At 44.1% G+C, this 72089-nt stretch overlaps 1 non-coding gene across 1 annotated transcript; it reads left to right on the forward strand.

Annotated features, from left to right (window-relative positions):
• Nucleotides 1-27962: 27962 nt before the first annotated feature.
• Nucleotides 27963-28036, forward strand: Trnas-cga (transfer RNA serine (anticodon CGA)). The gene has a single exon. It is a non-coding gene; the product is annotated as a tRNA-Ser (tRNA).
• The last annotated feature ends 44053 nt before the right edge of the window (nucleotides 28037-72089 follow it).

Below are 72089 nucleotides of genomic sequence, written 5' to 3' on the forward strand. Positions count from 1 at the left end.
AGACATGTGTACGATTTGAATACCTAGTACTTTATATTATTTTACATGGCAAGGCCAACAGGCAAACAGACTTCGATTCAAACATTACAGTACTGTTACAAGTGGTGTGATTAAACCGTCTACCTAGGCGAATTTCTAAACACATATAAAACTATAAACAATAAATCTGTAAGTATGAGTATACAGGGTGGTCCATTGATCGTGACCGGGCCAAATATCTCACGAAATAAGCGTCAAACGAAAGAAACTACAAATACCGAACCTTGTCTAGCTTGAAAGGGGAAACCAGATGGCGCTATGGTTGGCCCGCTAGATGGCTCCGCCATAGGTCAAACGGATATCAACTGCGTTTTTTTTAAATAGGAACCCCTATTTTTTATTACATATTCGTGTATTACATAAAGAAATATGAATGATTTAGTTGAACCACTTTTTTCGCTTTGTAATAGATGTAGCTGTGATAGTCACAAACATACGGATCACATTTTTTGACGAACAGTTAAAATACAGAACGTAGGTACGTTTGAACATTTTATTTCGGTTGTTCCAATGTGATACATGTACCTTTGTGAACTTATCGTTTCTGAGAACGCATGCTGTTACAGCGTGATTACCTGTAAATACCACATTAATGCAATAAATGCTCAAAATGATGTCCGTGAACCTCAATGCGTTTGGCAATACGTGTAACGACATTCCTCTCAACAGCGAGTAGTTCGCCTTCCGTAACGTTCGCACATGCATTGACAATGCGCTGACGCATGTTGTCAGGCGTTGTCGGTGGGTCACGATAGCAAATATCCTTCAACTTTCCTCACAGAAAGAAATCCGGGGACGTCAGTTCCGGTGAAAGTGCGAGCCATGGTATGGTGCTTCGACGACCTATCTACCTGTCATGAAATATGCTATTCAGTACCGCTTCAATCGCACGTGAGCTATGTGCCGGACTTCCATCATGCTGGAAGTACATCGCCATTCTGTCATGCAGTGAAATATCTTGTAGTAACATCGGTAGAACATTACGTAGGAAATCAGCATACATTGCACCATTTATATTGCCATCGACAAATGGGGGCCAATTATCCTTCCTCAGCCGGCCGAAGTGGCCGTGCGGTTCTAGGCGCTACAGTCTGGAACCGAGCGACCGCTACGGTCGCAGTTTCGAATCCTGCCTCGGGCATGGACGTGTGTGATGTCCTTAGGTTAGTTAGGTTTAATTAGTTCTAAGCCCTAGGCGACTGATGACCTCAGAAGTTAAGTCGCATAGTGCTAAGAACCATTTTTTGCCCGCATCTCGTGGTCGTGCGGTAACGTTCTCGCTTCCCACACCCGGGTTCCCGGGTTCGATTCCCGGCGGGGTCAGGGATTTTCTCTGCCTCGTGATGGTTGGGTGTTGTGTGCTGTCCTTAGGTTAGTTAGGTTTAAGTAGTTCTAAGTTCTAGGGGACTGATGACCATAGCAGTTAAGTCCCATAGTGCTCAGAGCCATTTTGAACAATTTTTTTATCCTTCCTCCCATAACGCCGCACCATACAATAACCCGCCAAGGTCGCTGATGTTCCACTTGTCGCAGCCATCATGGATTTTCCATTGCCCAATAGAGCATATTATGCCAGTTTACGTTACCGCCGTTGGTGAATGACGCTTCGTCGCTAAATAGAACGCGTGCAAGAAATCTGCCATCGTCCCGTAATTTCTCTTGTGCCCAATGGCAGAACTGTACACGCCATGCAATTCCTGGTGCATAGAAATTTGCTAAGGGTGCAACCGATGTTGATGTAGCATTCTCAACACCGACGTTTTTGAGATTCCCGATTCTCGCGCAATTTGTCTGCTACTGATGTGCGGATTAGCCGCGACAGCAGCTAAAACACCTATTTGGGCATCATCATTTGTTACAGGTCGTGGCTGACGTTTCACATGTGGCTGAACACTTCCTTTTTCCTTAAATAACTTAACTATCCTACGAACGGTGCGGACACTTGGATGATGTCGTCCAGAATACCGAGCAGCATACATAGCACACGCCCGTTGGGCATTTTGATCACAATAGCCATACATCAACACGATATCGACATTTTCCGCAATTGGTAAACGGTCCATTTTAACACGGGTAATGTATCATGAAGCAAATACCGTCCGCATTGGCAGAATGTTACGTGATACGACGTACTTATACGTTTGTGACTATTACAGCGCCATCTATCACAAAGCGAAAAAATTGGTCCAACTAAAATATTCATATTTGTTTACGTACTACACGAATATGTAATAAAAATGTGTGTTTCTACTTAACGCAGTTGATATCCGTTTGGCCTATGGCAGGTCCATCTAGCGGGCTAACCATAGCGCCATCTGGTTTCCCCCTTCAAGCTAGACGAGTTTCGTTCTTTGTAGTTTTTTCGTTTGATGCTTATTTCGTGAGATACTTGGCCAGGTCATTCATTATCAATGGTACACACTGTATATGTAAAATGTCTGAGTGTATTTACAAGCTCTAGTGAAAGTTATTTAAAAAACTCAGTTATGTGTCGTTAAAATCATTAATAAAGAAAGCCTCTTACAAAAATTCAGAGGCTACGTAAATTGTTATTTCGAGAAGAAATAATAATCAGAAGGTAAAAATAAGAATTTACATCTTTAGTGTACTCATTTTCACTCGCAGTAATCTTGATCGTCATTTAAATACTCACTCATGTTTAACTGTCGTATAACGTTCTTTCATGTATGTAATGTAGCACTGAGTCATTTTTAGTGACCTGAGCCGCTACTTCTCAGTCACGTAGCTCCTCAACTGGCCTCAAAGAGTGCACCTTGCTCACCAAACTCGGTCATCCATCTAAATACTAGCCAAACCCGACATCCCTTAACTTGGGTGCTCTGACGGGAACCAGAATTACCACTGTAGCATTTCACAAATTCCCTTGTGGATACAGATTTCATTGTGTGCAGTTTTCATACATCCGTTACTGCCTCTGTACTACATTTCACAACATGTAGACCCTCATGTGACCAACAGACAAGTAAAATTTTATTGTTTAGTATCTTTCTTAATATTGCCGTTTCTTCAAGTGTGATCATCAGTGTAGATGGCCCTGAGAAGAAATTCGATCCGCAGAATGTAATGTTAAACTTTTAGTTGAAGCCACTGGCAGTCGACATGCATGGTTTCGAGAACGGTGCAGTGAGGATACAGGCTTTGTCGATGCTGGGGCGCGGCGTGCCTATTTTGTGCGGCGCGTAGCTCTCGTGCACGCGCTAGCTGAGCAGAAAGCAGACCTTGTTAGGTGGCGGAAACCTCGACGGCCCTCTCGTTAGCACCTCGGCGGCCGATAGCCGGCGCCCTCCACCCTCCACCCTCCGCCCTCCGTCGCCCTCACGAGACCGTTTGACGCGGAGCGGGCGCCAAGCCAGCCAGCCACTTCACACCGGCGCGCGCTTTGTCCCGCCGCTCCTCGTCCTCGCTTTGTGACGTCACGGGCTCGGTTTTCAACTGTCACCTGCCCTGTCCGCGCCCGCTTCAGCTCGCAGCGCGGTAGGTGTTTCCAGCACCGGCCGCCGCGGTCGCGTGGCGCCACGGTCGCGCCTGCCCGTGACGGCGACAGCGAAAACAACAAAATAATACGGCGCATTTCAGACGCAAAAAGAAAGGCGGAAAAAAGGGAAGGGGAACAGACAGACAAAACACACAGACACGAGAGTGAGGTAAAAATGTGGCACAAAAGTCTCCCAGCCGACCATTCAGATATTCAGCGCCCTGCCGGATGTGTGGGTGTGTGTTTTGTGTAGGTACCTAAGCCCCGTATGTTGACAATTACAGCTTTGTCCTTTGAGATCCTTTTTTTTTTTTTGTTCTCTCTCTCTGTCTGTCTCTGTCCCTGTCTGCCCCCACCCCCTCTTTCTCTGTCTCCGTCTCCCTCTCTCTCTCTCCCTTCCACTTTTCTCTCCGTTCGTCGCCACTCCAACGTTTTAGTCGCCGGTTTTGTTGTTGGCCCGTTGCTTAGGTCGAATGAAGGCAGGACTGTTTCGCTGTAGCGAAGGTTCACTTTCAAACACAATAACAATGACAGCAAACAGTACTGCTGTTCCTTAGCCGCTGTTTCTTTTTTTTCTTTTTTTAATTATCTTTTTTTTTTTAAAAAAAAAGAAATTGGCGGTCATTGGACGACTGAAATGAGGCTGCGTTCTAATAACAGCCAACGAATTCACAATTTCTGTGGACAGTTATTAAAAAGGCTGCCCCAGCCAGAATTTGTGGAAATTACTGTACTGAAATACTGAATTATGTTACAAATGTGCACATATAAATCGTATTTCAGCACCGCAAAATATTTTCCCTTCAATGCGGCCAAAATTTCTTTTGTGGCACAGCAACATCTGTCTTTCAACTGCTATTAGAAATAAGAAAAGAAAGTCCAGTCCCTGCCCAGATTCCTCCCTTTCCCTGCCACTACCAAACTGGCGCTGCAACAACATAGTTTCCTGTCATCGGCCTATGGGGCCAATATTGTCGATTACATTTCAAAGTCTTCGCTGTTTATTGCCAGTCTAGATAAAGATTTTGCCTATCTGTGGGAAGTTACTGTTAATCGTGCCTTAGAAAACCTCTGTATAAGAATATCAAGTTGGGCAGCAGTCCCCAACCATTTTGCATCTAAAAATACATTCTGCGCTATCGGATTGGCAGCAGATTTATGTTTCGACATGAAATTTTGATTGAACACAGTTAATAATGTGCATTATATACAAACAATCTTAATTGTATAAATATAAAACAAAATAACTATTATTTACATTCTCATGCTAAGTAAGTCATTATTTAATAATGCGCAAAAGGAATAACGCGGTAAAAAATGAAAGGTATTGTGAAATTTCAGGTCTCAAACACAAAGTGACTTTTGCATCTAATTTCATAGTCATTACTTCATAATTCGGAGAGAACGACAACATTCCTGCTCGAAAACAATCAGGAGAAGGCTCATCAGCAATCCAAGACTGACACCGGTACTTCAGTTTACGATGTTCAGATGTTCATTTGAGAAAATAACTCAAACAATTAGCTGAAACGATAGTGAGTTATCGTATGTGATGCTTCATCAGTACTAAAATTTTGTTTCTGTCAACCATATTCCACAAGTAGTCATCCAGTGTATTGGATTTTAGGAAAATGTCGTGCCGAAGGTTTACAGTCACAAGCTCCTCTTTTCTGTCCTTTCTTCAACAAACTATGCCATCCAGAATGAGATTTTCACTCTGCAGCGGAGTGTGCGCTGATATGAAAGTTCCTGGCAGATTAAAACTGTGTGCCGGACCGAGACTAGAACTCGGGACCTTTGCCTTTCGCGGGCAAGTGCTCTACCAACTGAGCTACCCAAGCACAAAAGCCGGCACGGTAGCTCAGCGTGCTCGGTCAGAGGGTTTAGCTACCCTCTGCAATAAAAAAACTGAATGCACGGATCAACGAACAGCCAGAACGAGTGTCATCAAACGTCCGCCATGAACAAATTCAACGAACAATATAGAACAAAATGAGATTAAAAAAAAAAAAAAAGTTTGTAGAGCACTTGCCCGCGAAAGGCAAAGGTCCCGAGTTCGAGTCTCGGTCCGACACACAGTTTTAATCTGCCAGGAAGTTTCAAACTATGCCATGTCTGTACCTATTTTTGTTACATTTATTTGACAAGTGTTTATCTTTTCTAGCATTTACCCTATTGTACGGTCACGAATTCACACACAACACTATAATGACATCAGTCCCACGAATTATGTCACTCTGAACGTATTTTAATTAGTCGTTCCAGATTTTAGGCTTATACATATTCATTGCGATTGTATGATCCAGTGATGTACGTAAACGCCCATATAAGTGGTAACCATTGCTCTTCTTTTGTTTTACTTGCGTAGGTACGTTTGATTTCAAACCTACAGATGCTATCTACATGTTAATGTTTTATGATATTTTAACCAGATAATCGTAGATATTATGCTGCAGTCCGTTATTTAGTCACTTCCTCACTTTAATGGCCACTCAAATAGAAAAAGGCTGACTACCCAACACACTTATAAATAAATAAATAAATAAAGATGTAAATTGGGTTGGTAAGAGCACATAACCTGTTCCGATAATTGTGCTAGCTTTTTAATTTACTATTTTAGACAGGTATAATTGTGGTTCGTGTGATGTGATAACCTCCACCTTCGTCAGTATTATTGACGTTGCCCTTACTTTTCCAATGATAGGTGGTAACTTTCCCTGCTCTGTTTTGGATCATACAACCGGCCAATGATGACCGTACAGTAACCATTGCAGATCTAACTCATACCAGTTTGTGTTGACACTGGTACTGAGTAGTGCTTTAGTCTCGAGTCCAATGAGAGTAGATAGTCAAACACATCAAACAAAGCGCGATCTGTGATGGATTGTCCCCACATTAATTACAAAGATTGCGGTTTCCCCAGGAGTGGATGCCTGCGTTCGCTATGTCGCGCCTTCTTCTGTGCTGTTATCGTATTTTAGCTGTTTGTGTATCGTATTTCTGAGCCGGAGATTGGGAACCAGCAAAGCATTAGCATCAACGAGCTTGGAAAGCAGACTATAAATCACGGTGAAGCTCGCGACACACCAGACTGTGCGGCCCGAATTTTATCCGGGTCTGGTTCGCTTCTCTGTCTCGCAAGCTACAGGGTGTTCCATTTATCTAATGACCATATGCGCAGCGCGGTAGATGGCGGGCAGTGAGCGCTCCGTTGACTGGGGAATGAGGTGCCACGTGGCCCATCTACTGCCGTAGTACTAAATTTAAAATACGTGCAAATAAATTATGTTCTCATCCATCTCATGCAAGGAGATGCTGGAACTGTCTGCCATTGATTTTTTACGCATTTCTGATATCTGCTCAAGAAATTATTCATCACACGATGTTAATTCTCTTTGAGAAATTGAATTAATTGATATGCAGATATTAACCTCGACTTCCTGTAAGGTTGCGGATTTGTTGGTACACCATATCCTTTAGTGCTCCCTACAAAATGTCACACGGGGTTATATCGAGATATCGAGCGGGCCAGATATTGTTGCTAATGACTCTGTCGTAGAAGACGTCGTGGTTTGCGTGCAAAGAAAAATGGGCCGTATAAGCCCGTGGCGAATCCTGTTGAAAAACGCAAAGTTTCGTCTCTTTCACTCAATTCATTGAAAACTGTGTAAACTTATTTGTCCGTCGCTGACATAGAAGACCGCAAACCTTCTTTCCTTCCCGTCTGGGCAAGCAGTGCAGTGACTAGCGTACATGTAAAGCTTACTGGGACAGGGTAAATGCTAGTTACAATGAGTTGATAATTTGCACAATTTTGGTAAACATTTTTGGAAACAGTGATCAATTAATTGTTATATTTTGACTAAAGTTCAGTCTTGATCACTCATGTATGTTTTAATGATACAGGTAACGGGTTTCGGTTCTTTCTACAGAACCATCATCAGACCCATGGCTCCCTTAGGATGGTAGGCGGAGCTCTCCTCGCTGCTACGCAGTTGACTGAACTTTAGTCAAAATATAGTTGATAATTTGATTGTAATACTGGCAAATTTACAAAAAAAATGTGAATTTCTTTGTCCACCCACACACTCCTGATAATGGCACATTAACAATTTGTAATTGACGGCAGCTACGTTGATAAATACTCGGCACGTTGCAAGGATAACTACCAGATCAAGAATATTAGGTAAGTTGTTGGAAGTGGTTAAGAGTTAGTGAAAATCTCGCTTCTGAGCACACAAAGAGCTCTAAGCGCAGAACTCTGCACGGAACACGTGTTGGTGCAATGCTGGCTGCCCTTCGAAGCCGATGGCCAAGACGCCGTCTCCAAGTCGTACCGCTCGATGGCTGAAGGCAAAGTCGTCTGTCTCCACAATTGACCGTCTCCCCCGCGTACGAAAACGGGGCGGGAGAATACTCAGTTTCGGACAATGTCAAACGCTCTATCATCGCCGAAATCCCCCCAACGGCATTTCTGAGATCTACCCAATGACTGAGTAGGTCATAACGCCCCTAGGCAAACGAAATTCCCGTCTTCACCACGTGATGCCCAGCACAGGTGGCTCCGGATGCAGGGCTACCCCCAAAAGCGCCGTATTGTGCCGCGTTTTCGGCGACCGCTACCCGCCGCCCACGGCGGCCCGGCGAGCTATAACCAGCTGCAGACTTTATATTCCACAATTCTCAACTTCCGACTGTTTCACCAACGCTTTAAGTTAGTGACTTAATCATGTAGACATGCAGGGAATACTGCTCGAGAGTGCCTCATATTTATCATAATTCAATAGAGTCATGATCTGATGCACTTGCCAGTCCCTTTAGTATTAATACTAATGATGGTAAGCTAACGTGTAAGTGCCCACGTCCTGGCACCTTACATTTGTTCCAAAACGTTCTGCACATATACTCGTACTTCATTGTTAATTGTGTCATTAAAAAATTTGGGCCTATTATTTTATGACCAAAAACTGCGTAACACACTCCTATTTTCAGATCCAGAAGGGGTTGCTCATGAAAGGTCTTTCAGCACTCTAGTGTCGACAGTTCTTAGATTTAACAGACCCGTGTAAGAGAAACCAAGTCTCGTCTCAAAAAGAATGAGGTAAGGATCGACTTGGCCGGCCGGTGTGGCCGTGCGGTTCTAGGCGCTTCAGTCTGGAACCACGTGACCGCTACGGTCGCAGGTTCGATTCCAGCCTCGGGCATGGGTGTTTGTGATGTCCTTAGGCTATAGTTAGGTTTAAGTAGTTCTACGTTCTAGAGGACTGATGACCACAGATGTTAAGTCCCATAGTGCTCAGAGCCATTTGAGCCATTTGAAGGATCGACTTCGTCGTCACGCATTTGTTTCAAAATCCCTTAGCAAAACCTAAGCCTGTGTGTAGCATCACCGCACGACGGAAATTAACAGACTTTGAACGCGGAAAGGTAGTTGGAGCTGGACGCATGGGACATTCCATTTCGGAAGTCGTCAGAAAACTCAAAATTCCGAGATCTACAGTATCAAGAAAATATCAAATTTCAGTGATTACTTCTCACCATAGGAAACGCGGTAGCCGACGGCCTTCACATAACGACCGCCAGTATCGACATTTGTGTAGAGTTGTCAGCGCTAACAGACTGCCAACACCGCTTGAAATAATCCCCGAAATCGATGTGGGACATACGACGAACGCATCCGTCCGGACAAGGCAGCGAAATTTGACGTTACTGGGTTATGGCAGCAGACGACCGACGCGAGTGCCTTTGCTAACAGCACGACATCGCCTACAGCGCCTCTCTTCTGCTCGTGACCAAATCGGTTGGACCCTAGATGACTGAAAGACCATGGTCTGATCAGATAAGTCCCGCTTTAAGTTGGTAAGAGCTGATGGCAGGGTTCGTGTGTAGTGCAGATCCACGACACCCTGGACTCCAATTCTCAACAAGGCATTATGAAAGCAAGTGGTGGCTCAATAATAGTACGGGCTGTGTTTGCGTGAATTGGACTGCGTTCTCTGGTCAGACTGAACTGATCAGTGGCTGGAAATAGTTATGTTCGGCTAGCTGGAGACAACCGTCAGCCATTCATGGACTTCAAGTTCTCGAACAACGATGGAACGTTTACGAGTGACAGTGTGCCATGTTACCAGTGTCCAACAGTTCGTAACTGGTTTGAAGAACATTCTGGATAATTCGAGCGATTGATGAGGCCACCCAGATCGTCCGATGTGAATCCCATCGAACATTTATGGGACATAATTATGAGGTCAGTTCCTGAACCTGCACCAGCAACACTTCCGCAATTATGGACGGCTATAGAAGAAGATGATGATGATGATGTTTGGTTTGTGGGGCGCTCAACTGCGTGGTTATCAGCGCCCGTACAATTACCCAATCTTTGCTCAGTCCAATTTCGCCACTTTCCTGGATGATGATGAAATGATGAGGACAACACAAACACCCAGTCATCTCGAGGCAGGTGAAAATCCCTGACCCCGCCGGGAATCGAACCCGGGACCCCGTGCTCGGGAAGCGAGAACGCTACCGCGAGACCACGAGCGGCGGACACTATAGAAGAAGATGGCTCAGTATTTCTGCAGGGGAATTCCAACAACGTCGAGTTGCTGCGCTGTGTCGGGGTAATGGATGGCCAACGCGATGTTAGGAGGTATTCCATGACTTTTGACAGCTCAAACACTGGTGACAGTGGCCAACAGCACATGTGACATTGCAGAAACTGAAAGGGAAAATCCGTTGAGCCGTGCGTGGAACGTGTTCCCGCCATCATGTATTTTACACCCTGTTTTAACGTACTTCAATCTCACTACGTTAATTTAAATTACTACTGTCTCTGAGTCCGCACCTGCCAGTCGGAAGTTGCAATGCGACACTAGTGCGGTCGGGTTGGAGCAGCAGTGAGGCATGCGCCGACATGGCTCTCCCTACCATTGCCGCCACGCATCACCTGAGCCGGGGCCACGGTCTTGGTGGATCGTCGGTCGGTCGTCCTACCGGACGCCGAGTGTTGGGTCTCCGAGCATTCATGAGTCGGCTGTGGGTGTGTGTGTGCATCGACTCCCGTTTTGTCTTCGTGCGTGTTTAGTTAATGTTGGGTACTGTTTAGGTCTTCGTGCAAGTGATTAGTGCAGTGGAATGTTCTGTCTTTTGGCCGTTAGTGTTCAGGGTACCTGCCCTGGGGACTGTCGTAATTTCAAGCACTTTTATTTTGAGCGATGTTAACTATTAACGTGTTTCAAGCTGAAGTGTACCAGCGGAATTTTCTGCCTAGTGGCCGTTGGTGTTCTGATTATCTGCCCTGGCCACTAACGTAATTTCAGGCTGCGGCCTTTCCACACCTGTTGTCGCTGTCCAACATGGTGTGTAATTTTTAGAGCTAATACGTACTCCATTGTGGATTATCAAGTTTGTAACATTGCCGGTTTGAGTTCTCATGTACTGATTGACGGGAAGCAAGTCGTTGTGTCGGTCGGTCCGTGGCTGTCTCCTGGATGGGTTCCGACGGTTCAAGTAGGGCTCACTACCTGTCTCACCTAAGGGCAGACCGACCTCCCTGGAGGTCTTCTGAGTGCCACCGGTGCTTAGTTGTCTGTTGTCAGCTATTTTAAATTTTATGTTTATGGTTATTTGTTTTGTTTTCTTAAAATTTTGAAAAATTAATTTTTAAATTTATCTTTCAAGCTTAAACACTGCTGCCTTCTGCCTTTAAAGATTATGGTAATATATTTTAAATTTTTGAAGTTTAATTGTGGGCCTCAGCCATTGGTATTGCGCCTTGCGTATGTTGCTTCTTTAAATTATTTTATTGCTTTCTTAATTGAATTTTAATCTTGTTGACTTTTAAGATTTCTTGTTAAACATGCTGGCCTTACGCCTTTAAAGGTCTATGGAAATATATTCTGAAGTTTTGAAGTTTAATTATGACCCTCAGCCATTTGTGTTTCATCTTGCATATGTTGCTTTTTGCGTTTTAAATTATTTTATTGCTATCTTAATTGAATTTTTAATCTTTTTAAGATTTCTTGTTGGCCTTCTGCCTTTAAAGGTCTATGATAATATATTTTAAAATTTTGGAATTTAATCGTGGCCCTCAGCCATTTGTATTGCACTTCGCGTACGTTGTTTTTTGAATTATTTTATTGCTGTCTCAATTGGATTTTTATCTTGTTAAGATTGCTTGTTGGAGTTCTTCAGCCGTGAAAGAGCTGCATACGGTAAATATTCGGCTATGTGCCGCTTTGGTTGTAAAGGTTATTGAATTACAATAAATGACAATCAGAAGCAGAAACTGACCTCAACCCTTGGCCCTTTCCACAATCCTATTACCTGTTCTGCCCAGCGGGTTTAGCGGGAGTCTCACCCGTTGTAGTATAGTCTACATCTACATCTACATTTATACTCCGCAGGCCACCCAACGTTGTGTGGCGGAGGGCACTTTACGTGCCACTGTCATTACCTCCCTTTCCTGTTCCAGTCGCGTATGGTTCGCGGGAAGAGCGACTGTCTGAAAGCCTCCGTGCGCGCTCTAATCTCTCTAATTTTACATTCGTGATCTCCTCGGGAGGTATAAGTAGGGGGAAGCAATATATTCGATACCTCATCCAGAAACGCACCCTCTCGAAACCTGGCGAGCAAGCTACACCGCGATGCAGAGCGCCTCTCTTGCAGAGTCTGCCACTTGAGTTTGTTAAACATCTCCGTAACGCTATCACGGTTACCAAATAACCCTGTGACGAAACGGGCCGCTCTTCTTTGGATCTTCTCTATCTCCTCCGTCAACCCGATCTGGTACGGATCCCACACTGATGCGCAATACTCAAGTATAGCTCGAACGAGTGTTTTGTAAGCCACCTCCTTTGTTGATGGACTACATTTTCTAAGGACTCTCCCAATGAATCTCAACCTAGTACCCGCCTTACCAACAATTAATTTTATATGATCATTCCACTTCAAATCGTTCCGCACGCATACTACCAGATATTTTACAGAAGTAACTGCTACCAGTATTTGTTCTGCTATCATATAATCATACAATAAAAGATCCTTCTTTCTACACTCCTGGAAATTGAAATAAGAACACCATGAATTCATTGTCCCAGGAAGGGGAAACTTTATTGACACATTCCTGGGGTCAGATACATCACATGATCACACTGACAGAACCACAGGCACATAGACACAGGCAACAGAGCATGCACAATGTCGGCACTAGTACAGTGTATATCCACCTTTCGCAGCAATGCAGGCTGCTATTCTCCCATGGAGACGATCGTAGAGATGCTGGATGTAGTCCTGTGGAACGGCTTGCCATGCCATTTCCACCTGGCGCCTCAGTTGGACCAGCGTTCATGCTGGACGTGCAGACCGCGTGAGACGACGCTTCATCCAGTCCCAAACATGCTCAATGGGGGACAGATCCGGAGCTCCTGCTGGCCAGGGTAGTTGACTTACACCTTCTAGAGCACGTTGGGTGGCACGGGATACATGCGGACGTGGATTGTCCTGTTGGAACAGCAAGTTCCCTTGCCGGTCTAGGAATGGTAGAACGATGGGTTCGATGACGGTTTGGATGTACCGTGCACTATTCAGTGTCCCCTCGACGATCACCAGTGGTGTACGGCCAGTGTAGGAGATCGCTCCCCACACCATGATGCCGGGTGTTGGCCCTGTGTGCCTCGGTCGTATGCAGTCCTGATTGTGGCGCTCACCTGCACGGCGCCAAACACGCATACGACCATCATTGGCACCAAGGCAGAAGCGACTCTCAACGCTGAAGACGACACGTCTCCATTCGTCCCTCCATTCACGCCTGTCGCGAAACCACTGGAGGCGGGCTGCACGATGTTGGGGCGTGAGCGGAAGACGGCCTAACGGTGTGCGGGACCGTAGCCCAGCTTCATGGAGACGGTTGCGAATGGTCCTCGCCGATACCCCAGGAGCAACAGTGTCCCTAATTTGCTGGGAAGTGGCGGTGCGGTCCCCTACGGCACTGCGTAGGATCCTACGGTCTTGGCGAGCATCCGTGCGTCGCTGCGGTCCGGTCCCAGGTCGACGGGCACGTGCACCTTCCGCCGACCACTGGCGACAACATCGGTGTACTGTGGAGACCTCACGCCCCACGTGTTGAGCAATTCGGCGGTACGTCCACCCGGCCTCCCGCATGCCCACTATACGCCCTCGCTCAAAGTCCGTCAACTGCACATACGGTTCACGTCCACGCTGTCGCGGCATGCTACCAGTGTTAAAGACTGCGATGGAGCTCCGTATGCCACGGCAAACTTGCTGACACTGACGGCGGCGGTGCACAAATGCTGCACAGCTAGCGCCATTCGACGGCCAACACCGCGGTTCCTGGTGTGTCCGCTGTGCCGTGCGTGTGATCATTGCTTGTACAGCCCTCTCGCAGTGTCTGGTGCAAGTATGGTGGGTCTGACACACCGGTGTCAATGTGTTCTTTTTTCCATTTCCAGGAGTGTATGTATTCGCAATACATTACATTTGTCTATGTTAAGGGTCAGTTGCCACTCCCTGCACCAAGTCTGTTCGTTAACTGATGTGCGAGCAGCTCGTTTGGTGTGGGAAGTGGCTTTTCGCGGGAGAACGCCTAGCCTACCGTACAGACGCCACTCACTGTCCGACTGGTCCGCTGACTCGCTCCCTGAGGAAGTCAGCTCCGAACCATTCGACTGTCTGTGGGCGACGAGTCCGCGGTCGGGTCCGTTGTCCGGGTACTTCGGTTTGACCAGCAGACCTCTACCTGCTTGCGCCGACCACTACCTGCCAGCCTACACTCCGTCGTGCGGGCAGGTATGGTCTGCCAAGCAGTCTCTGACGCCCAGACACGGCAGGGTGGACCGGCGAGCCAGTCGGGCTGTGAATCAATCATTTTGCTGAAACTTCCTGGCAGATTAAAACTGTGTGCCCGACCGAGACTCGACCTCGGGACCTTTGCCTTTCGCGGGCAAGTGCTCTACCATCTGAGCTACCGAAGCACGACTCAAGTCTGGTACTCACAGCCTTACTTCTGCCAGTATCTCGTCTCCTACCTTCCAAAATTTACAGAAGCTCTCCTGCGAACCTTGCAGAACTAGCACTCCTGAAAGAAAGGATACTGCGGAGACATGGCTTAGCCACAGCCTTGGGTGATGTTTCCAGAATGAGATTTTCACTCTGCAGCGGAGTGTGCGCTGATATGAAAAGTTTGGAAGGTAGGAGACGAGATACTGGCAGAAGTAAAGCTGTGAGTACCGGACGTGAGTCGTGCTTCGGTAGCTCAGATGGTAGAGCACTTGCCCGCGAAAGGCAAAGGTCCCGAGCTCGAGTCTCGGTCGGGCACACAGTTTTAATCTGCCAGGAAGTTTCATATCAGCGCACACTCCGCTGCAGAGTGAAATTCTCATTCTGGAAACATCCCCAAGGCTGTGGCTAAGCCATGTCTCCGCAGTATCCTTTCTTTCAGGAGTGCTAGTTCTGCAAGGTTCGCAGGACAGCTTCTGTAAAGTTTGGAAGGTAGGAGACGAGATACTGGCAGAAGTAAAGCTGTGAGTACCGGACGTGAGTCGTGCTTCGGTAGCTCAGATGGTAGAGCACTTGCCCGCGAAAGGCAAAGGTCCCGAGTTCGAGTCTCGGTCGGGCACACAGTTTTAATCTGCCAGGAAGTTTCATATCAGCGCACACTCCGCTGCAGAGTGAAAATCTCATTCTGGAGATATCATTTTGCTGTCTAACTTTGCAGTCTAACATACGTTGCTGTAATAGATGTTGTTTAGGTCCTTTTTTGCGTTAGTTATGTTAGTTACTAAGGTCTGAATTCCCAAAATTTTTAACACATATATGGAAAGTAAACGCTCCCAGACGTGTCTGCAGAACGGCTTGTCATTCATTTAAAAGGCGCACTGGGAAAGGACCAGTATAGTCTTGTGAAACAGCCATTAGTTGCTCCCTTCAGCGTAACTAAGCAGAGATGGTAGGGACTGGTCTGCTCGCTCTCCTGTTTACAACAGAACACCGTCAAAAGAAGGATATTTTGCACTCACATTGTTCTCAGCACCTATCTATGGGAACGGAACAATTCAAATGGCTCTGAGCATTATGGGACTTAAGAGCTGAGGTCATCAGTCCCCTAGAACTTAGCACTTTTTGAACCTAACTAACCCAAGGACATCACATACATCCATGCCCCAGGCAGGATTCGAACCTTCGACCGTAGCAGTCGCGCGGTTCCGGACTGAAGCGCCTAGAACCGCTCAGCCACCGAAGCGGAACAGTGCACACTTTATTGTTACATTTCTTGAACTCTGGCTTACCTTCAACGTGATTTCAATAAGTAAATTCAAAAATTCGTAAATATTGCAGTGTTTGTTTATCGCATACCAAAGCTATAGCCTCACGACAAAACGCAACGCAAAGTCTAGTTATTCCTCAGCGCCTTCCAACTGACGTTCTTTTCTTGAACAATTCATTTTCCATTTTTATTGCGCGTTTTCATCCAGATGCTGCTTTTTAGCAACCAGTCACAGTGTCAGGATGGGTTCATTATTATTTCCGGACACAAAATAAATTCAGCTACTTGTCCCAAAGAAGTAAATAGCTGTTACGTGGTTACCATCTTGGTGAAAATTTTTGATTCAAAAACACTTTCTTGCGTGAGAAACACACACACACACACACACACACACACACACACACACACACACACATATTGATCGTGACCGGGCCAACAAACGGATATCAACTGCGTTTTTTTAAATAGGAACCCCCATTTTTAATTACATATTTGTGTAGTACGTAAAGAAATGTGAATGTTTAAATTGGACCACATTTTTCGCTTTGTGATAGATGGCGCTATAGTAGTCACAAACATATGGTTCACAATTTTAGACGAACAGTTGGTATCAGGTAGGTTTTTTAAATTAAAATACAGAACGTAGGTACGTTTTAACATTTTATTTCGGTTGTTCCAACGTGATACACGTACCTTTGTGAACTTATCATTTCTGAGAACGTATGCTGTTACAGCGTGATTACCTGTAAATACAACATTAATGCAATAAATGGTCAAAATGATGTCCGTCAACCTCAATGCATTTGACAATACGTGTAACGACGTAGCTCACAAAAGCCAGTACTTCGCCTTCTGTAATTTTCGTACATGCATTGACAATGCGCTGACGCATGTTTTCTGGTGTTGTCGCTGGATCACGATAGCAAATATTCTTCAACTTTCCCCACAGAAAGAAATCTGCGGACGTCAGATCCGGTGAACGTGCGGGCCATGGTGCATCGACGACTAATCCACCTGTCATGAAATATGCTATTCAATACCCCTTCAACCGCACGCGAGCTATGTGCCGGACATCCATCATATTGGAAGTACACGGCCATTCTGTTATGCAGTGAAACATCTTGTAGTAACATCGGTAGAACATTATGTTGTAACTCAACATACATTGCACCATTTAGATTGCCATCGACAAAATGGGGGCCAATTACCCTTCCTCCCATAATGCCGCACCACACATTAACCCGCCAAGGTTGCTGATGTTCCACTTGTCGCAACCATCATGGCTTTTCCATTGCCCAACAGTGCATATTATGCCGGTTTACGTTACCGCCGTTGGTGAATGACGCTTCGTCGCTAAATAGAACGCGTGCAAGAAATCTGTCATCGTCCCGTAATTTCTCTTGTGCCCAGTGGCATAGCTGTACACGACGTTCAAAGTCGTCGCCATACAATTCCTGGTGCATAGAAATATGGTACGGGTATAATCGATGTTGCTGTAGCATTCTCAACACCGACGTTTTTGAGATTCCCGATTCTCGCGCAATTTGTGTGCTACTGATGTGCGGATTAGCCGCGACAGCTGCTAAAACACCTACTTGGGCATCATGATTTGATGCAGGTCGTTGTTGACGTTTCACATGTGGCTGAACACTTCCTGTTTCCTTAAATAACGTAACTATCCTACTAACGGTGCGGACACTTTGATGATGTCGTCCAGAATACCGAGCAGCATACATAGCACGCGCCCGTTGGGCATTTTGAGCACAATAGCCATACATCAACACGATATCGACATTTTCCGCTATTGGTAAACGGTCCATTTTAACACAGGTAATGTATCACGAAGCAAACACCGTCCGCACTGGCGGAGTATTACGTGATACCACGTACTTATACGATTGTGACTATTACAGCGCCATCTATCACAAAGCGAATAAAGTTGCTCAACTACACCATTCATGAATGAGATTTTCACTCTGCAGCGGAGTGTGCGCTGATATGAAACTTCCTGGCAGATTAAAACTGTGTGCCCGACGGAGACTCGAACTCGGGACCATTGCCTTTCTCGGGCAAGTGCTCTTCCATCTGAGCTACCGAAGCACGACTCACGACCGGTCCTCACAGCTTTACTTCTGCCAGTATCTCGTCTCCTACCTTCCAAACTTTACAGAAGCTCTCCTGCGAACCTTGCAGAACTAGCACTCCTGAAAGAAAGGACACTGTGGAGACATGGCTTAGCCCCAGCCTGGGGGATGTTTCCAGAATGAGATTTTCACTCTGCAGCGGTGTGTGCGCTGATATGTAACTTCCTGGCAGGTGCCGAGTTCGAGTCTCGGTCGGGCACACAGTTTTAATCTGCCAGGAAGTTTTAAACCATTCATATTTCTTTACGTACTACACGAATATGTAATAAAAAATGGGGGTTCCTATTTTTAAAAACGCAGTTGATACCCGTTTGACCTATGGCAGCACCATCTGTGGGGCCAAACGTAGCTCCCCGTTCAAGCTAGACGAGTTTCGTTCTTTGTAGTTTTTTCGTTTGACGCTTATTTCGTGAGATATTTGGCCCGGTCACTATCAATGGATCATCCTGTATATATATATATATATATATATATATATATATATATATATATATATGTATATGTGTGTGTGTGTGTGTGTGTGTGTGTGTGTGTGTGTGTGTGTAAGGCTTAAAGTGTTGTAATGAAGCCATCTCTGAGGCAGAAAAGTCGTAAATGGCGAGCTGGACTCGAATTCGGGAACCCAGCATCAATAACCATTAACACAACTAGTGCAGTACGGAGCGATCTTGCTATCAATGAAAGCCGAATGTAGTTACAGTGCTTCCACGATATTTAAAGTCGTGTGGAACAAAATGCTGTAATTTTTCGTGAACAATTGCGTAAGTGTGTCATACATTTTTCCCTACTCGCTCCGCCCCCCCCCCCTCCCATCTCATTCCCTGTCTCTCTCTCTCTCCCTCTGTCCGTCTCTTTCTCTCTCTCTTCTCTCTTCTCTCTCTCTCTCTCTCTCTCTCTCTCTCTGTCTCTCTCTCCCTTCCATTTTCCATTCTCGTTGTGATACACATGCACATGAAAGCGGCGTCATCCTACACACAAACTAGCTAGTTACTAGGTACAAGCAAATGAGACAGTCACACTGTAACAAAATGAAACGGGCCCCTCATTAATTTGAGAAAGAGCCATTAGCTGCCTCTTAATGTCACCTCTATTAATAGCGTCTGAAACAGAGAGCAGTCTGCTACACACACGCACACACACACACTCACACACACACACAGCTACGGTCGCAGGTTCGAATCCTGCCTCGGGCATGGATGTGTGTGATGTCCTTAGGTTAGTTAGTTTTAAGTAGTTCTAAGTTCTAGGGGACTGATGACCACAGATGTTAAGTCCCATAGTGCTCAGAGCCGCACACACACACACACATACACACACACACACACACAAACGCGCCGTTCTCGCCATTTCCTACCGAATACTGAAATCTTTGAATAACTGCTAAGTACAATAAATAGCATTCCGTAACAGCCGTTAGCTAGAACCCAGCCGAACGAATTGAATGTAACATTAATAATATGGTCTTTGACTTTCACAAGGTATAATGTGCACTTGCTTTCACTTTTACATATCCATCGACAGTTACTCAATGAGTCAGCTTATCGATGCTCCCAGGCTAAGGTGTATGCCAATTCTTCGAAGTTTCTAATTATGTATTACTAACACATTGGCTGAAAAACACTTGGAGTTTTGATCTATTTGGAGTAGTCTTTCTGAACAGAGTAATTTTCGCAGTCGTTATCATCTACTACAGGTGGCGAATGTGCGACGTGTTGCAAGAGCTACGGCGCTTACCTCGTATTCGCCTGAAATGGCATTAAAGGACCTGCCCTAACACTCAAATTTCAATTTTCTACGGTTTCCCTAAATCAGTACCTCAGACTTTGCGCCTATACTCCACAAGTCGCTTTATAGTGTGTGACGGAAGGCACTTCGTTTACCAAGCGTGGCATTGTCACTTGCGGCCATGCCTTCCCTGTTCCAGTCTCCAGTACACCGTGAGGAAAACAAATGACGTAAGCCTACGTGTGAGCTCGAGTCCCTCTATCTTCGTGATCTTATAGCGAGATGTGCTTAGCAGGTTGCAAAATAATGGTTGACTCTTCTAGGAACAGACGTTTCGGGACTTTAACAGTAAACTGCTTAATGTTGCAGCAACACCTGTCTTTCAGCGTCTGCCACAGGAGTTGGCTGAGAATGTTCGTGACGCTTTAGCGCTTACTGATCGAATCTGTGAAGAAACGCCCAGCTGTTCTTTGAATACTCTCTCTTTCCTCCTTCAGTCCTATCTTGCACGGATGCCATGCTGCCAAACAATATTTAAGAGTTGTTCGAAAAAGATTTTGTGAGTAACCTATGCTGGTTGACTATACTTCCTGAGGATTCTTCCAGTGTATCTCAGTCTAGAATCTACCCTACTTGCCATTAGTTTTATGTGGCCATTCCACTTTAAATCATTCCGTACGCATAGACCTAGAAATTTAATAGATATGACTGCTTCCAGTCTTTATTATGTAACTGTGTAATGACACAAGGGTCGTTCCGAAAGTAATGTCTCCTATTTTTTGTGGTGACTCTGGTTGTCCGCGCCAGATGTCGTTAGTTCAGCCAATCTCTTTCATCTGCAGGTGGTTCCGTTGTCCTGCGGTAGTTGGCCCCGGCAGAGAAGTATCCAGAATGGAGTCTGATGTGGACGCGTGGATAAAACAGCGATGTGTGATTGAATTCCTCACTGCTGAAGAAATTGTGGCGAATGAAATGCATCGATCCTTGCTAAAGGTGTATGGAGATGATGCAATAGATGCGAGCAATGTGAGGCTACGGGTACGACATTTTCAAGTCGGTGAAAAGGGTGTACATGACAAGCCACGGCCCGGTCGACCTTGCACAGCTGTCATCCCTTGCAATGAAGAGCGTCTTGATCAACTCTCACGAGCTGATCGACCAGTAATGACCAGACAAAGCAGAATGTCGGCTGTAATGCCTTGGAAACAATTTTTCAACATGAAACTTCCTGGCAGATTAAAATTGTATTGCAGACCGAGACTCGAACTTGAGACCTTTGCCTTTCGCGGGAAAGTGCTTCACCGGCTGAGCTACCGAAGCACCACCCTCACAACTTTAATTCCGCCAGTAATTCGTTTCCTATTGGAGGACTTTCCCACGAAAGCAAAGGTCCCGAGTTCGAGTCTCAGTCCGGTACACAGTTTTAATCTACCAGGAAGTTTCGTATCAGCGCACACTATGCTGCAGAGTGAAAATTTCATTCTGGAATGTTGGAACATCTTGGTTATCGCAAAGTCTATGCGAGATGGATCCCGCGGATGCTTACAGAAGAACAAAAAACTAAACGAATGGAAATTTGTCGAGATCTGCTGGACCAATATGAAGTTGAAGGTGACAATCTTCTGAATAGCATCGCCACGGAGATGAGACGTGGTGTCACCACTACGAACCGGAATCCAAGACACAGCCGGCCGGAGTGGCCGTGCGCTACAGTCTGGAGCGGCGTGACCGCTACGGTCGCAGGTTCGAATCCTGCCTCGGGCATGGATGTGTGTGATGTCCTTAGGTTAGTTAGGTTTAAGTAGTTCTAAGTTCTATGGGACTGATGACCACAGCAGTTAAGTCCCATAGTGCTCAGAGCCATTTTTTTCCCAAGACACAGTCCACAGAATGGCGACATACGAATTCTCTGTCAAAGAAGAAATTCAAGAAACAGCCGTCTGCAGGCAAAGTGATGTGCACAGTCTCATGGGATAGCCAGTGTGTGGCCCTTTTGGATGTCCTGGTACCTGGGGAAACTGTCAATTCAGCACGGTACAAGACGACATTTACTAAGCTGAAAGCACGGATTTCCAGGGGAAGGCCAGAGAAGAAGACCAACTTTCACCTGCAACATGATAATGCCAGACCCTACACCAGTTTTGCGACCTCGCTACTCATTGCAAAATTTGGCTGTACTGTCTTATCACGTGCAACCTTACAGTCCTGATTTAGTACCTTCAGACTTCCATCTCGTAGGGTCTCTGAAAGATGAACTACGTGGCGAACATTTTCAAGACTCGGACGCTGTTGTCAAAGCTGTAAGGAATGAGTAGTTAGCCTCAGCTGGTTCCTAATTCTACAAACGCGGCATGCCGGCTCTGGTTCATCAAACTGCATAACGAATGTGGAAAAACGACAGTCTGTAGCCGAAATATTGCTCTATTTAGCTGTGCTGTTGTGTTTTATGTATCTCCTGTAGGTAACATGAATAAAATAGGAGGCATTCATTACTTTCGGAGCTGTCCTTGTAGAATAATGGGTCTTTCTGAGCATTTATGCATAATACATTACATTTGTTTTTGTTGAGGACAACTGCGAATCCCTTCCCAAGCATCGATACTCGGCATGTCTTCCTGCATTTCGCCGCAATTTTTTAGCGTTGTGGCTTTTCTATACACAACGACATTATATGCGGAAAGCCTAATACAGATACCGATGTTACCCGTGGGTCAGTTATACATACTTTGAAAAGCAATGTCCTATGACACTGCTTTGGGGTATCCCCGAGTTTATCTTTACGTCTACAGGCAAATTCCACTTTTTATTCCAACAAGGGCACTGTTGAATTTCTTTGTCATCCTTTTTCATCTGTTCTAGTGATCCGTGTGCAATGAGATCTGTGTCAAACAGACAAAGCCCGATCATAATTGGTTCTAATCGTCTGTCTTTATAACCACTGCTGGAAGCACACAGCATCTCTCCTCCTCTGCTGATTCCTACTACGAACGCGAATAATGTCGAGCATGCTTGTATCATACGCGGATGTTGTTTACGTTCGTGTTTGTCCTTTTCATGTTAAATAAAATAATGAAAATTAAAATTAATAGCTTTGCAAAGGAGTATCTACAGTGACATCCCAGAGCATCTAGAGGGTCATAATGAGCTGGAGATTGGAGACGTCTGGCAAGTGAGACGTTGATGGTGACGAACGTGCGGTATCAGGAAAGGGCCTTTCATATTTATGGCTCTGGGTATCCACAGAAGACATAAGGCCTAATGCGGCCATCATTCAGAGCTAGCTTGTGTGTGTGTGTGTGTGTGTGTGTGTGTGTGTGTGTGTGTGTTCCTACAGCCTGCATGTGTGTGCGCATCGCAGAGGAGGGTAGATAGCGCCGGAGTCCTGCACTTTTCTTCGGAGAGGGGACGGGAGGAAAGCTTTAGTTACGAAGGGAGCTGATCCATCTGTTGAGACGTGGGGGAGCTCAGAGAAGGAAATAGAGACATCGTCCTTCATACGGGAAGATGGTGACTGGTACAATTTGTTTTCAACTGTAATTTTTTATGCGTTGGACCATTTGTAATGACCGTGAAACAGATAATATCACTAATAGGGACATGTGACGTCCTATTCGCAGAAGATGGTTTCTGACAACTCGGTCATTTGAGAATGCAGCCAAATTACAGCAGGCGAACCACTTTTGCTAGGTACTGTTTTGTAACAAGTCGACAGTTTTACGCTCAATACTCTAGTTTTGCCAGTGTTAAGGTCGTATCAGTATTACACCTACGCACGTTGAGGCTTTAGAATCGTCCTGCGCACTGAGTGAGGTGGTGCACCGGTCAGCCCACTGGACTCGCATTCCGGAGGACGACGGTTCAAATCCGCGTCCGGACACCTAGATTTAGGTTTTCCGTGATTTCCCTAAACGGATCCACATAAATAGCTGTATGGAAGGTCACGGAAAATTCCCTTCCGCTTCCTTGATTGTCGGAAGGGCAGACTCAGCATACAGGAATGTTAAAACAACCTTCGGTGGCATTAAAATCAAGGGAGCGCAATTGAAATTCCACAGTTAAATGCAGAGGAGAGAGCGGATAGGTGGAAAGAATACATTGAAAGCCCCTGTGAGGGGGAAGATTTGTCTCATGTGATAGAAGAAGAAACAGGAGTCGATTTAGAAGAGATCGGGGATCCACTATTAGAATCAGAATTTAAATGAGCTTTGGAGGAGGCACAAGGGATAGATAACATTCCATCAGAATTTCTAAAATCATTGGGGTAAGTGGCTACAAAACGACTATTCACGTTGGTATGTGGAGTGGATGAGTCTGCCGACGTACCATCTGACTTTCGGAAAGGCATCATGCACACAGTTCCGAGGACGGCAAGAGCTGACAAGTGCGAGAATTATCGCACAATCAGCTTAACAGCTCATGCATCTAAGTTGCTTACGAGAATAACATACAGAAGAACGGAAAAGAAAGTTGAGGATGCGCTAGATGACGATCAGTTTGGCTTTATTAGAAGTAAAGGCACGAGAGAGGCAATTCTGACGTTGTGGTTAATAATGGAAGAAAGATTAAAGAAAAGCCAAGGCTTGATGGGATTTGTCGACCTGGAAAAAGCGTTCGACAATGTAAAATGGGGAGAGACGGGTCATATGCAATATATACAACAGCCAGGAGGGGTTAATAAGACTGGCCGATCAAGAACGAAGTGCTCGTATTAAAGAGGGTGTAAGACATGGACGTAGCCTTTGGCCCCTATTGTTCAATCTGTACATCAAGGAAGCAATGATGGAAATAAAAGAAAGATTCAGGAGTGGAATTAAAATTCAAGGTGAAAGGATATCAGTGATACGATTTGGCGATGACATTGCTATCCCGAGTGAAAGTGAAGACGAATTACATGATCTGCTAAACGGAATGAACAGTTTAATGAGTACACAGTATGGATTGAGAGTAAATCGAAGGAAGACGAAGGTAATGAGAAGTAGTAGAAATGAGAACAGCGCGAAACTTAACATCAGGATTGGTGGTCACGGAGTAGATGAAGTTAAGGAATTCTGCTACCTAGGCAATAAAATAACCAATGACGGACGGAGCAAGGAGAACATCAAAAGCAGACTAGCTATGCAAAAAAAGACATTCCTGGCCAAGAGAAGTCTACTAATATCAAATATCGGCCTTAATTTGAGGGAGAAATTTTTGAGAATGTATGTCTGGAGTACAGTATTGTACGGTAGTGAAACATGGACTGTGGGAAAACCGGAACAGAAGAGAATCGAAGCATTTGAGATGTGGTGCTACCGACGAATGTTGAAAATTAGGTGGACTGATAAGGTAAGGAGTCAGGGGGTTCTAGACAGAATTGGAGAGGAAAGGAATATGTGGAAAACACTGATAAAGAGAAGGGACAGAATGATAGGACATCTGTTATGCCATGAGGGAATGACTTCCATGGTAGTATAGGAACTGTAGAGGGTAAAAACTGTAGAGGAAGGCAGAGATTGCAATACATTCAGCAAGTTATTGAGGACGCATGTTGCAAGTGCTACTCTGAGGTGAAGAGGTTTAGCACAGGAGAGGAATTCGTGGCGGGCAGCATCAAACCATTCAAAAGACTGATGACGACAACAAAAAAAGAATCATGGCCATTTTATCGAACGACGCGCGAGCTATCAGACTGAGTTTTACTTTTTACCCGCCGTAGCAATATGGCGAAGCATACTTAATCTTTAGTTCAGGACTTCCGTTATCTCTGCGACGTATTTTATGGACCTTTATCCAAGAGGCTGTTTTGAGCTGTCTTTCCTTCCGTCTATGGGCTTAACCCGCAGTCGCTTTTAACTCCTTTTTCCTCTTCGTGTTCTACGGTTCTGACATGGACATGCACCCCGAAACAAAACAAATAAATCTTAGAAGCAGCTTATTTGGGGGGTACACCAGCTCACTCCACAAGATTCGCTGGTGAGATGGATGTGCATTCACTGACAGCAACAGTTCTTGTCGGTTGTCATCTACAAGGTCTGCCACTTTCCCAGTCGGTTAGGACTGGAGTACGTAGACACGTTGCACAGTTCCCGATCTTACATAAAAAAATCACGCTACTTCCTTCACGGCGTGGTGGTGGACACATCTGAACACGGTAACTCCTTTCTATCGTGTCGCAGCAGCACGTCAGACCATCTTACTCTCCGATTCCATACCACCGACTGGCGCATACGCACTGAAATGTTCTTTTTATCTGTGCCTCAGAGCTTCCGTATCGTCGCGCGAATCCTCCCTCGCGCCTGTGGCTTAATTCCAAGTTCTCTTGGGGACGTACGGCGCGCGATGCAAATTACGCGAAGTACTGCTCCGCGAACTTAATTGGAAACATTTGTTGGTGGACCCGAATTAATTCCTTTCCCTTCTGCACACGTAAAATCAGTCTAAATAAGAGCCACCAGTCTCGCGTTGGCTCACGAGGCGGGGTTAAAACTTATCCTTACTCCAAAGTGAATCAATAAGTGCCCTTTAACAATCTAACCACTTGCGAACAAATTTTGAGATCCGATCACAGGACACTAGCATATGTACACCACAGTTCGTATACTGTCTCTAACTGACTGCTAGTTATTTCCTGCAGTAAGCACAACAGAAAAACAGGAATACCGTTCAAACGCGACAGCAAAAGAGTCATACAAAAACGTCACTCTTAGATTTTAACGGAAACAAATGAAATTTATTGTCATGAATTAACCATAGCAAAGTTGGTCACTCTTATAGAACACCACCGTTAACTAGCTAATGGTTCCGCACTTTGTCCGACATATTTCTTTCTTACCGAACAAGTCCACACCCAGCGATCCACAACACTCGCTAACAAAAAAAGGTAAGTGCCTGAGATGAATTCTATACTTGCTTCTGGCAAGGCACTTCGGATTCTTTCCGTCTTCTGTACTGCAGTAAATGACTCGACTGATCACGATGTATCACTTGCTGCCGACTTCTCAAACACACGCCAGCTCTCCACCGAGGTGACGCGGCTCCTGCACCCTGCAAAGGCTACCGGTACGCTCCTCCATTTCGCGAGCTCCCAATGCCCTCCACAAAATAACTTCGCACTTATGCATTCGAGCCAACCATACCCAGAAGCAGAATGCACGAATTCTCATCGGCCATTTCCTGTTACTGCTTGCAGCGCTTCTGCCAGGACTTAAAGAATTTCTTCTGCAACAGATGTTGGAAACAGTAACCATAATGGTGAAGTTGCTGACCCTGTAAGTCAACAATGAAGACTCCTTCCACAACCCATTTTGCAGGATTGTGTGAGAACAGAGCCATTAACTCCAAGCCTAAGAAGGCCTCGTGTCCCCACAACACAAGCCCGTCGAAGAAAATATTCTCGGGAAGAGCACACAGGCACGGCCAGGAAATGAGATGTAACAACACGCCATGGCATATCTCTTCGGTAGACTGACACCAGGCCACGATGTACCAGATCGACCCCGTCTGCAGCGCTCCAAGGCTACCACAGTGCCAAAGCAGAGAGCCTAGTATATTGTCCGTTCACAATATGATGCATACGTAGAACATGCACACAGCCAAATGGCATCGAGAATGAGTTAAGAGAGAATTCGCTTGCTTCCGAAACCTTTTTATTTCATTTACTTAATTCCCAAATAAAGACCTGCTGCCTGTTGTTATATAGCAGGTCATACATTTTGTGGTTTTCATTGTTATATCATACAAATTCAGTTTTAAACAATTTGAGAACTTTACAAAAGCATAAAATAAAAAGTAAAGAAATATAATAATTACAAATGCACATTAAATTTTTTGTGGAAATTTCTTACTAACTTAGGTAATGGCAATAAATAAAATGCATAATAGGTTGTGTGTGTATTTGAAGTTAAAATTGTATTTATTGGAATAAATAAAAGACGACAATAAATGTGACTTAGGAATGAGGCGACATTTCTTAACTGTACGGCTTCTATGTGTTTGATTTACATCTGTTGCATATGTTGTCTTGACTATAGTAATACTTAATTAATGATGTATTGATTAATTAGGCTACAATGTGAAACTTCCTGGCAGGAAGTTTCATATCAGCGCACACTCCGCTGCAGAGTGAAAATCTCATTCTGGAAACATCCCCCAGGCTGTGGCTAAGCCATGTCTCCGCAATATCCTTTCTTTCAGGAGTGCTAGTTTTGCAAGGTTCGCAGGAGAGCTTCTGTAAAGTTTGGAAGGTAGGAGACGAGATACTGGCAGAAGTAAACCTGTGAGACCGGGCGTGAGTCGTTGTTCGGTAGCTCAGTTGGTAGAGCACTTGCCCGCGAAAGGCAAAGGTCCCGAGTTCGAGTCTCGGTCGGGCACACAGTTTTAATCTGCCAGGAAGTTTCATATCAGCGCACACTCCGCTGCAGAGTGAAAATCTCATTCTGCAGGCTACAATGTGTTTGCGGAAGCAAGGTAACAGTCGAGATTTGGAGTTCATTTAATATGTCATAGCCGGACGGTGTGGCCGAGCGGTTCTAGGCGCTTCAGTCTGGAACCGCGCGACCGCTATGGTCGCAGGTTCGAATCCTGCCTCGGTCGTCCATGTGTGTGATGTCTTTAGGTTAGTTAGGTTTAAGTAGTTCTAAGTTCTAGTGGACTGATAACCTCAGATGTTAAGTCCCATAGTGCTCAGAGCCATTTGAAGCAATATGTCATAGTCTGCTGCATCAGGGGCGAGGGGTCGGTAAAACTTGGAGCCAGTCACACCTGATGTAGCGAAAGAAGAAGAAATGTCACATCTTCATATGATGTTACATGTTTTGAAATGGTATAACAACCAACTACATAGATAGTTACATTTTCAGGTTAATTCGATTTAGTGTTGGAAAACATAAGCTTACTTTTACCGTTTTCCTATGTGTGTCTCGTCATCACTTCCTGTGTGTAATGTAGCATACTAGTCAGTGTCTGTGTTTGTGTCTGCTTTGCTATGTACTGCTGAACTGTCACATATGGAGCCTGTCTTATTCTAGCGCATACCGCTTTTAGAGCTCGCGATACTTCGTCTGCGAAGTTGTTTGTAGAGTTCCACTCATCCCTGTTGCGAATTAACTTTCCTATGTCTGGCTTCCCTTACCTGGGGTTATGTATCCTAGGGCATCACCGACGAGCACTGTGTGTTCATGTGAGCCATTCTCACCGTAGGCACAAGAGTGTGTTTTAGCCCAAACCTGTGCAGGGACGCTGGATATGAGGAAGTACACCGTGCCGTGTGTGGGTTTATATGTTACTGTAAAAGTAAGATAATTAATAAATCCTAGAATTAAACAGTGAAACCTACGATTTACCATCGCGGTGTGGTAAAAGTCCGAAATTTCTCATTATATGTATATATTTCGACTTTTTACCAAGGCACATTGGTACATTTTAGGATTTACCAATGTAAACTGGTAAAAGCTGGATCGAAGACTCCCGCCTCCATCGTGAAGGTTCAGACTGGTTTCATTGTTGCCAGTTATGTGTTCAGATAAGTTTCTTTGCTGGCAATTATGAGTTCTCAGTCCGCTCACCGCTGCATAGCTTCAGTGTCGAGCATCGTGTGTACGATTATCTTTGCAGCTTGTTTTGGTGGTGTTTCTTCTGCAGTTTTGCATCAGAATGAGTGATATAATGCATAACAGATTTTACGAACTTTTAAGTGAATCAGTGAATAAAAAGAAGGACAACAATTTTTATGTAACTGCTGAGAAATATAATAATCTGTTAAGTGAAGTGAAAAATGCAAAAATCGTTTCCAATAAAAAAAATCTGTTCACTACAGACGTTTAAAGCGATATGATGTTCTCAACATAGGAGAGGACGAGAAACTCACAGTACAGGTGTCTTCTGGAAAAGAAGAAATTCGTTATTACGTTCGTTTTAATGAATTGTTTAACGTATTACATGAGACCCATATTGCTATAGGCCATGGTGGCCGAACACGGATGATTGTGAAACTGAACCGTAAGTACAAGAAAGTGACTGTTGAATCAATCGTTACTTATTTGAGATTATGTGAACCATGTCGGAAAAAGCAAAAAACATTGAAAAGGGATGTTGTAATGAAACCTATCATACACAGTGAAATGAATGCCAAATGGACTTAATCGACATGCAGGCAAACTCAGACAATCATCTGACAAAATTTATTATCCTCTGCGCACTAACTTCGAAAAAGACTGATGAAGTAGTATATCATCTTTTGGACGTTTTTACTACCCCTGGTGGCCCCAAGTATCCTTCATTGTTATAATGGTAAAGAGTTTTGTAACCAAGTCATTCAAATGTAATGTGGGTTGTGGAGTGATATAAAGATAGTCCACGGGAAGACGAGGCACAGTCAGAGCCAGGGATCAGTCGAAAGAGCAAATAAAAATATAGAAAATATGTTGTCAACGTTGATGGAAGCAAATGAATCTTCAAAATGGTCTGAAGGGCTGAGGTTTGTGTAAGCAATGAAAAATAAAGCCTTATCAGATGTTAACAATATGAAGAAACCCTGTCTGGGATTCCAATGAAAATGACAATTGCGGCATCAGTTGAATCACGTGATTTAATAAAAAGTATAAACTCTGAAGAAGATTTGGAAACAGTGTTAAACACCACTTCTACTGACTCACAGGAAATTGAAAATGACGGCCAAGGTATTGATGCCAGCGAATCAAATACTGGAACAGAAGGAACGGAGGCAGAAAGTGCGGCTGCAGTAGGTGAGGAAGCACCAGAGACACAAGATTTGATGACAGTTAACAACTAGACACCGGCACCAACTGATGGTTGTGACGAGACGCTGGCAGCTTCGTACTGTGTTAATGAAGTGAAACTGATCCGAGAAGCTGCCAAAGAAGGTCTTCAATTGTAGGCAAAGAAAATGAAAGCGGCCTCATGTAACAAAATTCAAAAACCTTCAGCTGGACAGAATGTGAAAATTAAAACACCGGATGTAGACAGGCCCAAAATTGATGCAAAATCTATAATAGCAATAGTGATAAATATTCAGGATGATGAATTTTATCAACTTGGTACCAAAACTGGTAAAGTGAACTCTTTTTACACTAGGAAGCAATGTACGTTGTGCAAGGAAAATTTTATCAGTGTCGAAGAAGAAGCAAGAGAAGGAATTAGTCCACGGGGTGTTGTTCCCAAACAATCTTTCGTTGGAGGACAAGGGCTCAAAAAGTGCAATTGCTGTAAAAAAGTGTTCACCAGAAAATGTTTATGTAAAACATGTAAAACAAACTACATCTACATCTACATTTATACTCCGCAAGCCACCCAACCGGTGTGTGGCGGAGGGCACATTACGTGCCACTGTCATTACCTCCCTTTCCTGTTCCAGTCGCGTATGGTTCGCGGGAAGAACGGCTGCCGGAAAGCCTCCGTGCGCGCTCGAATCTCTCTAATTTTACATTCGTGATCTCCTCTGGATGTAGGGGGAAGCAATATATTCGATACCTTATCCAGAAACGCGCCCTCTCTAAACCTGGACTGCAAGCTACACCGCGATGCAGAGCGCCTCTCTTGGAGAGTCTGCCACTTGAGTTTGCTGAACATCTCCATAACGCTATCACGCTTACCAAATAACCCTGTGACGAAACGCGCCGCTTTTCTTCGGATCTTCTGTATCTCCTCTGTCAACCCGACCTGGTACGGATCCCACACTGATGAGCAATACTCAAGTACAGGTCGAACGGGTGTTTTGTAAGCCACCTCCTGTGTTGATGGACTTCATTACCTAAGGACTCTCCCAATGAATCTCAACCTGGCACCCGCCTTACCAACAGTTAATTTTATATGATCATTCCACTTCAAATCGTTCCGTACGCATACTCCCAGATATTTTACAGATGTAACTGCTACCAGTGTTTGTTTCGCTATCATATAATCATACAATAAAGGATCCTTCTTTCTATGTATTCGCAATACATTACGCTTGTCTATGTTAAGTGTCAGTTGTCACTCCCTGCACCAAGTGCCTAACCGCTGCAGATCTTCCTGCGTTTTGCTGCAATTTTCTAATGCTGCAACTTGAGGAAAGCAATGGTACCATAACACTCCCCTGTGGCACGCCAGAGGTTACTTTAATATCTGTAGACGTCTCTCCATTGATAACAACATGCTGTGTTCTGTTTGATAAAAACTCTTCAATCCAGCCACACAGCTGGTCTGATATTCCGTAGGCTCTTACTTTGTTTATCAGGCGACAGTGCGGAACTGTATCGAACGCCTTCTGGAAGTCAAGGAAAATAGCATCTACCTGGGAGCCTGTATCTAATATTTTCTGTGTCTCATGAACAAATAAAGCGAGTTGGGTCTCACACGATCGCTGTTTCCGGAATCCATGTTCATTCCTACAGAGTAGATTCTGGGTTTCCAGAAATGACATGATACGCGAGCAAAAAACATGTTCTAAAATTCTACAACAGATCGGTGTCAGAGATAGAGGCCTATAGTTTTGCGCATCTACTCGACAACCCTTCTTGAAAACTGGAACTACCTGTGCTCTTTTCCAATCATTTGGTACCTTCTGTTCCTCTAGGGACTTGCGGTACGAGGCTGTTAGTAGGGGGGCAAGTTCTTTCGCGTACTCGGTGTAGAATTGAACTGGTATTCCATCAGGTCCAGTGGACTTACCTCTGTTGAGTGATTTCATTGTTTTTCTATTTCTTGGACACGAGTAGGCTCGTGGGATTACTCTTTAATTGGGGTGTACGGAATTTAGATTACGGCGGTGCATGGACTCAAATCACCTAAGTAACGAGAATACGGACTCGATGCCGTGGACGTGAACTTGACGCAAGGGCACGCGACGTCGCAGTGGGAGGCAGGAGACAGGAGGCTGGAGCGCAGTAATAGCATTCGGCGGCCGCGTAGGCCGCTATGCTAATGGCGGCGGACGCTGGGACTGGAAGTTGGCGTCGGCATGTACACGCGCCTCCCGGGGAACTCAACAACACGCTGCCTGCTACCTGGGCCGCGCCGTGGCGCTATACCTGCGGCCATTTGCAAGTCAATGCTCGCCGTCATTAGCCGGGCCACGGTGTCAGCGAGGTGGCTGCGACCGCGCTCCCGGGACGCGCTTTGCGTCGCGTCGTCAGGATGCCCCCGGGAACACTGCGGATGTTGCCGTCCCTCACCGTGTCTGCGACCTGCTTGACGCTCAGTAAACTGGATGACCGAGCTCCATTTGCGCTTGCGTAACCGCCGAATATAATGCCTCTGGTGCAAGTGTTTCTGAGCCGTGGAAATGAGGAGGAAATCGTTCAGAAAACAAACGTGTAGTTCTTGTAACACACCGTACAGTGACCGCGCTTGCCTGCTGGTTCTGTTCGCTGTTCTGGACGCTACAGCCTTTTTCGGTATTCCGAGGAAGTGGGCATTTCTTCAGCCGGGACAAGACGGATCATGAACACTACTGGCCATTAAAATTGCTTCACCACGAAGATGACGTGCTACAGACGCGAAATTTAACCGACACGAAGAAGATGCTGTGATATGCAAATGATTATCTTTTCAGAGCATTCACACAAGGTTGGAGCCGGTGGAGACACCTACAACGTGCTGACATGAGGAAAGTTTCCAACCGGTTTCTCATACACAAAACAGAAGTTGACCGGCGTTGCCTGGTCAAACGTTGTTGTGATAGCTCGTGTAAGGAGGAGAAATTCGTACCATCACGTTTCCGACTTTGATAAAGATCGAATCGTAGCGTATCACGATTGCGGAGAAATGCGTACCATCACGTTTCCGACTTTGATAAAGATCGAATCGTAGCGTATCGCGATTGCGGTTTACCGTATCTTGACATGGCTGCTCGCGTTGGTCGAGATCCAAGGACTGTTAGCAGAATATGGAATCGGTGGGTTCAGTAGGGTAATACGGTACGCCGTGCAGGATCCCACGGCCTCATATCACTAGCAGTAGAGATGACAGGCATCTTATCCGCATGGCTGTAACGGATCGTTCAGCCACGTCTCGATCCCTGAGTCAACAGATGGGGACGTTTGCAAGACAACAACCATTTGCACGAACAGTTCGACGACGTTTGCAGCAGCATGGGCTATCAGCTCGGAGACCATGGCTACGATCACCCTTGACGCTGCATCCCAGCGCCTGCGATGGTGTACTCACCGACGAACCTGGGTGCACGAATGGCAAAACGTTATTTTTTCGGGTGAATACAGGTTCTGTTTACAGCATCATGATAGTCGCATCCGTGTTTGGCGTCATCGCGTGAATGCACTTTGGAAGCGTGTATTCGTCATCTCCATACTGGCGTATCACGTGACGTGATGGTATGGGGTGCCATTGGTTACACGTCTCAGTCACCTCTTGTTCGCATTGACGGCACTTTGAACAGTGGATGTTACATTTCAGATGTGGTACGACCCGTGGCTCTACCCTTCATTCGATCCCTTCGAAACCCTACGTTTCAGCAGGATAACGCACGACCGCATATTGCAGGTCCTGTACGGGCCTTTCTGGATACAGAAAATGTTCGACTGCCGCCCTTGCCAGCACATTCTCCAGATCTCTCACCAATTGAAAACGTCGGGTCAATGGTGGCTCGCCACAATACGCCAGTCACTACTCTTGATGAACTATGGTATCGTATTGTAGCTGCATCGGCAGCTGTACCTGTACACGCCATACAAACTCTGTTTGAGTCAATGCCCAGGCGAATAAGGCCGTTATTACGGCCAGAGGTGGTTGTTCGGGGTACTGATTTCTTAGAATATATGCACCCAAATTGCGTGAAAATGTAATCACATGTTAGTTCTAGTATAATATATTTGTCCAATGAATACCCGTTTATCATCTGCATTTCTTCTTGGTGTAGCAATTTAATGGCCAGTAGTGTAATGACAGTTAAGACCCAAAAGAGAATCTTTCGATCGAAAACATAGTCTATTCCTCAACTTCACAAGTGTCTATCCCTGCTTTACTGAAGCGATAACTATGGTAGGTTTGAAAATTTCCGATTTATCATTTTGGTAAGTCATAGTTGTAAAATCCTAATATGAATTATTTGCAAAAGAAGTGAAAACCTCATAGAAACCGACTTCGGAGAAGGTCTGTTTGAATTCCGGAGAAATGTAGGAACACGCGAGGCAATACTGACTCAACGGATTCTCTTAGAAGATAGGTTATCTACTTTTACAGCATGTAAAAATTAAGATAAATCTTTTGACAGTGTTGACTGGAATATTCCCCATTAAATTTGGAAAGCAGGGGTAAAATACATGGCGTGAAAGGCTGTTTACAGCTTGTACAGAAACGTGACGGCGGTTGTAAGAGTCGAGGCGCATGAGAGGGAAGTAGTGGTTTAAAGGAAGTGAGACAGAGTTGTAGCCTATTCCCGATGTTATTCAGTTTGTACATTGAGCAAGCAGTGAAGGAAAGCAAAGACAAATTTGGAGTAGGAATTACTACCCAGGGACAGAAAAACTTTGAGGTTTGCCGATGAGATTGTAATTGCGTCAGAGACGACAAAGGCCTTGAAAAAGTAGTTGAATGGAATGTCTTTAAAGGAGGATATAAGATGAACATCATCACACAAGGTTAATGGAACGTAGTCGTATTAAATCAGGTGATGCTGAGGGATTAGATTAGGAAACGACACACTTAAAGTAGTAGATACGTTTTGCTCTTTGGGGAGCAAAATAACTAACAATATAAAATGTAGACTGACAATGACAAGAAAAGCGTTTCTGAAAAAAGAGAGATTTGCTAACTTCGAATATAGACTTGGAGTGTAGCCGTGTAGTGTAGCCATGTAGGGAAGTGAAACATGGAAGATAAACAGTTCAGACAAGAAGAGAATAGAATATTTTGAAATGTGGTATCAGAGAAGAATTTTGAAGATTAAATGGGTAGATCATGTAACTAATAAGGAGTTACTAAACAGAATTGAGAGATTTGTGACAAAATCTGTCTAGATGAATGGATCGGTTGGTAGTGCACATTCTGAGCCATCAAAGGATCATCGAGTTAGTACAGATGGGAAGCGTCGGGGTAAAAGCGGTGGAAGGAGACCGAGAGATGTTATACAGTGAAAAGACACAAAAAAGATGTAGTTCACAGCAGTCATTCGGATAGCTCAGGATAGAGCATGAGAGGTGGCATGAGCCCCCTCTCATATTTCTATCTTACGATTCTCCTCTCTAATTGCATGCGGTGGAAAGTTGCTATTCCTTCACACGCGGACTTCCCACGCAGCGTCTCTCGTCACCCGGGTGGTCCAGTGACAGGCGGGCTCTTTTGACTTTGAAAGGGTAAGTCGACAGGTGTGAGGGAGTCGAGTGAATGCTTTCCAGACGCCGGCATTGTCAAGAGGCACGCCCGCAGGGCCTGAAGTAGCGGCTGGGCTAGAGGTTCCGTTACTTCGCAGAAACTTAGCGAAAACACTTTCTGGCGGGCTACCAGCGAGGCGTGGGAATGACTTGTGTACCCAGGCAGCTGTGGCGGGAAAATTCCCGCGTTTTCTGCAAAATAGTAACTGTGATTGGCTTGCTCAGGGCATAGCTCCGTGATGTAGCAAGATCGGCGCAGAAATTGGCGCCCTCCATTGGTGGAATGGCAGTGTTCCTGCAATGGAGTGGAATTTTCCGCCGGTTTTCGAGTTGCTGATTGGAACGTTTAACCACGGCCACTGTCGTGGGGGCGGGAATGTTCTGTGTTCGGTTTTGTACGGGTGCTCTTGTGGGCAGTCGGCTCTCGCCTTTCGGTCGAGGACGTCGAAGCAACGAGCCATCGGCTCCGGTACGCCAGATCGTTTTCTGGCAGTTAAGAAGACAGTTTGGTAAGGTATGTCCACAGCACCGGCAGACAGGGATTCTCCTAGGTGATAATCAGAGCTCAGCAGAGCGCGCCTGTTCGTCTTTTTCTAACTTTGTTCTGTCTTGGGTAGCAAGAATTAATGTTGGGTTGGCTATGTGTTTTCTCTAAGATTTGAGTTGCAAGGAATTGGCTGCACATACCACTTCGTCATAATCCTCACAATCTAGTTTAGGGACAACTTCACATTCACAGCGTTTGTTTGAGTCTCCAATTTGAGCCAATTTCATGTATTATAAATGTTTCATGTGTTTTTGTTTATTATTTTGTGTTTAGTCTTAATAAATCATATTGTTATTTTGGACAGAACTTTCATTCTGTTAATCGATAGAGCAACCCCATCATTCCTCACTATGTTAATGAAACCTTCGTTTATTTAACTTATTTATCAAATTAAATTATTGCAGGTGCCGAACTCTCTTCTACTCCACTGGCAGGGTTGATTAGAGTCAGTTCGCGTATTTTTTTTTATCCTTGTGCAACAGCAAAAGTTGGAGTTAGAATAGGGGGGGCTTAGAGCATCATGTACATATGTAGATTCTAGAAGAATTGAGTGTTAAATACACTGCTAGCCCCGGCACCTCGCAAGCAGCATGGAGACTGCACCAAACTGTTCTTCAGACTGAATACCACATCACCAACAAAACTACGAGGAAAATGGAGTCAAAAAGACAACAGAGAATATTTGGACAGACAAGTGAACTTTAACTCCAGACAAGAGCAGCCCACATAAAGTAGGAGTTGGGTTACCTCCAAGAAGAAATTTCTTTGATGGCTGTATCCGCAGCTCGTGGTCTATTGGTTAGCGTTGCTGGGGTCCCGGGTTCTATTCCCGGCCGGGTTGGGCATTTTCTTTGCCCGGGGACTGGGTGTTTGTGTTGTCCTCGTCATTTCATCATCACCATTCGTGACGACGACGAGATTGGACTGTGCAAAAATTGAACTGTGTGAAAATTGGGACCTGGTACGGGCATTGATGACCACACAGTTGAGCGACCCACAAACCAGACATCACTCTGAAACATCATTTGATGCTTGTGGCAGCAGTGTTGTCCCACGCAACCACACTTGTCATTAACATAATTAGTTGAGGGTACTTTCACCACAAATATCACCCTAATCCCAGAGAGAAGTAACATAAGGCACTTAATGCACATAACCGTGAAAGACTGGACGCGAGCCGTTGTATTAAAAAACGCTCCATACGAAAGCGAGAGAGACTGCTTTGAGGTGTTTACGGGAAACCCCTCTGTTCCAGCGTCGAAGGAAGACGGCGAGAACTGAGCTGATGTGGAGTTCGTGATCAGAGATGCGAAATCAGGCTACAGACAAACGATAAGTATAAAGGTCTTCATTGCAACGTTTAAAACCTTAACGCCTTTGAATAGTAGTTAGCTCTATTCAGGAGATCTATGTTAATGACTTTAATTTCCGATTACTCAAAATTTGTTTTGTGTTCAGAGCGCCTTGGCAAGAAACCGTTGTTTCAGAAACAATATCGCTATTGGAGCCTGACGCAGAATGGTTTTTGTTCCTGTTTTGCTGTCGTTGTCGTGCAGGTGGACAAAACTAATCTCGCTCTACACCAATACGGGAACGCTCCATTCAATTAGCAACTAAAGTTCCTGTATAAAAATCGTTTTATTTTTGTAATGAGAAAAACAACAGACGCCTTTCGTTGACACTGGGCATCGCATGGAAGAAGTGATGAGCATTATTTCCTTCGGCTGACTCGAGCTTCTCATTGGAAAAACGAAATTGCCAATATCTGCTGAAACACAAGAGAAAATACGCTTTATCATTTTTTGGAGGTACGCTCTCTAATATAACGCCCAACCTGGCTTCTAATGGATGGCACTCAGTTTCTGCAGCTGGACAAATTGTGTGACGCATTGGTAATAAATCATGTACACAAACTTCAATCGTGATTCCGTCTATCTATTAGTGCGTACCTCATCAAAACCCCTGCAGTTGTTCTTGAGATTAGCCTTCCCGTAATATGAGTAGACGTTGTGAAAACGACAAGAAGAAAGAAAAAGTTTCTTATGAATCGATAATTTGTTGACAATGAATACTTAACAAGCAACAATGGAATAACGCCTGGCCACATTTAAGCAAATATGCTTGTAGAGAATAGAGGATTTTGTGAAGCGAAATCAAAAGCATAATTTGAAGGACAGATTATCTTGTCTATACTGTAACAGAGAACTGACCAACAGGTATCGTACTAGTGTCGATTCGAATGTAAACAGTTAACACCTTATCTTCTTCTTGTTTTCTCTTAACGTAACAGTATTTTCACGGGGTAACAGGTATCGTACTAGCGTCGATTCGAATGTAAACACTTAACACCTCATCTTCTTCTTATTTTCTCTTACCGTAACACGTATTTTCACGGGGTACGTTGGTTATTGTGTATTTTGCAATATTAGTGATAGGGATTGGTCGATAGCCCTCCATTCCACACCCCTCACTCGAGACAGAATTTGCGTACCCATATGCCTACATCTGGTGTTATCCTATCTGAAATTGTGAGAACGTATTCGAAGTGATTACTATCTTGGTATTCATCTATCGGATGTGGGAAACCACCTAAAAACAAACTCAGAGTGCCCACCGTACCAGCCCTTGTTGTTAATGTGCTGAGGGCGGGGGGTGTTCGACTTGGGCGTTGGTGGTGCTCCCCGAGTGCTAACGCCCACGGCTACTCGGACGATATATGCCATCACACAATAATCGTATTATTTCTTTATTTGCACTACTCTGAAGCAGGTGAAGCAACATTGATGTTTCCAAATTGCACAGACATTGATCAGAATTTTTCTGATTGACTAAACCTGCAAGTGACAAGCAGTCGGACTCGGGGCTTTGCTTTTGGTTGGTGTTATGATCATTTAATCATACAGTTATCAAATATGAATTCGGGTTCTAGATCAGTGGTGATTTGGAATCATAAAATACATTTCTGCCAGCAACGATGTTTAATAATTCAATTGAAAGTAGTTCTCTGGCTCTGTCCAGACTCTTCTCTTTACCAGTTGTTTAAAAAAAGTTGCAAATTTTTGTTTTTACTAACACGAGAGAGATAAGTAATAGGAGATTAGACGGGAAAATGGCAGTGATTAACTTTTTCATATTGCACTGTCATCAATTAACTTAAACATCCGCCACAGATAGACAAAATCATCAAACATTTTCAGTTAAATATTTTTTGCAATATTAATAAATCAGTCCTGTGTTCTGAGACACCAGTTAGCTGCACAGAAATAAGTATCACCAACTTGCAACCAAATTCTTCAAACTTCTGTTTTTGTCATGACTCAACATCACACCAGTCACAGAACCAAATTCATGCACCAGAGAACAAAAAAGTATACAGCTTAGAAATAATCAGCAGTGTTGAGAGAGGACAAGTTACTTTCTCATCTATTTTTCGTATATGGAAAATTATTGAAGATTTTATTACAACCTGACGCACCTTGAGCGAGACTCAAGAAAGTCAACGGCCTGAGGAGATGTTGATGGTACCTGGTAGGGCGCTACAAGAATGAGATATTTTTATGGTTCTTAGCTCATAGAAACAGTATGTTGGGAGTTGGAAGCAATTGGTGGCAAGCCCATCTCTCAGTAAATCTTGCCAGACAGGCCCACAGCCGTACAGGGCAGACAGACCAGCCCCTTGTCGAGACAGGTCTCCAGCACTTCATAGCGTGATTTTCCGACAAATAATGTTCAGCGACCGCCGACTTGCTCGGATACATCAGTCGAGTGTACCTCTGGTGTTCACGGCATCGATCCTCGACGGTATGCATCGTCTGACCAATATACGACTTGCCACATTGACACGGAATCTGGTACACGCCGGCCTTCCTCAAACCGAGGTCATCTTTGGCGCTCCCCACCAGTGCACGAGTTTTATTCGGAGAACAAAGCACAGTTCCGACCCAGTGTTTCTTCAAAATGCGGGCGATTTTCCCCGAGAGTGCGCCTGTATATGGAATAAACGCAGTGCCTACCTCCTCCCTCGTGATTTCATCCATCTCCACAGGTTGTGCTGTAGTGGTTGGGAGGCGAGGACGTTGAATCTGCCACTCTGAGTGCCCATTATTTCGAAATACAGTTCTCAGATGTTCTAATTCCTGGGGTAGACTCTCTGCGTCAGAGATAGTGCGCGCGCGCCCTAAGTACTAGAGTTTTAAGTACCCCATTCCTCTGTGAAGGGTGGTGGCAGCTGTCTGCGTGCAAATGCAGATCAGTGTGCGTTGTCTTCCGATACACCCCATGACCTAGGGTGCCGTCAGCCCTTCTCTTGACCAAGACGTCGAGGAAAAGTAATTTACCCTCCGTTTCAGTCTCCATAGTGAATTTGATGTTGGGGTGTATGGAGTTTAGATGTGTAAGGAAGTCAAGGAGTTTATCCATACCATGTGGCCAGATGACGAACGTGTCGTCCACGTAACGGAAAAGGCAAATAGGTTTCCATTCGGATGGCGACAGGGCTTCCTCCTCGAAGTTCTCCATGTACAAATTCGCTACCACTGGTGAGAGTGGGCTACCCATGGCGACTCCGTTTGTTCGTAGTATTCTCCATTAAAAATAGAATACGTGGAAGTCAAGACATGCCTAAAAAGTTCAGTGGTCTTCTCGTCAAACTTCTGACCAACTCTAGTGACTTTCGCAGGGGTTCCCTCATAAAAAAGGAAACGACGTCAAAACTAACCATGATATCTGACTCATCCAACCTGAAGCTATCAAGGCGTTTAACAAAATCCACGGAATTACGGATGTGATGAGGGCATTTACCCACATAAGGACTTAATATTCCCGTCAGGTATTTGGCCAACAAATATGAAGGTGCCCTGATGTTGCTGACAATGGGGCGTAATGGTACCACCTCTTTGTGAACCTTCGGGAGTCCATATAGTCTAGGCGGTACCAGACCTTGGGGTAACAATTTCTTAGCGTCACCCTCCGGTAAATCTGCGTCCTTGAGAAGCGACCTCGTCTTGTTCTCTACCTTCTTTGTAGGGTCAAGGCTGATCTTCCGGTAGGAATCGTCATTTAGCAGGCTCTGCATCATATCAGTGGGAGGCAACTGTAGCATTGCCTCTGTCAGCCGGTAAGACTTCAATTTAAGAGCGTTCCCTCAGATCACGAATGACCGCCCTCTCTTTACTGGTGATATTTGACTTCATCGGCTTGGATTTAGTCAACGCACGACATGTTTCACGACGTATTTCCTCAGCTGATTCAGGAAGAAGTCTAGCTGCAACCTGTTCAACAGCACTAACAATTTCTGCGACCGGAGTGAACTTAGGGGTGGGAGCGAAGTTGAGACCTTTCTGCAAAACCGAGACCGCATCATCACTCAACACCATGCCACTCAAACTGATGACAGTCTTGCACGGAAACTGCAGAGATGGTTTGTCAAGGAGACGTGAGAACTTAGCTGTTTGACGTCCCGTTGCCTTCTTATGGCCGCCGCCGCGACCGAACCCAGTTCCCTCTGAGCAGCCATAGCGTACGGATCTCCGTGCTGGCACGTTCACAGGAGCTCAAGTCCGTCAGTTCACCTGATGATGGCGACATGTATGATCGCCGAAATATTGTGCCCGTTGGACACTGTAGACCGGCAGTAAACCCGTGGATATTTTGATTATCAAATACGCCGGGAGAAACTAAAGAATCACAACTGTTAGTTGTTTACGGTATACAATAAAAACTTGTTTAGCATAATTAATGTCTGTCTTTGTTTTGGGAAAATAAATGTTGTTAGTGAACACAATTTAGCACACATTCTCATTCATTATTATGTAGTCCAAACAGCGTAACCTTTCAAAGTCCCCTCTAAAAAAATGGTTGAAATGCCTCTGAGCACTGTGAAACTTAACATCTTAGGTCATCAGTCCCCTAGAACTTAGACCTACTTAACTCTAACTAACCTAAGGACATCACCCACATCCATGCCCGAGGCAGGATTCGAACCTGCGACCGTAGCGCCTAGAACCGTTCGGCCGCCCTGGCCGGCAAAGTCCCCTCCAGTTCAAGTTTTTTAAAGAAGAGAACCTCAGTACACCAAATAGTGTCGAACATCTGATTACTTTAAAAAAGAGTTGATGTGTTAAATAGTTGACGTTAATCAAGTAATTGAGTTTAGAACTTTAGAAAAGGTTTGAAATTATGTTTAAAGTTCGTTAGAAGTAGTTAAGTGTTATCATTTCCAAGCTCTAGATGAATATTAGCTTGGAAATTCGCTGTAGGAAAATAAACACACAATTTTTAACTGTAATACTTGTCTTACTGAGTTAAAGCTTTAAAGTAAGATCATTCCTTCTAGTGAGTAGGCCATGACAGGATTTTAAATTTTAATATCGGTTATTAAATTACGAAATACTGAAATTCCAAATTTTTAGCCTTTGAAGCCGTTTGCTGCGCCGCCTGTAGCTTGTAGCTGCTCTGTGATCTATAGACCATTAATTGAATTAACAGTTTAGTAATATACACTGCGCAACACAATTAAAGAATCACATTTTTGAAACACCGTAATCGTCTCATATCGTGAAAGACAAGTTTCAAATTTGGCTCGAAGCTGCCTACGATTTCCCTCTGTAGTGATGCAAAAGCATGGTGCCCTGTGACGCGACGCTCGGGGTCGGCGGCGCTTCAACCAGCGAGGTGTCGACGCATGCGAGAAATGGCCAGAGCTCAGAAGTTCACTTGAGGCGGAAGACGGGTTGATAGTGCCACATTGGCACCAAATTTCTCCACAATTCTGGCCTACACTGTCGTGGGCACGTCACTCTATGGGAAGGTCGTCACACCCTCTCTTACCCATTTTCACCCCTTCTGTTGACGCTGCTTTGACAGAGGTTGTAAACGCGACGAGCGGGATTAAAATCACGCGGTTTTCTGATGGGTGGTCAAGTAACACGTTTCAGACACATTGCCGCTCAAATTGACATATGGTCCTGAAGAGGCTGCATTTTGGGCTTCAATGAAACTACCCCTTCCCGTGAGTTGTTGATCCCCACGCATTTTATGGTCGAAGACTTTTCGCGGTAAGCAACAGAATGACATTCTTGTGAACGTTGGACACTGCTGACACCTTCTGGACAAGTCAACCATTCTCTAAGGGCATGGTAGGCTGCAACACCATCTCGTCCCTTTGAAGTGTAGCGTAACAGCATTTTTTTTTTTACTGTAGTATACAGAATGGGGCTTAAAACCATTCAACGTAACCTGAACGTGACAGAATCAGTAAAGGGTGTTTACGCTTTTTCAACCCTCCTCTTCCGCGACCTCCTGTGGCGTGAGCACCGAGGAGATCAACATTGAAACATCCTTGAACATAATGGAAAAAGTTCCCTCTAAACCCTCTCCCCCCTTCCAGTTCGGCAACGCCCTCGGTTCCCCTCGCACACCATAGTTGATCCGGCCGTGGTGGCCGAGACCGCTACGGTCGCAGGTTCGAATCCTGCCTCGGGCATGGATGTGTGTTATGTCCTTAGTTAGGTTTAAGTAGTTCTAAGTTCTAGCGGACTGATGACCTCAGATGTTGAGTCCCATAGTGCTCAGAGCCATTTGGACACCTTAGCCGAGAACGTTAACAGTGAAAAATATACCTTTACAGAAACTTCGACACTCATTCAACTCAGTGGTTTTCAGCTACTGGTCTGGCGCCTGCGTGCAGACATCCGTAATCTAACTCTGTCGAAGGGGTTGCCTGCTCTCAGGCGCTAGAGCAGCAGCAGTAGCAGCAGCAGTAACAGCAACTTCCTACTCGGTTGAATGGCTGTTAAAGTCTCTGTAAACGTACATTTTTAAAGTGCCCAGTCAAAATGAACGATAGGTTCAAAAATGTCTCTGAGCACTATGGGACTTAACAGCTGTGGTCATCAGTCCCCTAGAACTTAGAACTACTTAAACCTAACTAACCTAAGGACATCACACACATCCATGCCCGAGGCAGGATTCGAACTTGCGACCGTAGCAGTCGCGCGGTTCCGGACTGCGCGCCTAGAAGCGCGAGACCACCGCGGCCGGCCGAACGATAGAAACGGGAGATGTTGCCTTACTGGAAATTCTTAGATAGACACTTCGCCGTTTTGTTCATTTCGTTCACGTACGTTCAGTGTTGCATAACATCCCCGCCCCACCTTCCACCACCCCCTGTGTTCACATAACATGAGGCCGCAAACAGTAGTGTTGCGAATGCATGAACACCCTTGACTGTTTGTAATGATGTACAAATATTTCCGAATGGTTCTAAACGGTTCCTAGAAATTCCATCCTTTATACTAGAACAAAAGTTGCCACTCCAAAGGGGTAAGACCACTTTCAGTAGACCTACTGCCTCATGATCTCTTTAGTGAAGGGTAGACTCGTGTTGACGACGTAAGCAGTGTCGAACGTTGGCAAAGATGTCGTCCTCCTGCTCATCGCACTGCAAACTGTCATTTTCGACTGTGAAATGTTCGAAAGTCAACACCCCATGTGAAGGAAGGAGTTTATTGACACCTTTCTCGCCACCGCTGGAGTACTTACTATACCGATTGCAGAGGCAATGTGTCTCAAATGTTTCGTCGGCCAGTTTCCAAGATAATGTTCATCTAGGAATTTCGAACGAACTTTAAACATAATTTTAAACCTTTTATAAACTTCTAAAGTTAATTAACGTCAAATATTTTACACATATTTAACTCATTTTTAAAGTAATCAGATGTTCGAAGCTGTTTTGTACACTGAGGTTTACTCTTTAAAAAATTAGGAGTGGAGGGGACTTTACTGGTTATTTCTTGTTCTCTGACGCGTGAACTTTCATATTCCTATCTTACTCTGAGTAATTCGATTTTCCTCTCTAATTGCATGCGGTGAAAAGTTGCTATTCCTTCACACGTGGACTTCCCACGCAGTGTCTCTCGTCAGCCGGGTGGTCCGGTGACAGGCAGGCTCTGCTATCTTGTAAGGGTTAAGCCAATGGGTGTGAGGGAGCTGAGTGAATGCTTTCCAGACGCCGACATTGTCATAATAGCGGCGGAGACACGCCTGCAGGGGCCTGAACGAGTGGCGGGGCTAGAGATTCCATTACTTCGCAGAAACTTAGCGAAAACACTTTCTGGCGGGCTACCAGCGTGACGTGGGAATGTGTTCCCAGGCAGTCTTGGCGGGCAAATTTCCGCGTTTTCTGCAAAATCGTAACTGTGATTGGCTTGCTCAGGGCATAGCTCCGTGACGTAGCAAAATCGGCGCAGAAATTGGCGCCAAGAATCTCCATTGTTGGAATGGTAGTGCTTCGGCAATAGAGTGGAATTTTCCGCCGGTTTTCGAGTTGCTGATTGGAACGTTAACCACGCCCACTGTCGTGGGGGCGGGAATGTTCTGTGTTCGGTTGGTACGGGTGCTCTGGTGGGAGTCGGTTCTCGCCTTTTGGTTGGAGTAGGTTACAAGACTGAGCTCTCGCTGCTCTGGACAGCCTGCCATCCGTTGGCTGTCTAATATACTTTTATTTGATTTTAACTGTTTAACGAAGTTGCTGAAGTTTCGAGTTCAACGTAACTTTCCAAGTACAGTTGGCAATTGAGCGTTCTGCGTACAAGCGGCCTATGTTGTCCGTCTTGGGCAGTTTTGGCTAAAGTTGACTGTATCGGAGTTACTGAGTGACTTCGCTTGTCAAAATCAATCACTGTACCATCAGTGATTGTGTGGCGAGCCTTCTTCGTCTCCCTCAGAGGCGCACTTGTATTGATAGGAAGTCTTTAGACTGGAACAACCAGACCAGGACAATTTGTTTCGGGCTATACTCGCGACATTATCATCACCACGACGGGACGTCGAAGCAACCAGCCATCGCTTCCGGTACGCCAGATAGTGTCCTTGCAGTTAAGAAGACAGCTTGGTAATGTATGTCCGCAGCACCGGCAGACTAGGGAATTTGCACTGTGATAATCAGAGCTCAGCAGAGCGCGCCTGTTCGTCTTTTCTAACTTTGTTCTGGCTTGGGTGTTCATTGTTTGAGTTATCACTACAGTAGCAGCAATTAATGTTGAGTTGGCTGGGAGTTTCTCCTAAGATTTGGGTTGCAAGGAATTGGCTCCACATACCACTTCGTCATAAATGTCACAATCTAGTTTATGGACAACTTCACCTTCACAGCATTTATTTGAGTATCCAGTTTGATCCAATTTGATGTATTGTAAATGTTTCATGTGTTTCGTTTATGATTTTGAGTTTAGTCATAATAAATCAAATTGTTATTTTGGACAGAACTTTCATTCTGTTAATCGGTAGAGCAACCCTTTCATTTCTCACTACGTTACTGAAAGTTTCCTTTATTTAATTAATGTCTATCAAATTAAATTATTGCAGCTGCTAAACTCTTTTCTACTCCACTTGCAGGGTCAATTACAGTTAGTTCGCGTTTCTTCTTAATCCATGTGCAACAGCAAAAGTAGGAGTTATAAAAGGGGGGAGGGGGGGCTTAGAGCATCATTTCCATATGAAGATTCGAGAAGAAGTTAGTGTTAAATACACTGCTAGCCCCGGCACCTCGCAACCTCGCGGTTCTCACCTGTATCACAGAGTGTCAAAGGAAGGGGTCAAATATGGGGAAGAGGGGGCACTACAAACATCCAATCGCGTGACGCGTCGACGATGGTGCTGGGCAGAACAGTGGCGAAATTTTATGCCAATATTAGTATGGAATCATTAACCCACCTCATGCCTCACGTGAACTCCTGAACCCTGACCATTTTTTTTTTTCGTAGATGACGACACATTGCTGTTTGAAGAGTTGCCGAGCCCGAGGGTGATGTGGAATCCAGTGGAACACAATTACGATGTTTCTAAGAAGTCGTCCTTTAACTGTATTAGGCATTGTAGAAATGTTGTTCTCCTGCTTCAACAACGATAGGAGATTTCCAGGAAATACGCGCGCGCTTCTTCAAGGACCTTTGACGCATTTGCAGCTGGTGATCAAGCACACGGCACTGCTCGGTCTTCAGAGGCGTCACATATTCTCCCGGTTATTGCCAGTTGCATGAACTAAGAAACGTAAAACGTTCTTTATAACTAAAACATAACAGATCTTAGTAAAACGCTTAATACTTACGTTTGATCGGCTGTTGCGGAAACTATCACTAGTGTGAGCCGTGCTGCGGCTCGCTTTGGTGCTGTTTGTAGGTTTCCTCCCTCTGTCGGAAGCCGGACGGTATCGTTTAGTTGGCATGGTTGCGGTTGTTTGTGTTCTTCTTGTGTTGACTGGCGCCACTCAGCTTCGCAAGCGTTGCCTGTCCGCTAGCGGCAGCAACGGCGGTTATCGATATACAGGGTGATTCAAAAAGAATACCACAACTTTAAAAATGTGTATTTAATGAAAGAAACATAATATAACCTTCTGTTATACATCATTACAAAGAGTATTTAAAAAGGTTTTTTTTCACTCAAAAACAAGTTCAGAGATGTTCAATATGGCCCCCTCCAGACACTCGAGCAATATGAACCCGATACTCCAACTCGTTCCACACTCTCTGTAGCATATCAGGCGTAACAGTTTGAATAGCTGCTGTTATTTCTCGTTTCAAATCATCAATCGTGGCTGGGAGAGGTGGCCGAAACACCATATCCTTAACATACCCCCATAAGAAAAAATCGCAGGGGGTAAGATCAGGGCTTCTTGGAGGCCAGTGATGAAGTGCTCTGTCACGGGCCGCCTGGCGGCCGATCCATCGCCTCGGGTAGTTGACGTTCGAGCTGAGGGAACAGCTGATTCTCTAACATCTCCAGATACTGTAGTCCAGTTACAGTAGCACCTTCGAAGAAAAAGGGGCCAAAAACTTTATTGGCTGAAAGGGCACAGAAAACGTTCACCTTAGGCGAGTCACGTTCATACTGAGTTGTTTCCCGCGGATTCTCAGTTCCCCATATACAGACATTGTGACGGTTGACTTTCCCGTTAGTGTGGAAAGTTGCTTCATCACTAAACACAATCTTTGAAACGAAAGATTCATCTGTTTCCATTTCAGCAAGGATAAAATCACAGAAATCGATTCTTTTAATCTTATCAGCAGCAGACAGTGCTTGAACCAATTTCAGATAAGGTTTCATAACTAACCTTTTTCGTAGGACTCTCCATACAGTTGATTGTGGAATTTGCAGCTCTCTGCTAGCTCTGCGAGTCGATTTTCCTGGGCTGCGAACAAATGCTTGCTGGATGCGTGCTACATTTTCATCACTCGTTCTCGGCCGTCCAGAACTTTTCCCTTTGCACAAACACCCATTCTCTGTAAACTGTTTATGCCAACGTTTAATACACCACCTATCAGGAGGTTTAACACCATACTTCGTTCGAAATGCACGCTGAACAACTGTCGTCGATTCACTTCTGCCGTACTCAATAACACAAAAATCTCTCTGTTGAGCGGTCGCCATCTTAGCATCAACTGACGCTGACGCCTAGTCAACAGCGCCTCAAGCGAACAAATGTACAACTAAATGAAACTTTATAGCTCCCTTAATTCGCCGACAGATAGTGCTTAGCTCTGCCTTTTGTCGTTGCAGTTTTAAATTCCTAAAGTTGTGGTATTCTTTTTGAATCACCCTGTATAGTAACTGTTGCCCTATCTCTGGGGCGACTTCGTCGTTTTTGCGGGTCGTGTGATTGGGCCAGTTCGGTTGGAGACTCAGGAGGAGCCAGGTCCGCGCAGTGCCAGAACACGCCGGGACCGCTGACGACACGCAGGGACTGCCGGATGGAAGGGCTGTGGTCACGAGGGTGCACGACCTCGTCGTAAACCGGATCCAACAAGCTTTAAGATGAGGGCATTTCAATGCCAGTAGAGAAACCTCCACCATTGTGGTATCTCACGACTCTCCAGTGACATGGGTTCGTGTTGCTGCTCGTGGTGTTGCCGAGGAGAAGAGCAGCGAGTGATTGGGGAATGCGAATCTGATTAGCTTTCCTCGACTTCTTATTTCTATTTACTGCGTCCAAATTGTTACAATTTGTTAAGTTCAACCAGCGGTAATTTTTCTTGCTAGTGGCCACTAACGCCCCAGTTACCTGCCCTGGGGGTTAGTGTATGTAACGGTAGTGTACGTTTCCTCGCCTTGCCGCTGCTGTCCGGTAAGGCGTGTAAATTGCACAGCTTTCTTGATTGTAGGCCAGTTGGTGGCTCTTCTACTCTGCTAGTAGTGGTTCCTTTCTTGTTCTGGGAGCTCTAAACACAGTATTCTGGGGACGTAGTGCTGACCGCCGGTTCCGGCTTTGGTGTATTGTTCCATCGTTGCATTTGGTTTATCGGACGTGAGGCAGCTTCAGCAAGATTATCATTAGTCATCCGTTAGACTGCCACTAGTCTGGGCTACCATCTTGTGAAGTGAGTGCATTTCTTGGCTGCCTATCTCATTGCTCGGGAAAGTGTTTGTCAGAGGTCGATTCCTGAAGCACCGTCTGTGGTCCCTTGGTTCATAAAAGACATCTGTGTTCTAAAAGGAGGTCTGATGGCCAGTAGTTCAGTGTAACGCTCCTTCAGTCCACGCCTTCTGCAGGTGTAATCTGCCTCAGTACCCTTTAAGGAACTTATGTACTGGTCCTTGTGTTTTATTATTGTATTATTTATTACAATACCTTGTAATGCCGACTTTAAAGGTTATATATGTGTAGTTAATGGTTCTGATCGGCTTCTGGATTAAATATGGCAATGTGTATTCAGTGGATATTAAGGGTTGTGTTACAAAGTTTACCATCATCTTATATCACCCGTTTGGTAATGAGTTGCTTTTTTAAAAATTAACCTTTGCTAATGTATTTGCTGTTTTACAGGAGGTTTCTAAATTTTTTATATTATTGCCGTTCCTGGCGTGTGAGGCCTTCAGCCGTGATTGTGGTCATTTGCCTTAAAATGCTAATTTGGTATTTGTATTTACGAAGTAAACCTTAAAACCTAATTTACTGCCATTCCTGGCGTCTGATGCCTTCTGCTGTGTTTGTGGCGACGTGTCTTTAATATTTCAATACCAGTGGCGTAGCGTGCTTGGAAAGGTTGGGGAGACTCTACAGTTATTGCCGGCCGAAGTGGCCGTGCGGTTAAAGGCGCTGCAGTCTGGAACCGCAATACCGCTACGGTCTCAGGTTCGAATCCTGCCTGGGGCATGGATGTTTGTGATGTTCTTAGGTTAGTTAGGTTTAACTAGTTCTAAGTTCTAGGGGACTAATGACCTCAGAAGTTGAGTCCCATAGTACTCAGAGCCGTTTTCTACAGTTATTATAGGGAGACAAAATATTACAATAAACAATAATTTAAACAAATGAAACAAAATGCATCAAATAAAACAACAAAAACAACTACTACTGCTTCTACTACTACTACCACTACCACCGCCACAAATAATAATAATAATAATAATATTAACTAACTTGTTCAAGAAACGATGAGAAATTTGCAGAACTCCAGCAGCAAGAGAAGAAGCACTTACATTTTCTTGTACACAAGTGCAATGCGCCTCTCTTTTCTTTCCACGAATAAGTCTATAACTCGGTCTATAAAGATCTGATCACTGAATAGCTCTCTAAGTAGTGACTTTTCTATTGCTAACGTGCTCAAACACGAAAGCCGGATGTTGGACATTGAATTCCTTAAATAATTCTTCACTCGTTTAAGAGTACTCATGCTTCGTTTACTGCTTGCTGTAGAGTCAAAACCAAAATCAGGAACTTCGTTGTTTCTTCATAAACGGAATCTAAATCATTGTTGACAATGTACTTTAAGAGGATTCTTGGAGATAAGTGTTTTTTATCATCAGTGTATATGCTACATATTCAATTTTCAACTTGTTCTTGTTTGAAAAAAGGGTACTGTTCTAATAATTGAAGCAATTTCAACTTTGGGAGTTCTTTTTGATAGTTCGGGAAACACTTTTCGTTCAAAAGTTCAACAAACTGAATTTGGGGAAAGTCTTGAAACCTTCTTTCCATCTGAACAATTTGCAAATCCAGTATCTCGTAAGTTAGTGACGTGAGAGATGTCTTTTGACTGTCACAGAATGATAAGTTGCCATTCAAACACAAGCTGCATTTAATGCATTCATCAATGAATGTTTCCGTTCTTAATTGTCGTAAGTTTCTCAAAATCTTATTTCGTCGTGGCAAGCAGGTATAATGACAAATTTTGACTGAAGAACATTAAAGAGATGATCAACATAAACAAAGCACCCTCTGTAGAAGCAAAGCAAGTAGATAATCGTAGGATCATTTATCCGTCGTTTCATTCCCAAAGCACAGCTCAAAGATTCTGGGTCCCACTATGAGTCTGTAATCATCAAATTTATAATTAAAAAAAAAACACTAGATAGTCCTGAGAAATGACTAGATGTTGCAACTGCCCTGGAACGAAAGTTCCAGCGAGTGTTGCTTGCATGTGGCAGTTTAAATCCTGTCTCAGTTAGCAATACAGTTAGTTTTGATGATTTGCTGAAAAACGAATGGAATGCAGTAAGATCACTTACAAACATGCGTACTTGTCGTATGATTTTGGAGGCGTGTAACAGCACCACATTCAGTTGGTGTGCGTAACAATGAAGAAACAGCGCATAGGGACAGAACTGCTTCACCAATTGTTGTAGTCCTCTTTCTCTGCCCGCCATTACTGAAGCGCCATCATATGGTTGACTAACCACTTTTCCTTCCACATTCTATTCTTTCAATACTGCATGAACAATGTTTGACAAACCTTCAGCAGTTTTATCTCCAGAAACGTCGTAAAATCCAACGAATCTTTCCTCAATTTTGTCTGCAATACAGTACCTGAATATTATACTCATTTGACTCTTACATGACACGTCTAATGTTTCACCAGCCTGAATCGAAATGAAATTGCAGTTCTGAATTTCAGATTTTATTTTCTCATTAACTGCCAGAGTTATCATTTCTATTACATCATTCTGTATATCTGGAGACGTTCCTTTAAAGGTTGAGGATGATGACAGATGGTCTCGGATTAACTGTTCTCCTTGAGCTTGTAAATCCAACAATTCCAGATAGTTACCTTTGTTGCGGAAGGATTCGTCTACTCGATGGCCGCGAAAGGCTAGTTCTTGTTTACAAAGAAATACAATTGCCTAAGTAAGACGCGCCAATACTCTCCTGCTGTATGCAACTTCTTCGTTGTATTTTATTGCCAGCGGCTTCAGACAGGGCGTGCTCAGTTCTACTTTTGCCCAATAACTGAAATGATTCTTTGTTCTGCAGGTGACGTTTTGATGTCTGATGTTTTTGTGCTTTCCTGTCAAAGTTCTTTATTGTACAAATGCCCTCATTGCATCATTTCTTTTCACCACCAAACAGAAGACATGTTTAACAATATGATCTGTTATTAACTGCATTCGCAGTCAGCCAAACATACTTTTCGTACCAGGCTGTCTGAAAAGTGCGTTTTTGTTTGGCTTCACTTAAAACTACACTGAGTGTAGGAGTAGGTCATTTGTCCTTCAATTCATACTTTTCTTCAAACGTTAATGTAGAAAAAGATGTTTTTAATAAAAATTCTATATGGTGTTCAGTTGCTGGCTCACTCACGTTGGCGACACAACGAAAATATACACAAAAATCACACAAGAATGACTATGAACATAAACCGCGCGACTGTTCACTTCCGTGTTAAAAACCAGCATAGACGCGGCAGAGACTAGTCTCGATACCTGCTAGCAAGTGCAGCGCACCGGCCTTCGTGGAAGAGGGGAAGTGGAGGGGAGTCGAGAATGCCACTAACGCTCAGGTGCACACAGCCAGGTAAGGGAAGGGAGGCAGAAACACAGCAGTCGAGTCTCAAGCAGGCAGGCACACCAATACTCAGATTGCGGCGGCGCGGGCTAGAATGTCTTCGCACATTTAGTGCTCTTAGTAGAAAGTTGTTTATATACACTCCTGGAAATGGAAAAAAGAACACATTGGCACCGGTGTGTCAGACTTACCATACTTGTTCCGGACACTGCGAGAGGGCTGTACAAGCAATGATCACACGCACGGCACAGCGGACACACCAGGAACCGCGGTGTTAGCCGTCGAATGGCGCTAGCTGCGCAGCATTTGTGCACCGTCGCCGTCAGTGTCAGCCAGTTTGCCGTGGCATACGGAGCTCCATCGCAGTCTTTAACACTGGTAGCATGCCGCGACAGCGTGGACGTGAACCGTATGTGCAGTTGACGGACTTTGAGCGAGGGCGTATAGTGGGCATGCGGGAGGCCGGGTGGACGTACCGCCGAATTGCTCAACACGTGGGGCGTGAGGTCTCCACAGTACATCGATGTTGTCGCCAGTGGTCGGCGGAAGGTGCACGTGCCCGTCGACCTGGGACCGGACCGCAGCGACGCACAGATGCACGCCAAGACCGTAGGATCCTACGCAGTGCCGTAGGGGACCGCACCGCCACTTCCCAGCAAATTAGGGACACTGTTGCTCCTGGGGTATCGGCGAGGACCATTCGCAACCGTCTCCATGAAGCTGGGCTACTGTCCCGCACACCGTTAGGCCGTCTTCCGCTCACGCCCCAACATCGTGCAGCCCGCCTCCAGTGGTGTCGCGACAGGCGTGAATGGAGGGACGAATGGAGACGTGTCGTCTTCAGCGATGAGAGTCGCTTCTGCCTTGGTGCCAATGATGGTCGTATGCGTGTTTGGCGCCGTGCAGGTGAGCGCCACAATCAGGACTGCATACGACCGAGGCACACAGGGCCAACACCCGGCATCATGGTGTGGGGAGCGATCTCCTACACTGGCCGTACACCACTGGTGATCGTCGAGGGGACACTGAATAGTGCACGGTACATCCAAACCGTCATCGAACCCATCGTTCTACCATTCCTAGACCGGCAAGGGAACGTGCTGTTCCAACAGGACAATGCACGTCCGCATGTATCCCGTGCCACCCAACGTGCTCTAGAAGGTGTAAGTCAACTACCCTGGCCAGCAAGATCTCCGGATCTGTCCCCCATTGAGCATGTATGGGACTGGATGAAGCGTCGTCTCACGCGGTCTGCACGTCCAGCACGAACGCTGGTCCAACTGAGGCGCCAGGTGGAAATGGTATGGCAATCCGTTCCACAGGACTACATCCAGCATCTCTACGATCGTCTCCATGGGAGAATAGCAGCCTGCATTGCTGCGAAAGGTGGATATACACTGTACTAGTGCCGACATTGTCCATGATCTGTTGCCTGTGTCTATGTGCCTGTGGTTCTGTCAGTGTGATCATGTGATGTATCTGACCCCAGGAATGTGCCAATAAAGTTTCCCCTTCCTGGGACAATGAATTCACGGTGTTCTTATTTCAATTTCCAGGAGTGTATTTGTTATGAATTACTATTGCATCTTTTTTAAGCACGAATAAAGGGGAGAGTAAGTCTCAAAGACTCCCCTCACGCTACGCCACTGTTCAATACCTGTAATTTGGAAGTTGCAGCCAGTTTTAACCAATTCTTAATTTATTGCCATGGTGTCAAAGGTCTTCTGTCCAGATCACAGTGGCTTGGCTTTAAAACATTATCTGCTGTATCTGTATTTAATGGTAATTTTCTAAACTGTAACTCACTGAAAACACTATTATTTACACATTTGTTTATTCCTTCATTAATAACGTGTGGTACTTTTATTTATTGTTGAGTCTGGCATTACTGGTTTAAAATAAATTGTGTGTAACTGTAAAAGGCAACCAATAGTAACTGATTACGGCCCCGTCCACAATCGCAACCGAATCCTGCCTTCCCTTAACCAGGTTTCAAAGTGAGTATTTGAAGTTAGTGGCTCTAGTACAACAAACTCGCCAAGATTCAAATCTCTTGAAAATATCTCCCGACGGTGCCAAGGCATACGGGGTGCGTAAAAATGTATGGGAAATTCTGACGGTTTACAAGTGTGACACTCTGATTGATCCGCTGCACATGAAAGGCAGACATCCGAGTTCCGATCTATGTCCATAATGAAGGGGCGAGTTTGGCAGGAGGGCTCATTTTCAGAGCACATCCCGCCGCGGCAAGAAAATTTCGTTTCTGTGTGACACTGTTTTGCACGCTGTGCGTCATTTTACAGTATGGATTCGTGGAACCCAACTGTACTCCACCGCAAGAGCGCCGGAGAGGCCAATATGTACGTTGTCATGGCTAATCACGCCCGCAGGCCAATATTCTGTGCCGCGGCAGAATAAAAGCTCATTATGGCGTCCATCGTGTATTGGCTTGTGGCACATGTAATGTAACAGCGCCGAGGGACACTCTTCTCTGATGACGGAGGATGCATATTTTCTGTTACGAGTGAAAAATGTTTGAAGCTCGAACGGGTGGAAGGGCCGAGAGACAATATGGATATCTGCTAAACACGTCGCTTTTTCTTTTCTTTTCTTCTTTTCTTTTTCTTTATCCTTTTCTTCTTCTTCTTCATCATCATCTTCCGCACAAAATACACAATAGAGGGCCCGCAGACGCTACGTGGAGGGATCAGAGACAAAATAGTTCATCCCCACAACCTCGTGCCCTACACGGAGACAATGTGTGCTTGTACTACAGATATGTGTCGAGCATCCAGTACTGAAATTACCTCAGTGGTGACTTGTATCTGATTTCTGACACAGCGTGTCGTTCGAGGAGGAGGTGGAGGAGGAGGAGATAGTGGAGATAGTTTTTAACGTCCCATCGATAACGAGGTCATTGGAGTTCAAGCTCTGATTAGGACGGAGAAGGAAATCTGGCGTGACCGTTCAAAAGAACAATCCCCGCATTTGCCTTAAGCGACTTGGGGAAATAACAGAAAACCCAAATGTGGATGACCGGATGCGGGTTTTAACCATCGTCCTCCAGAATGTGAGTTTAGTGTGCGTGTCATTCGAACATGCATTTTGGTGTCTTCAGTTTGTAATGGTTCTTTATTTACGTGACCATTACGGCACTCCAACCCCAGTTCTCGATACTAGTAATATCGTGCTACTTTTCTGCGAAGTAACAGATACATTTTTGTGACAATATTCACATTTGGTTTTATTAATGTATAGGAACTCTGATGTATCAATATATTACAGTGATATGGTTCTTGTGTGTATTCATTTCTGTAAGACTCATAATATTTGACTTACTTGTAACCGTTCACTTTGCAGGAGTTAGGTTGTTATTTCGCTTTGTAAAAGAACAGTCAAGTCTTGTGTTTGGTTAAAGTGTAAATTAAATGTATGAAGATTGATACAGAACTGTTTTCTTGATGATGTGACAATTAAGAAGAAGTATATGTGAATTTACAAGAAGTTTAATAAAAATGTGGATCATGAACACCAAGTCAAAAATTATTTCTACCATACCATTGTTCTGATCTGGGATTGTTTGATCATTAAGAATTTCCTGAGCCATAACAACTTCGACGAAATCTAAGTGGGAATCCATTCAAGGTAAGTGCCAAAATTAATGAATTTTTTACAGTGACTTCATTATTTCCATTCTGACGATGCCATCAGCAGTCAATAACTTTGTTGTTGCCCGATAAAGCGAACATATGCTGTGTGAACAACATTATTAATCTGATTTCTAACCTACTTCGAAAGTGGTGGTATTGTTAGAAGTTCCTGTTTAAACTATCTCCAAATACACTGCAGGAAAAAAATTGGTACACCTTCTAACAATACCACCACTTGCAAAGTAGGTTAGAAATCAGATTAATAATGTTGCTCACGCAGCATATGTTCGCTTTCTCGGCCAACAACAAAGTTACTGATTGTGGATGGCATCGTCAGAATGGAAATAATGAAGTCACTGTAAAAAATTCATTAATTTTGTCATTTATCTTGAATGGATTCCCACGTAGTATTCGTCGAAGTTGTTATGGCTCATCTTGTTGATTCTAGGGTGATTCCACTCTGACTGCTAGAAGGTCTAGATCTGTATTTTAGCAATATTTGAAGACCTAACAAATACGTTTTTCAGGAAATTCTTAATGGTCAAATAATCCCAGATCAGAACAATGGTATGGTAGAAATAATTTTTGCCGCGCGGGATTAGCCGAGCGGTCTAGGGCACTGCAGTCATGGACTGTGCGGCTGGTCCTGGAGGAGGTTCGAGTCCTCCCTCGGGCATAGGTGTGTGTGATTGTCTTTAGGGTAGTTTAGGTTAAGTAGTGTGTAAGCTTAGGGACTGACGACCTTAGCAGTTAAGTCCCATAAGATTTCACACGCATTTGAACATTCGAAATAATTTTTGACTTAGTGTTCACGATCCACATTTTTTATTAAACTTCTTGTAAATTCACATATACCTCTTCTTAATTGTCACATCATCAAGAAAACAGTTTTGTATCAATCTTCATATATTTAATTTCTACTTCAACCAAACACAATACTTGAAGCGAAATAACAACTTCACTTGTGCAAAGTTCGCGCCAAAACGGTTACAAGTAAGTCAAAGATTATGACAGTCTCACAGAAATGAATACACGCAAGAACCATATCACTGTAATATATCGATACATCGGAGTACCTATACATTAATAAAACCAAATATGAATATTGTCACAAAAATATTGTTACTTCGCAGAAAAGTAGTACGATATTACTGGTATCGAGAACAATGTTTGGAGTGCCGTAACGGTCACGTAAATAAAGAACCATTACAGACTGGAATGACAACGTCGATTTTGGTCCCATGACGGCATATGTCATCTTGGGGATAGTGGATGTACTGACAATGGTTTCATCGTCGTCCAGCAACAGATAGCGTAGTGACATAGCTATCAGAGCAAAATCTGTGTCTACCCATTAACAGGGAACGCTCACAGCCAGAAGGCTGATTGTGGTGCAGACCTGTGAAGGAAGTAGGCAACCGTGCCACGTGGTTCCTACAGCTAACTCAGCGGGTTTCAAAGGGGTCACATTGTGACCTTCCGAGTGGCCGGATCCTCCTTTCGGAATACTGCCACACAACTTCAACGTGGCGCGTAACATGTGGAACGATGCTGGTGTCAGTGGTAACGTGGATATTATCACACACGTGGACGAGATTCTGGACGACCACGCAGCACTGACACAAGCCAGGATCGGCGTATTGTAAGGGCAGCAGTGGCAGATCGTACAGCACAGACAAGAGGGCTTGTAAGCCTAGACGTGTCAGCGCAGACTGTCGCGAACTGGCTATTAGCAATGGGACTACAGGCACGCACACGTCTAGCCTGTCTTCCACTCACGCCACAGCATCCACGTACACAGCTCGACTGGTGCCGTCAAAGGATCACTTTGCAGATGGAATGGCGCGCCGCGCTCTACAGTGACGAAAGCAGATTTGCCTGCACACAAGTGACTCCGCTTACGGCGCGTGTGTGCCATGAGCTACAACTACCATTCACCGTGGATGTATCTGGAAGGGTCGCTATTCAGCGCTCGATACGTGCAGAATGTTATCTACATCTACGTGCAGAATGTTATCTACATCTACATAGACATCCATACTCCGCAAGCCACCTGGCGGTATGTAGCGGAGGGTACTTCGAATACCTCTATCGGTTCTCCCTTCTACTTCATTCTCGTATTGTTAGTGGAAAGAAAGATTGTCGGTATGCCTCTGTGTGGTCTCTAATCTCTCTGATTTCATCCTCATGGTCTCTTCGCGAGATTTACGTAGGAGGGAGCAAAATACTGCTTGACTCCTCGGTGAAGGTATGTTCTCGAAACTTCAACAAAAGCCTGTACCGAGCTACTGAGCGTCTCTCCTGCAGTCTTCCACTGGAGTTTATCTGTCATCTCCGTAACACTTTCGCGATTACTAAATGATCCTGTAACGAAGCGCGCTGCTCTGCGTTGGATCTTCTCTCTCTCTTCTATCAACGCTATCTGGTACGGAACCTACACTGGTGAGCAATATTCAAGTAGTGGGCGAACAAGTGTACTGTAACCTACTTCCTTTGTTTCTGGATTGCATGTCCTTAGGATTCTTCCAATGAATCTCAGTCTGGCATCTGCTTTACCGACGATTAATTTTATATGGTCATTCGATTTTAAATCACTCCTAATGCCTACTCACAGATAATTTATGAAATTAACTGCTTCCAGTTGCTGACCTGCTATATTGTAGCTAAATGATAAAGGACCTTTCTTTGTATGTATTTGCAGCACATTACACTTGTCTACATTGAGATTCAATTGCCATTCCCCGCGTCAAGCGTCAATTCGTTGCAGGTCCTCCTGCACTTCAGTACAATTTTCCATTGTTACAACTACTCGATATACTACAGCATCATCCGCAAAAAGCCTCAGTGAACTTCCGATGTTATCCACAAGGTCATTTATGCATATCGTGAATAGCAACGGTCCTATAGCAACGGTCCTATAACAACGGTCCTATGACACTCCCCTGCGGCACACCTAAAATCACTCTTACTTCAGATGACTTCACTCCATTGAGAGAAGACTTAGACTCGTTCTTCCGCTTTTCTCGCAACAGGAAGGTGATGCGTTGTTCCAACGCGATAATGCTCGCCCACGCAGACTACCCGTGAAACTGAACGTGTTCTGCAAAGCGTACAGCAACTTCCCGATCAGCAGACTTTACGGGCTTGTCTGGAATCGAGCACGTGTGGAACATGATGGGACGAGAGGTGACTCGTGCGATTCGGCAACCAACAGTTGTTATATAACTACGTGAATAAATCAAGCAGGCGTGGTATAACGTATCCCAGGACAATATTCGACGTGTGTACGATCGACTGGATGCGACAGTCAGCGCCTGCATTGCGCGCATGCTGTGGAGGCCACACATTGTACCAGTATGAGTGTTTCAGCATGGATCGATATCTGGTACCCCAGAACCACTTGTGCCGTTGATCTGTAAAGTGATTATTTCATGTATTCCATACTACGAACTGTTGCTCGAGTAAATTGGAAACGTCTAAAATGGTGTCCTAATTTTTTCCGGCACTGTAGCACCAGGATCAATATGTAAGGAGGGCAGAAACCATTGTAAAAACTGTCCCGTCCTTGATCACAGCACTGTGCCGGAATGTCTGAAATTGTCAAACGACTTATGACACTAGTTTCGTAATACCTCACTCTTCCCTAACAATGTAACCTTGTGTCCCGTCACGGGAAAAGCCACGTATAACACTACCTGCTGTGACACAATCTACTATTACCCTCTGAAAGGATTTGGGAAATTTTGACAGCGCGTGTGACTAATGGATAAATGCATCGGACTGTAATTTTAAGTATATTGCAATTAATAGAAAAGCTAAACAGACTTCAACTCTGGGGTTTAACGAAAGTGGTAAATTTCATATACGAATGAAGAAATGAACGGTCGCCAGCCAAATTAGGCTCATCTATTTGGAAATATATGTTTAAGAAAATTGGATATTGGTTATTGAAGTTACTTTGACTAATATTTCCCTTTGAATAGCTCACTGGATACAAACGGACACAGGGCATTCTGAGCTGTGGGTAGCAGCAGTCATCAATAATGCACGTACTAGTAATCATAGAATGCAAAATTGTGCAAAACTCACAATGATAGGAGCTACACTCAAGATCATTACTTGAATCAGTACTGAAAAGTTGCTGCAGAGAGGACAGAACTAAACTTGGACCAGGGAGGCTTCTGACTTAACTGACATGTAAAAACGACTAATAAAAACAGTAAATATCACAATTACAATGTTTATACACCCATTTAAAGAAATTTATCAAATTTCCATACTATCTATATTATTTCAGTTATCTTTCTAATATGAGAAGAATATGGTGGGGACTCATATACTGATATTGTATCACTAGTCAAACTCTATGATTATTTCAGTAGCAAAATTTAATTTAAACAGTCACTTCTTGACTTCACTTGGGATAATTTATCTTTTACTTTTTAAGGCAAATTATTCAACACTGAGCTCAATTAACTTAAAAAAAAATCATTCATGATAGTAGTCAAGGCTAAATTATGTTTCAAATAAGTTTAACTTATATGCCTTTTTCATCACCTGTGCAGCAGGTATTCTAGACAGTAAGATTTACACAGCCTGGCACTAAATTGTTTTGCAAAACGGTACTTTGCAATAAATTGAGAGTACTTTAACAAAATTCTAACTAACTTCAACTTTTCCTAATCCTTGCACATTTGACAAACATAAATAAATTATTTGAAATAGGATATTCGGTTTTATAAACACTTAGGAGAGGACCCTGCATAGGTTCATCACCAGGACAGAAGATACGGTTCCAAACACAGATTTTTGCATTTGGATTATTATTAAAATCAGTCACACACTTAACTGGTCAATGCTCTGATACATATCTGTATGCATGAAGCAGGTGGAACAGTGGCGATGACGCGATGGCAAGCGACGTGGCGGCTAACTTTACTCTCGGCTCTTGATGTTTGAATGCTCTGTAAAATTTCTTCTTGGCGACGGTTATTCAACTTACTAGAGCCATTTCTTATTGTCGAGAGTACTAAGCAACAGCCAAATCCACATCCGAGGCAGAATTCCATGCGAAGCTGCCCCCAGTTGCCTCCCTTGGCACCGTCGATGTGTACTGTGCAACGGCTAGCCACTGACTGCATACCGTTACCACCAAGGAGCCGCCCAGTTCGACCGCCAGAACCACCTTTTACATCGCGCTGTGCCACTTCCGTTGAGGAGGGACTTCCCTACGTCTTTTATATTTTACTATACAAGTGCCCTAAGCAAGAACAAGATTCCAGTACACATTGTCTATCTTATAAACTTACACATATTGTAAAATTCCATTGTTTTAAACAATCATTTATCTTTTTCCATATATATATATATATATATATATATATATATATATATATATATATATATATATATATATATATTAAAAACTTTAATTTTCTGTCACAAATCAATGACTTAACTAACACAGAATAAACACTTTATAATTTTAGATACACACATACATAAAATAAACCTACTTCTAATCGATAGAGGTGTTACAGGCTGTGCTGAGTGTTCAGTAAGCAGCACTTACTTGAAATTTTTTAAGAAATGGAATGCTGAGGACGTGCGCCCAATGACATGAATCACACATTAATATCGTCTGGAATACAACGGAGTTTTTGTAGGATAACTTTGGAATGTTAATTGGATACGGAGAGTATCGTGAGCAGAAACAACACCGAAGACGAATGTTATTTATGGAGAGAAAGCGTGAAGTAGAATAGGGAATGGGGGAATAGGTGGGAATACGACATAACTATTAGTAATATATGTTTCCTTAACCGAAATTCAATGTAGCTTATGACCAAGTACGTGAATTTATAACTGTGAGCCTGATTCTGTCACACTACTTACAGTAAAAGTTATTGTTAGATATTTGTTAATAACTGAATTCTAAAAAGGTATTGAGGCTAATAATATGTTAGAAGAGTCAGACGATAACAAAGATGAAGTTTATGTCCTAGTCATAGACGTATCTTATCTCGTTTCCTCCAACAGGTATCTAAGAGAAGCGACGATCAGTCATTTAAGCATTACATTGGGAATGAAATTTGAGGTAGCAATCAGCATTTTTTGCAAGAAGTTCTTTTTAATGACGTACTGATTTTATCATTGTTTGATCTAGTAGTCTGACGCACTTCTTAATCATTGATTTTGCTGATAATTTGGGAGTGCCAAATATTACAGGTCCAAACACATTTATTTCATTAAAGAATTCAAATAAAATACTCTACTCACTCAACAGTCAAAAGACGACATGTATGCTTATACTGTTTCCTGTATTGTCGTTGGGCACACATGTGAGGACGTGTTTCTCTCACGTAAGGCCGCAACAATGGTCATTGTGCAGACAGTCGCACTGTCTGTGTGAATGCTCACATTGCTGCAAACAAGCAAATTTCTTCACTCGAGGGTAAACCGCTGAGATGTTGCTTGGGATAGAGAATGGCCCTTCTGAACGCGTTGATTTCTTATTCACATAACAGTTGTCTGATCCTAGGGCCAGCTATTGTATCTTACAACAATGAACCACAATTATCATTGGTTACGATCCTGGCGCTCCCTAATACAGACACGAGGTGGTAAACGTTTCCCCTTTTTATGCGAGGCGTAACAAATAATCACTAATCAAACGGAATACCTGAATGCGAAAAACGGCGAGTCGTCTTTCCTTATATACAGAACGTAGATGGATTTGCTACAACACACCTTGTAGGCCAGCGTTGAAATATTAATCGTTGGCGTATCCATGTTGTAAACTTAATGTTAATTTGTCATTTGTTGCATGCTACTTTCACTGTGTCGCAATTTTGTGTCCAGTATTGTATTATGTAGGTTTGGGTGACCTGTAATTAGAACTCTCTTTTTTTCGTTAAATGATCTTTTCTTTCTTAGTTACCTAGTTTCATAGCAGTGTTCCTTTAGAAAACATAAATTTTATGGTGATACTAATTTAGGAATAAAAACAGTTTTGTTTGCCAATTACACGTTACACCCTTTTGGGGCCTCACCAGGTTGTCTATTAAAACAAGAAACCAATCAATTAGTAACAGAGGAGGGGCATGTTCCTATCTTACACGACTATGCAGGTAAAATGAACCGAAAGTAAAAGAAACTTACGTAAAAGTAGCTAGATATGGAACTCCTCTGTCTTACGAGTGTAGGCATCTAAAATGGAAAAAAAGGACGTAACAGTAACTGGATATGTAATCCATCCATCATAAAAACTTATAAAGTGCAAGGTAGACCTAGTTAAGAGAAAAGAAAATCTCCAGTATATCATTACGAAGGTATAGAGAGGTGGCGGAAAATCATCCACATACCGCATATTACCTTGAACACATCACCTGACACCGGCGAGATCGCTGTGGTGGTGCAAAATAGGGCCCCGTTTGCAAAAATAAAAGCGGTGTGAGGCGCAAGGAGCACAGTGTCTTTTTGGATCGCACCCAAGAAAGTACTACTGTAACAGACCGCGACCCACACAGCGCGTTTAGTATAGCATAAGGTGTCATGGTGGCGGGCTTGACCGGCGTGAGGCACGATTACGAAACGTAAAAGTAATGAATTAAGATACATATAAACAAACCATGGCAACCACAAGAAGCCAAAAGTAGATTAAGATTCCCCTTTATAAAACAAAATAACGAGTTAAAATGATAACAAAAAACAGAAATCAAAATACTTCATTAAATTGTCATATCGAATAAACTACCTAAATTTTAGAGTCCTTGCTTAATTGTCTTCAGTTGCCCTGTTTCTGACATTATGTGGCCAGCTGAGGAATTTAATGCTTTGCACGAAAAGATGGTATTCAATTACGAAGCGATGGACCATGATAAAACGCTTGTAAGCCCCCGACTACGTGAAATGTAGCCCAACTTCACGTCCCACTGTATAAAAAGTCTGCGTATTATGAAAAATGTGTAACCAAAAGCTGTTATCCATCTTAAACTTCTATGGTAACTATCAGAACCTAATCTGAATTCAACTGTAACTGGTCTGAATACAACTTGTCTTTATATTAAATACGCAACTGAAGTAAAACAATTATCTGGCGCTAATCAAAATTTCCGCTGACCTCTCATCTTGATTACAATGTTGCAGATTTCTGGAAAGCACAACAGCAAACAGCAAGCAGGCAGCGGATAACTTAGATTTCTAATTCTTAATAAATATTCAAGCTGTTGCGTGCCACATGGTTGGATATGGTAATGCGTAATGCAAACCTTCTTTAAAAGTGGGGTGAGGAGGCTAATTATTCCTATGAAATGATATTCCAAGGCAACGATTTTAGAAGAAAGTAGGCCTATGTATTCAAAAAGACAGAGGAAAGCTTGGCGTGATGTCCTCGCATGTCATAGGTCTGCACAATACTGTGCTTAACAAAGTTAACAATGATTTGAAAAGGGTACATTGTTAACAGATAGTTTCTGTAAAAACCAAACAGCTTCATCAGTTGATATCTTAACGCATGACTCAGTCAAGTGGGGTTAACTAGGTGGCAACAATTATTTGAAAAAAAAAATAGTTGCGCAGTGCTGTAGTCTTACCTTAAACGTCTTATCTTGGGGAATAACAACATTATTCAAAATTTATCTTTTCTTCGCTTTCCAATACATACATCATATTTATCCTTGCAGTTTTTTACAAGTCTTTCTTCATCTAGCAGATACCATCACAAGTCAACACAGCACTAATGAATGTGTCCATCACATACCTTCATTTCAACGAAGAATGTATCGGACTGAGTAGAGGCTAAGACTATGCCACGAAAAGACTAAAGATTGTTTAACAGCAAAATAACTTGCTCTCTCTCTCTGACGTGCACATCGATGATTTACAAAAATCGAAATGACATGCCCACGCCGGCCGGTGTGGCCGTGAGGTTCTAGGCGCTTCAGTCTGGAACCACGCAACCGCTACGATCGCAAGTTCGAATCCTTGCTCGGGCATGGATGTGTGTGATGTCCTTAGGTTAGTTAGGTTTAAGTAGTTCTAAGTTCTAGGGGACTGATGACCGCAGATGTTAAGTCCCATAGTGCTCAGAGCCATTTGAACCATTTTTTGACATGCCCACCTTATTCGCTTAATTACTTATACTCGCAACTCCAGCTTGTTGGGGGGTATTATTCGGTTCGACACCTATTGTAAACCCACGACTGGCGATTCTACATTCCATGTTTCCCCCTGCCATCCTCATCAGTTTGAATTTTTTCAAACCTGTGGGGCACCGCATTTGCGCTTTACCACTCAGCCAGTCCTATGGATATAAAGAGTCAGCGAATTTCAAATGTAATTCTGTAAATATTGCCTACAGTCCTACAATTTTCTATAAACTATATAAAGAGAAAACGTCAGTCACTGAGTGCAGAGGTCCCCAACCCTCGTCTCGGTGTTTTCGAGGTCCAAATTTGTGAAGATCCCATTCACGGGGAACCTCTCTTATGATTTGGCTAAGCTCTATAAAAACCAGGAGTTTCAAGTTGTTTCCACTACTGGTAATAAACTTCAGCATAGTCACATCAACAATGAAGCCATCCATAAGGTTATATATGCAGGATCTGGCGTATATAAATTACATTGTAGTGGTTGTGAACTGTCGTGTATAGGCCAGACCGGTAGGATGTTTAAGACCAGATTCACCGAGCACATGCTAACGAAGAAAGGGCAGATTAGGGAGAATTCTACGTTTACCGACACCTTTCTCAGAAGGAATCTACTTGAGGAGTTGGAAACTGTTAAACATCTCCATATCGACAAAGACAAGTTTCTGTATGATCAATTGATTAGCAGAAATCCAGTATATTATCACAGAATGCTTCCAGTGTCTGAAATGTTGCTGCAGTGATACCTTTTATTTTGTCGACAGCCTGATTTTCAATTAGTTTTCTTCGTTGTGTAAGAAACGAGGGGAGCTATATTTCAAGGGAAGACTTATCAGTGATTTTGTTTTATGATAGGTGATTTTATTTTTTATGTTCTGCAACCTTATATTTTATTCCAGTGACTAGAAATACGTGTAGGTCTTTGTCAATAATTTACAACGCTTACGACCGCCCGTGATCCCGATGCCTTGATATCTGGGTTGTTGGTTTTGTACGCATACGCTGTGCAAGCACTCTAAAATTTAACTATTTTATTCTGTATGACAGTTAAATGACATATTTTTATTTGATATTTTTGTCATCATTTTGACTCATTACTTTTGTTTTATAAGGGGGAAGGATAACGTAATTTGGCTCCTTGTGGTTGCCATGGTTTGCTTACGTGGATCTTAATTTAGTACTTTTACGTATGTTTTATATTTCGTAAACGTGCCTTACACCGGTCATGAAAGCCACCAGGACTCCTCTTGCTACACTAAACGCGATGCTTGTGCTGCATTCTGCCACAGTAGTACTTGTGTACGAGCCAAAAAAATATTGTGCTCCTTGCGGCTCATACCGCTTTTATTTTTGTAAGCGTGGCCCTATTTTGAATTAATGTGGAAGTGGCAGCTAGTGTGTTCAAGGTAACATGTGATACGTCGATGAAATTTATCCGCAACCTTTCCGTACCTTCATGGTGATATACTGGACATTTTCTTTTCTTTTAACTAGATGTACCTTGCATTTTATGTGTTTTTATGACGGAGGAATTATATATCCAGTCACCGTTGCATCCATTTTCCATTTTATATAGTTATACTCGTATGACAGATGAGTTTCATACCCAGCTACTTTTACATGAGTTTCTATTACTTTCAGTTCTCTTTACGTGCGTAGTCGTGCAAGATAGGACCGTGTGCGTTCCTCTGTTAACGTGAAACGCGTTATTGACATTAAATAATTTGGCAATTTTATTCTGAAATACATTCTAAACTGATTGCTGTACCATCCTGTCATGCAATTGAATAATTTTTGCATAAGAAAATTAAAATATCCATAAAAAGTTATGAAGGATATTTGACTCAGAATGAAGCTTTACCGAACGAGGTGGCGCAGTGGTTAGCACACTGAACTCGTATTCGGGAGGACGACGTTTCAATCCCGCGTCTGGCCATCCTGATTTAGGTTTTCCGTGATTTCCCTAAAATCGCTCCAGGAAAATGCCGGGATGGTTCCTTTGAAAGGGCACGGCCGACTTCCTTCCCCATCCTTCCCTAAACCGATGAGACAGATGACCTCGCTGTTTAGTCTCTTCCCCCAAACAGCCCAACCCCCAGTGAAGCTTTAATAGTGGATACGTAGCACAAAATAACATATAACGCACCACAATAGGTTCAGTACATAATATGGTAATGAATAAACAGATTCAGAAAACCGACAGGTGTAACAGTCTGGTGTCAGTTTCACATTAGTATTGATCCGTCTTGCAATGCGGAAGTTTCCGTGAGTATTTATTCACAGTGAATGCATTAGGGAAACATGTGAATAGCCACTCAATAACACTTACACGTGTATCATACGTAAAATGGATATCATTCAGTAATGTAATGCTACCACCCGCAGCAGTCCGGTGTACAGTAACCAGCGTATCCGTACCTTATATGATGCCTGAAAATAACTAACTACTGCGCGAATAAATCGTGTTACATCGTATTGTCTGGTTATCTCATTGTTTCATGACACATTACTCCAATAGTCAACCTCAGCTCATTGTTGCCAATGTTAATCTAACCTCAGATCGCCAATATGGCTACCGCTTACGTTCCATGTATTTAAGCAAAAGTATGAATGGAGGCAAGAAATGTCTATTCAACACGAAATCTTCGAATAATACGAGTATATTGTTGTTCATCAATTGAAAACACAAGATTACAATTTCAGGTGAGACAAAACACGACTTTACCAATAGGCAGCGTCACGAGGTCTCGAGAAGAAAACATTCCTTCTCTTTTACATGTAAGTTAGTATGGAAAAGTTGAACAGTATTTAGAATGAAATAAACTTGAAAAGTAATGCAGTAATCTGCTGCTCGACATCTGAAAATCTGTAATATATAATTTATAATCTCCTAATATCACGTTGGGCCTACTTTTGTCCAGCGTAGTGTACCAGCTCGACGTAGCATGGACTCAACAAGTCGTTGGAAGTCCCTTGCACAAATATTGAGCCACGCTGCCTCTACATCCGTCCATAACTGCGGAAGTGTTGCGGGTGCAGGATTTTGTGCACGAACTGACCCCTAGATTATGCCCCACAAATGTTCGGCGAGATTCATGTCGGGCGATCTGACAGAACAAATTATTCGTTCCACCTGTTAAGAATGTTCTTCAGACAAATAGCAAACAATTGGGGCCCTCTGACATGGTGAGGTCCATGAATGGCTGCTAGTGGTCTCCAGGTAGCCGAACATAACCATTTTCAGTCAATTATCGCTTCACAAACTGCCTATTGGCTTCTGTCTCGGGTTCTTCGGCCGACGTTCATCTAATGATTTTTCTGACGTTTCGCCAGCACGAGTGGCTGGCATTGTCAAAGCTTCACCCTCCATTGCCGGTGGTGAACTGGAGGCGAGCTCGCGGCCGCAGGCTATATGTACCTGGCGCGCCAACGTCCGAGGGCTTCTCCGCGGTCATTTCCGGTGCGTTTCTCCTCTTGCTACCTGCGACGGTCGTTCGCTGCAGTACGGGAAGCCAGGATCCGTTTACCTTAAGGCTTTCCTCTTTCTTGTTGAATCTGTTCGTGTGTTTTTGTATTTCTACAGCTTCTCTGAACAAGCGCGTGTGATAGTGCTTCTCTACAGACAGAACTTCCGTGTCGGCGAATTTTATTACGTGGTCGGTCTCATTCAGTGCGTGCTCTGCCACGGCCGATTTCTCCACCTGCTCCAACCTGCAATGTCGCTTATGCTCTTTGATCCTGGTGTTAATGGATCGTCCAGTCATTCCAACATAAACTTTTCCGCATGTGCAAGGTATACGGTATATTCCCGACATTGCAAGTGGGTCTCTTTTCTCCTTCGCCGATCTAAGACACTCTTTGATCTTACTTGTCGGTTTGAAAATCGTCTTTACGCCGTGTTTGCGCAATATACGGCCGATTCTGTCCGTCACTGGGAATGTATGGCAAAAAGGCCGTACCCGACATTTCTTTTTCTGGTTCCTTACTTCGCCGAGTGTTTGGTTCTGTTACACTTCTAATGTAATTTGTGGAGTACCCATTGCTCCTCAGAACAGTTTCCAGGTGTTGCATTTCTCGTTTGAGGTGTTGAGGCTCACATATTCGTCCTGCTCTCGTTACGAGCGTACTAATCATGCCTCTTTTCTGGCTCGGGTGGTGGTTTGACAGTTTGTGCAGGTATCGGTCCGTGTGTGTCGGTTTTCGATACACGCTGTGTCCCAGGTTTTCGCCGTCCCTTGTGACCAGCACATCTCCATGCCAACATAACATTTACCATGGAAGTAGAAAAGGACAAGAAACTGCCATTTCTAGATGTGCTGGTCCCACATCGAATTCTGCGATGATTTCACGCCGTGTTGTTTGTCTGTTAACAGTGACAACTCTACCCAAACGCCGCTGTTGTCGATCGTTACGTTAAGGCCGTCGGCCAATGCGTTGTCCGAGGTGAGAGACCCATGTCTCAACTACAGTGACGAAGTGGTCCATAAAAGCTTCTGTATTGTGCCACTGAAGCAATACGTTCGATCTGATGGTACAGTTATATTGGTTTGCTTTTTACGAATAAGCTGCCAATGTCCGTAGATGGTCGACCCATGGTTGGTAAGAGTGTTTGACAGTTCCGAAATAATCTGAGACGGGTTTGTTTGTCTGTCAACACTGACAGTGACGACTCTACGCAAACACCGCTGTTGTCGGTCGCTATGTTGAGGCCGTCGGCCAATGCGGTGTCCGTGGTGAGAGATAATGCCAGAAATTTGGTACTCTAAGCACACTTTTGACTCTGTGTATCTCGGAATATTAAATTCTCTAATGGTTTCCGAAATGGGATGTCCTATACGTCTAGCTCAAACTACCATTCCGCGTGTCGAGTCTGTTAATTCCCGCCCAGCGGCCATAATCACATCATGTGGATCAACTGAGCAAACCTCACAAATCCGCCAATTTGCTGCTCTTTTATACCTCTTGTATGCGATACTATCGACGTCAGTATACATGCATGTCGCTTTACTGTGACTTTCGTCATCTCACTGTATGTTGTGGCTGTTTGTAACCTACTTTTATACAGGGTGGTCCAATGATAGTGACCGGGACAAATATCTCACGAAATAAGCGTCAAACGCGAAAAACAAAAAAAAACGAAATTCGTCTAGCTTGAAGGGGCGAACCAGATGGCGCTATGGTTGGCTCGCTAAATGGCGCTGCCGTAGGTCAAACGAATATCAACTGCGTTTTTTAAAATAGGAACCCACATTTTTTATTGCATATTCGTGTAGTACGTAAAGAAATAGGAATGTTTTAGTTGGAACACCTTTTTCGCTTTGTGATAGATCGCGCTGTAATAGTCACAAACGTGTAAGTACGTACGTGGTATCACGTAACATTCCGCCAGTGCGGACGGTATTTGCTTCGTCATACATTACTCGTGTTAAAATGGACCATTTACCAATTGCGGAAAAGGTCGATATCGTGTTGATGTATGGCTATTGTGATAAAAATGCTCAACGGGCGTGTGCTATGTATGCTGCTCGGTATCCTGGACGACATTATCCAAGTGTCCTCACGTTCACCGGATAGTTACGTTATTTAAGGAAACAGGAAGTGTTCAGCCACATGTGAAACGTCAACCACGATCAGCAACTAATGATGATGCCCAAGTAGGTGTTTTAGCTGCTGTCGCGGCTAATCCGCACATCAGTAGCAGAAAAATTGTGCTGGAATCGGGAATCTCAAAAACGTCGGTGTTGAGAATGCTACATCAACATCGATTGCACACGTACCATATTTCTATGCACCAGGAATTCCACGTCGACGACTTTGATCGTTATGTACAGTTCTGCCACGGGGCACAAGGGAAGTTACGGGACGATGACCGGTTTTTTGCACGCGTTCTATTTCGAGAAACGAAGCGTCACCCACCAACAGCGGTAACGTAAACCAGCATAATATGCACTATTGGGCAACGAAAATCATCGTTGGCTGCG

This window comes from Schistocerca cancellata, chromosome 8 (assembly GCF_023864275.1).
Source record: "Schistocerca cancellata isolate TAMUIC-IGC-003103 chromosome 8, iqSchCanc2.1, whole genome shotgun sequence".
Lineage (NCBI taxonomy): Eukaryota > Metazoa > Arthropoda > Insecta > Orthoptera > Acrididae > Schistocerca > Schistocerca cancellata.